Source organism: Cupressus sempervirens, chromosome 9 (assembly GCF_028749045.1).
Source record: "Cupressus sempervirens isolate cs-2001-9-10 chromosome 9, ASM2874904v1, whole genome shotgun sequence".
NCBI classification, from domain to species: Eukaryota; Viridiplantae; Streptophyta; class Pinopsida; order Cupressales; family Cupressaceae; genus Cupressus; species Cupressus sempervirens.
Window position 1 is genome coordinate 238,941,619 of NC_143126.1, and position 72,089 is coordinate 239,013,707.

The following is a 72,089-nucleotide window of genomic DNA, read 5'->3' on the forward strand; positions in this document are numbered from 1 at the left end:
CTCACCTTAATTACATCTTTAATTCTCTAGCACAATTTTTTCTTGAGTCAAATTCCAAAAGACTTGGTTTGTTTAGCGATCAACCCTTCGAATAAACAAAAGCCCAAATTTAGAATAGGTACCCAAATTAATAATAGAGGGGATTCATATATATTGTGTGTAGTAGGTACAACGAGTTTATTTACTAAAATAATATAATATTCAATCCAATTTTAATAGAGTTTTTCCCAAGTTGATTGGGTGATTTGTCAATTATTTTGAATGAAGAAAGGAGGCCAAATATTTTAGTCCATTAAAATGGCATCCCAGTGCATCCAAAAGGGAATATTTAGTAATCCTTCACCTTTCAACATTTTTATTAAGAACTTATTGCGTGGAATTTAAAAATAATGGGCTTTAGAGAGGTCAAATATGAGATACTTCACCAATGGACAATTTATCTTTTGTAACGCTTCCCATTGAAGCCAAATCATGAAGAAACCATAGAAAGGGATGTACCAATTACTCAACCTGATAACTTTAACATTTGGTCTGTGTTGACAAAGGTAATATATGAACGATCTTCAAATTGAAGATAATTGCACTTGATAAATTTAAGTTGAGGGCACCATAGGTTACATAGGTATGACTTTAGATTTAAGTGAAAAAGTTACTGCATGGTAGTCACAAGTGAAGGAATTTCTTTTTGTGGTTCTACAACAAAGTGATATACCTAAAGCTTCTCCATTGAGAAAGTATCTTCACAATTATTGTCTGTGGTCATTTAAACACTAAGTTTAGGCATCGTCTTTGCCAACTATTTGCATCCTTCTATAGTAAGTTCATCCACAAAAAATTGCATGGATCCATAGTGACCCAAACTAGACAAGAGGGAAAAATCACCAAATGAACTATCTCTTATCTCAAGTTTCTTAAGGATTTTGCACCCATCTGACACATAGTTTAGACCTTGATCACTTTTCCTAGAAAATTCTACTGATAAGATTTCTAATGTTTCACTATATGTTCCAATATACTCAAATGCTTTGTTTGTGAGTAGACCAAAAATTTCCATCCTTTTTTGGTATTTTTAGTTCTTTATCAAGATTTCCCCAAATCCATCATCCATTGGTTAACTAGTCACATGATCGGGTGTATGTCATCCCATGATACAAAGTTCAAATCTTACTAGTTTGGCACAGTTTCTTGACATTGTCATAACTGCCTCATTGGTTAATCACTAATAAAAGTAAACAATGAAGTGAAGATTTAGACATTTATTTGAAATTGAAACAAGGCCAAAATCTAATACACAACCTTTCCCATCTTCACATACATCTGTGGGAAACACTTAAAGATCCCTCAAATCCATGCATATTGTTGTAACTACTTCTAGACCATTGTCTCCCACTAAATCTTGAACCCAAAGACACTGCACTTCATTACAATAATAGATGATTCCTTCTAATTCAATTTTTTGAATAAGTGCATATCTTAAGGTTAGATAATTCAAATTTGAGCACACTAGATACACCATAGGAAAATATTCAAGGAAAAGTCCACATAATCCTAACAAGCATTAAATTTAAGAACATTTTCCAAATTTTATCTAAAGAATTTATGCCTATTCTAGAGAGAAATAATATCCCACTGAGCTTATTCCTAAATTTGCAATTTGTGGTGTTATTAATATCAAATTTTATAACTATACTTCAGAGACAATTCTATTCAGCATAAGCTTCTTTACGGATGTGAACCTTGCCACTAAACTTTCAAGTGCATCAAAATTTACTAGAGCATCTAAATAGTCAAAGCTAAGGGTAAGGGGTATCAAGGAGGTCATCTTCTTTGGAAAGGAGACCAACCTCCTCTCCATTATCAATTATCTCAATGTCACTCAAATCTAGTCTATACAAATGTCCGCATTTTCTAGGAATTATTAAAGTGAAATTGTAGATCCTATTATAGCTACAACACTTACTAATTTTTGACTTTTGATCTATACATCAACACTTCAAAAAATTTCTTGAGATTTATTTTAAGAACATCTTCAAGTGACTCATCTATCACCAATACTTCTTACACTTTTTTTTCTACCCTCTCTAATCAGAGGTTCTCCTTCACCACTAGTGAATGTCAACTCTAATGTAAATTTCTCATCACCTATGCAATGTATGTTGTAGTGAATTGGAGCATCCTCATATAGCCAAAATAGGGGAATTATCAACCCTCCACAAGGAAATAATTATTTTATAATTAAAAACAAATACATCTTCCAAGATAACTAGCATATATCATATCAAAGCCATTAATGTCATAATCAACAACATCTCTTAGACACCAATAATTTAAAGTTTTTAGAGTTTAAGGTCTCCTCATATTGATATGGATAAGGAATATAATTATACTCTTAATGTGTACTTGAGTTATCATTTATCACACATAGTGAATCTGAGAGAAAATAAAATACTAAAATTATTTATGACTACAACATTACTACTTCCTTGGAGTACTCCTTGAGATGCAAGTAAAGTAAAAATTTTTATGAGGATATAATTTTATCGCAATCTTTTCTGAAAGATTTAAGATAGTTATAAGTTCTCTATTATTTTAGGCTATAAATACTAATTGAATATTTTTTTACTTCTCTCATTTTAATGTGGAACAACATTATTATTTTTAGCAAGATGACTACTTTGAAGAATCTTTGAAAGTTTGTGATATCTTAGAAGAATTTACTATTGATCATGGCCTTTGGTCTACTAATATTCTTCGTGTTTGCGATCATGTTTTGACTGGAAGGTATAATTTTAGAATTCTTGATCATTTTTGAATTTTATCTATTGATCAAGCTTATGTCTATTGAAATTTTTTGTAGTGTGTCACCTTTAGCTTAATTTGTTCCTAATCAAGAATCAAGCTTTGTGACTCTTGGTTTGCATTTTTTCACAAATCCTTTGAAGTAAGTTAATATATTGACCATCATAGATATAGTTATAGAGGTTTTTTCATATTTGTTTTTATTTTCATTAATCTTTAGTTCTTTGAACTTGATTTATAGACCACCTCATCTTTTGTAGGGTTTGCATGCATCATGAACATCTGGATGTCTTTCAAAGGATTTTCCATATTACAAGAGGACGCATAGGCAAGGAAACTTGTATTATTGATATAAGTGAAGATATTTATGTAGGTATTTTTACAATTCCTTGAGATTTTGTTCACTATCTAGGCATTCTCATTTTGCAAGAATAAAATCAAATGCATAGATCATGTTTTGATTTTTTTTTAAAATTCTTTTGGGTAAATCAATTGTGGTTGTACCAAATGTTGAAAACTTTCATCAAGCATTGTGTAGTTTGTTCTTTATTATTTCGCTTAGCTCATATGCTAACACAATTTAGAGTATCTAACTTTTTATCTATAATTCTAAAAAATAAAAATTACAATTTAGAATTTAGTATAATATGAAACAATCTACTACGCTTCTTCTAAAAGAAAACAAGAAAAAAAATAGAGAATTAATGACTTAAACTAGATAATATTCACCATGAAAATCAGCATTTTATCTTTACAAACACCAAAGAGTAAAAGCCAGGTTTCTATTTCAAATAGTGGATCAAAATTAAGTTTTCTTTTGATTAATTTCGAAGGACAAGGGTAGAAACGAATAAGATTCTTTCTTTCCACACTATGAAGCATACATAATGACTGCAACCAATTGAATTCTACTAGTTCAATTTGTTAAATACTCGCATTGGCCTTCATTGATGAAATCCATGACTACCAACACATTTTATAGCTTTTGGATAATTCCCTTATGTAGTTGAAGTCCTAAGAGGAATTAGAGGTTGAAAAATTGTGTGTTTGTTTGAAATTTAAAATTTTCCATTTTTTATGAAACCACTAGTTATTTGTGGGCGGTGATTCTACTTTTCATGGATTTTTTTTTTGTAATGCCCATAGTGGTATATTCATTATGTGGACAAAACCATGAGTTTTCAACTACTAATAAATAGTCATTTTGCACTTTGTAATTTGTACTCATTATTTAATTTCTTTTCCAAATCCTTAGGGAGAAATATCATTAAATTTCACTATTAATTGTGTGCATATAGAAATCCTAGAATATTCAAGTTTACATGTAAGGTGTGTGTGTGTGTGTGTGTGTGTGTGTGTGTGTGAGAGAGAGAGAGCGAGAGAGAGAGAGAGAGAGAGAGAGAGAGAGAGAGAGAGAGAGAGAGAGAGAGAGAGAGAGAGAGAGAGAGAGAGAGAGAGAGAGAGAGAGAGAGAGAGAGAGAGAGAGAGAGAGAGATTTGTGATTTCTACAATAGTAGATTTATTATGTGGACAAAACTATGAGTTTTCTACTACTGGTCAATAATGATTGTACACTTTGTGTGTGTGTGTGTGTGTGTGTGTGTGTGTGTGTGTGTGAGAGAGAGAGAGAGAGAGTTTTGTGATTTCTACGATAGTAGATTTATTATGTGGACAAAACTATGAGTTTTCTACTACTAGTCAATAATGATTGTACACTTTGTATTTGTGTGTGTGTGTGTGTGTGTGTGTGTGTGAGAGAGAGAGAGAGAGAGAGAGAGAGAGAGAGAGAGAGAGAGAGAGAGAGAGAGAGAGAGAGAGAGAGAGAGAGAGAGAGAGAGAGAGAGAGAGAGAGAGAGAGAGAGAGAGAGAGAGAGAGAGAGAGAGAGAGAGTTTTATGATTTCTACAATAATAGATTTATTATGTTGACAAAACTATGAGTTTTCTACTATTGGTCAATAATGATTATACACTTTCTACTCATTATTAATTTATTTTCCAAATCCTTAAGTAAATTTTTACTATTTATTGTGTGCATATAGAGGTCCTATAATTTTTAGGGTTACAAGAAGTTTGTGTGTGTGTGTGTGTGTGTGTGTGTGTGTATGTTTGTCCAGTTGCATTATTTAGGTGTGCTATTGGAATATTTCTTGCTCTTATGTGTTTGAAGAATATATATAGGAGAGTTTAAATAATTAACATATTTCTTCAAGCCTCATCAAGGTTCTATAAGACATATTTTGTTAATGGTGGTTGCTATAGAAAGGTTAGAAATGATATAACTTGAGTGGTTTTGATGTTTTGAGAAAAAAAATGTGTATATATTGTGAAAAATATAATCTTAAAAATACACTACAGTAGGAAGTTATAGGGCTACAAATATTAATGATAAATCAAAAAGTACCTAGTTGGATATTGTGTCTGTATTACAATGTAAACCAAATATAGAAATAGATATGTTGATGAGCTTGGTGCATGGCTCTTTAGAGGAAGAAGGAAATCTAGTGTGGTAGAGGATAGTAAGGAAAAAAATGAAAATCCACAAAATAATAATAATAATTATGGTTAGAAATTTAAAACATGAACTAATTCGAGGAAATGTACAATAGCATTCATGTCTAAAATTTGAGATAAAATATGTAATACATATAAAAGATGTTAGTTCAAGATAATTCAAGCTTCAAACAACAAGAGAAAACTCCAAAAAGAAACCTTAAGCTGAATTTATATTTGTGTGACAACTCTCTACAATATATGACATATGGGAAGAAGAGAAATATAAGAATGACGTATTGCTGAAGTTTGTTGGGTAAAACTCTTTACTTGAGAAGCAAACTAATCTATCACCACTTTTGAGGCCTCAATAATGCTCCACAATATTGTATGAATTAAGAAACTTTATTTCTTTGACCATATACATCAGTTTAGGCTCATTAAATAGCTTGTACATGGCCACAACTAGCTCAAATTGCTTGTAAAAGTCTTAAATGTCTTCCTAAATTCTCTCCATAGAAAAATAACATTTGTTCTTTTTGGTTTTGAAGCTAAAATAATAGTTCCACTTTATGTTTGCAAAGAAGAGTCAATCAACACAACATCCAAATTTTCTCCACACATCAATTATTAGTTCCTTTTTCCTTAAACACCCTTAATCATCTCTTGTACCTTGACATGCTAGTATATATCTATTACCCATGTTTATTGTAACCAATTAGCAACATATTCCTAACTTACAATGTCACAATCCATTATGTAACCTGACTAATTAACCCAATAACTATACTTAATATATTTTACAATACCCTATCATTGTGTCCTTACATACATCTTAATTTTCTAAAAATAATAACATATCAAATATGGAATTTAGTCATGTGGAACATTGTCCTAATTGATGTCATGACTGCTATTTTGATGACAGTTCTAGACCTGCACTTAGACATCAATATCTTCCAACTTGGATTGAATTTTTAAAATTGCTAGTGTATTTTTGGAAAACTATCCTCTTAACAACATATTAAAAATTTAGAAAATGCAATAGTGCATTTAAGATTTACACCTTTTCTATAGAGACCCAAATTTGCTATTATAAAAACTCAGAATTTTATTTCTTTTAGCTAGTAGGGTAGAAAAAAAATCACAACAAAGAAGACCATTTGATATTAAACCAAATTCATTTAATATTTTTATCAATCTACTTTATTTTTAACAAGGAATATCAAATTTTCATTTAGTAAAAATGAAGTTATCACCAAATCCTCATGGATAGGTTTGTTAGTAAGTGTAGATGCTCAAAAATGGTTCGCATCTATGAATTCATCACTTCTTCATACTAATTTGTCCCATTTTCTCATTCTACTAACTTCGATCTTTTGGCCAGATTGACTATATTTTGTCATTTGTATCCCCTTTCACATCAATTTCATATCAACTCAGAATCATATCAAATCAACTCAAAATCGATCCTAATCAACCTGAAACGTATCAAACATCCCAAATCAATCATCATTTATCCGCTCCTAGGCATTTTTGTGGCTTTCAGTGCCTTGGAAACCTATCAACTTATCAATCTTATCAATCTGACCTTAGTACTGTCATGGCTCTCAGTACTAGGTCAAAATATCATTCATGTCATTCAATCTTTGACATTGTTGAGGCTTTCAATGTTAGATCATGGCATCATCAACCATTTTAATAATATTGACAGTGTTTGTCAGTGTTATTATGATCAAAACTTATTAATCAATTTCAATCCTGTAGCATTTACAATGTCGGTTAAATGTTACATATCAATTAATTCATGTCATGTGTCCTTGGCATGTTATCAATTTCAATCTATCAATTAATTTGACCATGGCTTTGGTCTACCTTTTCATCATCTTATTCGATATCCATCATCGTCACATTTTCATCAAAGGATATAGTCGCATTCATTTAATCAATTTGGCCAATCATCTACTAATTTTCTCTATAGGATTAAATAAACCATAATTTAATCCTATTCTTTCTAATTATTCTTCCTAATTATCATCCTCAATTAATTAATTTTATTAATTAATTAATTTATCATCGTCAATTAATTAATTTTATTAATTAATTGATTCATTATTTGCAAACCATGGAAATTCTTAATTTCCTAAGTTCCATTTTTCATCATTAAATCTATTTTCTACTAATTCTTATTTTGTGGAATAAGAGGATTTTTAATTCAAATATTCCATAAAATATTCCATCATCATGACACTTGGATGTGACACCTCGTGGATTCTCCTTTGACACTTGGCTGAGATTTGTCATAATTAAATATTCTTATCTCTTACGCATGTCCCTATTTGGCTTATTCATCGTAGATTCTTGGCTTTAAGTGGGTTGAGGAATCTTATGACGCGGCATAGATTCTCTTCCAAATTTCACTCTCGTGTGTCATAGAATCTTACTTTTGGCATATTTTGTCATATGCATCATAGGAATTATTATTAGCTCTTACGCATGTCCCTATTTGGCTTATTTGTCATAGATTCTTGGCTTTAAGTGGGTTGAGGAATCTTATGATGCGTCATAGATTCTCTTCCAAATTTGACTTGCATGTGTCATAGAATCTTATATTTGGCATATTCCGTCATATGCGTCATAGGAATCTCTTTCCACATCGCATGTCTGTGGGTGAAAAATCTAATGCTCCCATCCTCCATGTCAATTATAAATTGGACACTCTTCCTCTCATTTTGGGGGGGGTCCTTGAGTCTCTTGAATCTAGAATCCTGAAGTCTTGAGTCTACTAATTTTCATTTTACATTATCTCTCTCACATAAAATCACACTTCAAGTATTCTCATGGCATTATCCACATCATAGGCTTTGGCTTTAACCTTGTGTGCACTATAGGCAAATTGGAGCCACAATCATTTGGAGAAGAAAGAAGAACATGGGAGCTATAAATGAAAAAGGGGGTTTCTATTGCTTTCTTAATTAGTTTGGCTTTCATGGTAGACTAGTGGCTGCTAACATATGATTATTGAGTTTTGTGATTTTCTCATAGTATGTTATGCATTTAACCCATTTTTCTAGTCCTATAGTAAGGATTTTATAATAATTTTTATACATTACATTGGATCTTCCTTGATCCTTTGGGAAAAAAATTCATACTTAGTTTGAAATAAATTTTATTCATCCCTCTCTATTTCCAAATAAGTATTAATAGATATTCAATCAACTACCACATGAAATAAATCATGGAAGAAATATGTAAACATGAGTGTGACACAAAAATCAACAAACTATTAGACGAATTTGATATTTATTCTCCAAAATGTCAAAACTAATACATTACATTTTCTCACTATGAAGTTTTTGGATGTCTTAGTTGGGAAGATTAATATACTGAGAGGGCAGGGGGAGGGGGTGACTCAGGATCTATAAAACTTAAAACTCTTTAACAATTCTTTAGTGCATTCACGACATTTACCATCTCATATCTAATGCATGCATAACATAGATTGTAAAATCAAACTGTAGTAACATATAGATATAATCTATCAATCATATGCATGAAATATAAGTTCAGATAACATAAATATTTTTTTACCTAGAAACCCTCCAAGGGGTGGGGATGACACCCACAAATCTTCATTACTGCAGCAATAAAATTAACCTGTTAGGGTTACAACATTTGACCATATATAATGATCTAACTTGTGAGGGGCCTACCCTATTAAAGGTTGTTAATAATGGTAGGTCTTACCTTGTGAGAGGATTTTACTCTTTCAACAAAGTAAGGACTCAACTAAGAGATTTATAAAGATCTGTTAAGACCACTCTATTAAGAGACTATCCCTAACTCAATTTGTTAAGACTGACTTAGAACCTGATCCTTGGTCTACTCTATTAAGATGATTTTAGATCTCCTCTCTTCAATCTGATATGATCTATAATCTGATATAGCTTTAGTTTCCTTCACTACTTTGACAAGGTCTCTTGCTCTATTCTGCAATGAAAGAACAACTCTGTTGCCTCCTTTGCAATGTTTACACTTTCACACTTGAATTTCTATATGATCACACAAATAGCTTATTTTCTCCTTCTCATCACATCACCCTTTCATGTATCAAATAGGTTTAGATCTTCTCTATTTAAAGATTTCATAAATATTTTTCTAGATGCTTCATTATTTAGCCTCTTCATCTGATCGGTTAATCACAGGACATAGGGATCTATGATCAACCTCATAAAATGTGTAATAACCTCCACAAGTATTAAATATCTTGTCAATGTTAGACTAAAATAATTTAACTCAAAGTTTTTATCATTCTTGACTTGAATGTCCATTCTATGTGTCTTGACACTTACTATCTCTGATACTTGGCATTCATTGTACACATTACTAATGCTTGGTCTCTATTGTGCTTAACACCTTCTATGTAACTTGACATCAATATGCTTGAACTGATAAATAAACATTACACAAGACTTATGCTGAAAATATTTAGCAACAATATACTTTATTGGATTCTATAGAGCTTGACATATATACATGTTTATACACAAGTCATTACATGACTTATCATATATAGAGCAGCTCGGTCACAGTGATGACCTTCTAACTCTTCCTAGTATATGACTAAGTGTTTGAGACTAATAGAAAACAAAGGTTGGAGATACCAACAATCTCGCCCTTTGACATTAGTGGAAAAAAAACTTTGTCATGATTACATCATTACAATGATAATGAGAGTAATCCCCCAAAGCCTATGACTTAGTTCTTGTAGAACTACAATTTTTTTGACTTGTGTTGAATAAAAAATGAATAGTAAATAATGTATCAATCCATATATGTACATGACTCTAAGTAGTTTGATTATTTCAGTGCCATACCATATATGCCTTCTACACTCTGAAGTCTCCATATTCTTTGACTCTGACTCTTTTGATCTGACATTTCCTTTGTGATCATTATTCCATTCAAAATATGTAATCATCATTACATTCCACCTTTATTTTATCACTTATGTATTTTTCTTGGATTTAATATGTGGAATCAAAACTTTTTTTTTAATATATGTTTTGTGAACTTGGTTAATCATGGCAAGTGCATGATCCCAAGTGGCCCTTATTGATTCCAAACTATGATTCTGCAGCTCCAATCTAGCTACCAAATCAATCAACCTATCAACAACTGAAATGATATGATTGTTTTGAATAAGATCTTGTGCTGATTTCATTTCTTGTTGCATAACCTCCAAATGAAGTATCACCATGAATTGGATGGAGATAAATTTTGACCTCATTCTTCTATTAGCTAACTAAAGCTCAGCGCATTTTCCTTGAGCATACAATAACTTATTATAATGGCTAGACCTAGATTTTGTTGATTGTGAAATAATGCTACATGTTATTTTTATATCAACCTAAATCTACTGCATGTTTGCCAGAAGATCATTGGTGAATCTTGGCACAACACACAAAATATTGTACAAAAATTATACTTTCTATATAAGTTCCATGGTATTCTGTACTAGTTCTTATAATTGAACTTTTTTCTTCACAATGGTTGTTGAGAATTTCTCCACAACCTTATTCTCAAATTTATTGGTAGACGAAGCCATCAATTTGTCATTTTCTTCTATATCTCAAATATTTATTTCCTAGTCATGGTACAATCAACAATGCTATTCTCAATTTCTATTGTGTAGTGCAAGAAAGGTGCATAGGTGAAGGTTTTGATTTGGCCACATGCAAGACATTGGGTAGTTTCCTTGGCCAAGGATGGTGGCAATGAAGTTGGCTGGTTGCATTTTGTGCAAAGTAGCCGGTATGGCTACAGATAAGCATTTTTTGGCCAGAGGATTCCTGTAACCTAGGGAAATGGAAAAAAAATTTATATCAGATGGAAATGTCTTTTATGTGGAATATGATTGCAGTATTATAGGATAGATGATGTGGTTTTATTGATTACCTGGATAGTACAAGAGCGTATGTTTTGTAAAGCCTTTATTGTACTTTCATCATTCAGGCTGTCGATATATGTTGATGGTGTTGTTTTAAGGTTGCTTGTTCCTCTAGGCCCATGGTGAACAACATTTTTTAGGAGGAGGAGCGGTGTTGTGGTAGAATGTAGGATTTGTTTGACTATCGTGAAAGCTTGGGCATGGAATTCAGGAATGGTGACCTACAATTAAAATGAATGTCTCAGTAAGTAGGGTAAGAAACTATATATTAAAGGGAATTGAAAATTAAGTGCAAATGTAGAAATGGAAAAAGAAAATTATAATAGATGTGTCTGATATAGATTCTCCATCTTTGATGTGAAGCTTGCACTGCTTCGATGTTTGTTTGTGAGCTGCAACTATAACACCTAATGTGCCAATTGAATAGTTGTTAGGTGACTAAATTAGTTGACATATTCTTGTGTCAAGCATCAATTTTTGGTGGCTGTAGACTTGGTCAATTGTTTCAACAACTGTTTGTGCAGTCAACTAAATGCAATAATCTGCGTCAAATCTTTCATATTGTGTCTTTTTTTTGAGAGAAAAACCTTTTATGTGGACACTTGTGCTAGGAATAAGCTTTGTCATAAATTTGTCGACTAATTGGTTGGTTATGTTGACTTTTATGGTCATGTGACCATTACTATCAACAATATCAGCATGCACTATAGGAGCCTTTGTTGGGCTTGTTGGATTCTTGGCATATGTAGGTCCATAAGTGATGAGGACATCACCTTCAAAAATAGTACCAGTTTGCATTTGATAGATATCTGCAATGGTGGATACATTGTTTCCTTCTATGTTGAGTCTATAAAGAGAAGAGATTAGTATTCTAGAGTCTTGAATGATATGGTCATGAACCATATAGTTTGAAGAGGAGACAAATATTTATACCTTTTCCCTAGCTTTGTATCATGAGATCTATTGCCATGTGCTACAAGGTTTTATTGTCCATGTGAGGATATGAATAAAGGTCTATAAAATGTAAAAAGAAGAGTTAGTATCAAAACCAAATATGTATACAAATTAAGTAGATGCATGGAAAGGTATGCAGTGTTGCATATATTAGTGAAATACCTTCTAGTTAGAGTTGAATTCTATTTTTGCAGCTCATTTGTATCATTTGCAGCTCATTTTTATCCATTGAATATTAGTTCATGAACTAAACTATTGAAGAGCAATTGTATTGTTGATGTTTAAGTTGGTTTCCCAATATTATTTCCTCTTGAATAATAAATAACAAGTAGACGGGTCTTGAACTTTTCAATATACTTAGCATAAAAATTACATAAACTTGTTTCATATTACAAGATTATATGATTAACAAACTATATTTTATGTAAATAAAAAACTTTAATCAACACTAAATTGACTCCTACTCTAACAATACTAGTTTGCGACACATGCAGTGCAATCAAGAATCGTTGGGATACATATATCAAGATATTGGAATTTGAGTAAAATTGAGAATGCAAATGAGTTCTTCTTAAGTCTGTAGGTATGGTTTACAATTTGAGATGTTAAGTAGTGCAAGGAAATGGGCTAGTAACAACTAATGTATGAATCAAAGAGAAAGGCACCAAGATGTAGGGTCTTGTTGGTTGTTCCCAACCATACAATAATAATAACGAACAATTATTTGATGACTAATGACACATATTTGGGCTTGAAAAGAATAAAATGGGTCTTAAGAGAAAATATTTGTCTTTAAAAATTTACACTATACAAAGTAGTTACCTGTGATATAAGGAATGGTTTTCCATCTTCCTTCTTATTTGATTGTTGCTTGTTCTCCCTCCTTGTTGTGGACCAACACTTCCATTTTTGTGCCATCGAGCTAGTGATTCAAACCACCTATGAAAGTCATATATTCTTACCTTTTTTTGTGTGGTTAATGTCTATTCATGTTAGTTCATGTTGGTGACCCATCTCCACCTAAAGGTGTTTGATTTTATAATGGGCTTCTATGCTACCATTTATTGCCAAGAATAGCATTATGAGTACGGAAGCAATGAAAGTAGTACATAATAGCCTTCATATGGTTCTAGAACAAGGATTGAGCCAATGTAAATATGAGGTGGATCCCTACCATTCTCCTCATGTTTCTCTTTATCAAGGTTGAGGCTATCTTGAATATTTATATTGGTAACAAATATTATTAGTGACATAACACTTTTGACATGAAGAAGGAGCATAAAGGTATTGTATGAGGGAACCTTGTAAAGGAAATCAGAAAGCTATGTCAAATACTCATTTTCTAATGCATGAGTAAAGAATGTAACTAGTTGTATGAGGGTAAATAAAGGCTTTGTAAATTACAAATGGACTTGTAGAGAAACTGTAAGACGATTTGACCAATATGTATCTAGGAGAATTAATTTTGTAGATTCTTGATTTATATTACAGATCCAGAAGTGGTCTAGTAAAGTACTTGCAAATGTTGCTTTGTTAACAATTATTTAGAGAAGTTGTATTGTCGCATGAGTTCTGCAAGTTTTTCTTTTTCTTTTAACTAGGTTGTAGCATGTCAATGTTGAAGTCTCTTGTAATGATACCTTTTGAATTTGGTGACAATGAGGTAAAGGTATTTAGCACTAGGCTTGATATTTCATTGATAGGTGCACCTGGTCTAATATAAACATTAGTAATTTGGATGGCATAGCCAATATGTAATATATCAATGGTGATTGATTCTAGATAGTTTTTTGCAAAAGAGTTCATACTGAGTATTATAGTTGTTTTCATACAACAAGTCAAAATACTATGAATAGAAAATGAAGAATAGAAATTATATAGTTCATGTAGTAATGCGAGGTGTGCATCGGTCTTATATCTTGTTTCTTGGAGGCATAATACATTTTCTTTTACCAAGTCATGGTTGTGAGTGATTTCATCTACATGTAATGGAAGGCTGTGAGTATTTGATGAGCATATGATAAGATGGAGCTTTGATAGGAGAGGTAGGCTATGTTGAATTTTCCATTCCACTTGATTTTGAAGCCATTCCATTTCCTTTTCGACTTTTGGCGAGACATTGAAATTTTGATGTTCTAGTTTATGTATCAAATATAATGTCTCAATTGTTCATACACAAGAAAGGGTTGTGTAGGTTAGACCATGTTGGCATGCTTTGTGAGGATCAAAAGTGAGTCCATCCATTGTTAGACTTTGTGCTCTATGGATAGTTCTTGCAGATTCTAGTTGAAGAGGGAAATGTTTCTGTGTGATAAATTTAGTAGTAGTTTTCATTTTCCTGGCTATTTTCACTATTGGGGTCCAAGAAGGTAAAATAGAACTTGTGTATAGGTTTTGCATTTTCTTGCGTCATGATATGCCAATTGTAGTGTCATTAAATTAAATCCATAGAATGTCTTCGTGATTTGTTGTATGTAGTTGGAAGACTCCATTAGCACCATTGACTAGTCAATCTTGTGTGTCAAGGTTAGTACCTATTAGCTTGACTAAAATGCCTAGCTTTAGATAGATTATATAAGCAATGACGATTTTTGAACTTGGGCATGGAAATTATCAGCATGTGACTCTATTTCATCAAGAGCCTCAAACACATAAAGCATACCAGGCAAGAAGTCCAACATCTGTCTATTATATTTGAAAACAGTGGAGTTTCTATGGAACAAGTATGGGAATTTAGGATCGTTAGGAGCTATCTTGTAACATGTTATATTCAAGTAGCTAAGGTCTTCATCATTTTATTGACCATTTCTCACATGATTAAGCATAGATACGAAGTGTTTGTTTGTTTTTCTTACGACAATGTTTAATTCAAAGCATAAGACATTGTCTAGCCAAAATGTGTATGACATTTTTTCACCATTTATTGTTGGCTGTTCAAATATCCAATTATCACATATGGGTTGCGCTTGATACAAGTCACCACAAAATATGATCTTAACATTTCCAAATGGTTTTCTTGGTGTATGTTTGATTTGGTGAAGTCTTCTATCAATATAATATAGCATCCATGAGCCAATCAATGACAACTCATCAATGAGAAAGACCTATAGTTGATCTAATTTCATGCTTAAGCTATCAAGAGTGTTTGATTCTAATGGAAACATCCTTGATGAGTTACATGGCAGGTTAAAAATAGAATGTGCAATTATGCCACCTGCATTGAATGCAACTTTCCCTGTGGAAGTAACAATAATGCCTTTGGGCTTGTACAAGTCATTGTCTAGTTGCTTATTATAGTTCTAAATCATTTCTTGGAAGAGGAATTTTTCTGTAAATTTTTTGCCAATTCCAGCACCTCCTATTAAAAACAAGTATTGTGCTTTGTCAAATGCCAATCTCTTTTTCATGAGAACATCTTTCACTATTGACTATTGCCCTTCATTTAGCTGTCTTCGCAAGCTAAAGTATTCTTCATTGGGAAGAACAAATGGGTGGGGAATTTCTAAGAATAGTAAGCATCTACTGGCATGCATATTTTGTGAGGCTTTTATATGTTTCATGTCAAACATAATATCATATTTCTCGATTTTAGTATTGTTGTTTGCTTGTGCATGGTCAATGTCGAAGTCTTCTGTTAGGTTATTGTTCTCACTAGCTTTTGTTGCAGCTTCATCGATGTCACCCCATTTGCTGTCTATTGGTGAAGTGAATTATTTTCATTCCTAGTGATTTGTACTTTGTGTCTATCAAATGCTAAACCCCATGATGTGTGCTCGGTCAATAAAAAGGTTTCACTAGTTCTAAAAGGGACATAAAGCATGAGTTTTTCTCTACAAAAATTTTCATAATCAATATGTGGGTTATATCTTACATAACATATGATGTGTGGTCTTGTTCTTTTTTTAGGCTTTGATGGGTTGTTTGGGTAAAATGCTATATATTCTGTAAGCGACATTTGTTCAAGGAGTTTTGGTCGTTGTATATACTTGTCTATTGTAGATGCATACATGATATTTTTGGATTCATCATTTTCTTTTGCTAATAGCTTGAGACTTTTAAGCATAACAATCCTTGGTTTTGGTGGAGAGGTGTTGATGAACACGATACTTCTCAAGCTTCTTTGTAATGGTAAAGACAATGCAATATGAACTGCTTGAGGGCTAAACATTTGTTGGTAATTCAGCAATGCATTTCCTAATTTGTGTATGAAGTGTGCCTTCTCTTTGTACCCATAGGTGCATTGTTTTTATATTTGGTTAAATGTTCGTGACAATGTTTTATCTTTCTTTGTCATGTATGAGCTACAATATGATGCAACAACATATGCATCTAGGATAAATTGTATGTCTGTATTTGCATACCATAGTGCAGGGACTTCTTTGGCAAATGAATTTATCCATATGTCAGCTGGATGCCTTTTGAGGAAGACAGTGTTTCGAGACAACGATGCTTGCAAGATGACAATGTAATGAGCTTGTTCAAGTTTGAATTCATCAAGGAAATTGTCAAATATAATTTTCTATGTAATATTTGGTTTCTAATTGTTTGAAGAAAAGTTTTTTCCTATCTATAAGTGTAGGATCAATGTTCAACAACAACTCCAATATTATTGTTTGTCTCATTGGAGGAAAGGGAAAGTTAAATCTATAGTTAGATGCTCTATACTTTTTGCATATTTTTGTCTGGTGTTGAGTTTGCATTTTGAAAAGATGTGGATCTAATAGTCCAGAGTAACATGAAATGTACTTGTCAATGAAGTCCTCTATGTTATTGTTTTTGCAATGTCCAAAGATAGGTGCACCTTCAATCCATAACATGAAGTGCACATGTTCATTGCCTCAGTTCTGCAATTTGGTGAAAAATAATAATCAAATACTTTTCTGAATAAGGAATTATTTTTCAGCATCATTTCTTGGAATGCATTGACCCTATGATTGAAATAGCAACTGCAAATTACTGGGTTTTTCCTTATTTTGAAGTCCAAGTCTTTATCCTCTAAACACTCATTTTGGCTTAGTTGTTGGGTGTTAGGGATATGTTGCAATGCATTGCATAGTGGCTGCCAAAACTGTTTAGCACTTGTTAATGTAACGAAAAAGGTTGGAGGACCAAGTTGTCTGATCATAGTGAAAATACTTTTCCTTGTATTGTGTAAATAGTCAGGAGAGGTACGAATACTTTTGAGTGATCTAAAACCTATTGGAGATCTCAAAATGTTTTCTAAGTTGGTAGGGTTTTGCACATCCCTTGCATATAGTTTCTTACCTTTTAATTCAGCCTTTCTTATACAAACCCATGCTACTGATGATATATGTTGGATTATTATTTTGATAGATTTGAAAAAAAAAATTGTTATATGTGTTGAGAAGTCATTGTCTTTATGCATAAGCTCCCACTTAGCAATCTTTTGGTAGGTGAATTTTTTGGTGATTTCTTCTACTCGTGGGAGTCCAAAAAATAATGTTGGAAAGTTCATTTCTTCTGAGTAGGTATCTTGGAAATTTCCTACAGGATTGAAGCCTTCTACCGGTACAATCTCAACAATAGTTAAACCAAGATCATTGATTGCATGTGATTCATTAAACCAATGTATAAGTGATTCAAGTTCAAGTTCGTCTTCATCTTCAGAGATAGTATCATGGGCATCTATTTCACCATCTATGATGTTATCTGTTTGTTGTTGCATCTTCTTATTTGTAAATAGAAGTTGCCAGTCTTTGTTGATAGAGATTTTTTCCTTGGTATACAATGGTGTTTTTGACACGATTTTTAAAGCATTCATGACATCAGTAGGTCTCACATTTCTTTGTGCATATGCATTTTCATATTGTAACTTGCACTTAAGTCTAACTGCAATAGTATTTGTCTCATCAATGTCTCTAGGCAATGCATGTTGCACCTTATCAAAATTGACAGGAACATTTATTATTGTAACATTCAAGCTGTACTATGCTCTTTTGTATCCCAATTGTCTTATCTGGTCAAAGGCAATATGCAAGGAGACAAGTCTTTGTTCTAGGATAGTCAAGATTTGTATTACATGGTTTCATTTATTTTAGCTTATGTTCCATGGAGCAGCATGATCAAGGATATTTCCATTTACAATGGCATGTAGAAAATGTGTGCAAACAAGATCATTTGTTGCAATTATCTTTGTGGCTGGTTGAAGAGACAGCACAGAGAAAGCATTGACAAATGCATTGGTGACTTTGAGGATGTCTTTGTTGAAGCAGAACATTTCGCAAATTATGCATGCTTTAGTTGGCATATCATTGATTTCATGTAGATATTGTTGAATTGATTTCTGTTGTGCTTTGTTTGGTGAAGTTTGATGTCAATAGCTTGTAGCTTGATGTCTTGTGCATGGTTTACAGAAAATGTATTTTTCCCTAACTATTGTAGCCATCCCTTCTTGTTTGATGATCTTTTCAGGGTTAATTGATTGATTTCTATTTATGTTTGTTGGTGGTTGATGTCTATTGCTAATTGTTTCTTTCAAATGTCTAAGGGAACAATGAATCTTCATGTTGATGACAAGTATATGTGTACTAGCAGGAGTGCCTAATATGTTCGCACAGGACGATTTCCTTTTCCTTGTTTTAGTTGCAATTTCTCCCCCTTGCAGAAGAATATGTTTAGTTGGTTTGGTCTAATTCAAAAGTTGGTCCTTTGGTTGGAGTGGTTTGTAATGGCAATGACATATCATATCCTTGAAACAGATCAAGTCAATAGATGTTCTTAGTTGAATACAATTGCAGTAGATGTGCACCTTAGACAATGGATTTGGTTGCCATATGTTGATTGCACTATTGAATATGTATGAAAACCATAGCAAGCATGTTGCACAACCTTCCAAGTTTCTCTTGGCATATTCTAATCCTACCTTTCAAACTAGTGTGTGTTCTTGGAAGAGTAATTCATTGTGATATTGCTATCAAGATTTAATTTTGTGATTTTTGAGTCAAACTCATTGACCCATGTTTCATGAGTAGTGATTCAAAATGAATCCATCTCTCATGAGAATAAATGGAACACTTAGTACTTATTGGATCTAGGTGATGCTCATAGGGATGAAGCATCGTGACTTCCCGAGAGGTCAGCCATCCCAGTTGTAGACACCTAAATTTGATTACACCGCTTTGGTAAACCTATTTAGTTATCTCTAAAGGCATCAATAATTAAATTTCTCTTTATTTAATCCTTTTCCATCCCCTAGCTAATTAATTTAATTAATCATCTATAGTCCTAATTGATAAATCAAATAACCTATCATTTATCAATTAAATCCTATTCTTCTATCTAATTCCAAAAATCCCCATTTATTAAATAAATCTATTTGATAAATAAAACCCTCAAATCTAATAACCCCTAACCTATCCTTAACCCTTTGTTTAGCCTAATCCACCCCATCCACCTATACTAACTAAGCTTAGCTACTAACTCACCCACCCTCATGAATGTCATCCACTTGCAAATCTCTAACAAGCTTAGTCTAATCCTAAACCACCTCTAATCCCTCCCCTAACCTTGTCACATTCCCTAAGTAAACTTAAGACTTTCCTAAGCCAAGCAAAGTCAACAATCTCAACTCCCTCCAAAATATCCCAACCACTTAGCCATGAATGCTCTTACAATGGCCATAAAGACACTTACAAGCCCATTCATTGCTCTTACAAGCCATAATGAAGGGTCTTTATGAAGATATTATCCCTTGAGCATCCTTTGTTGACTCATCCTTCCCCTTTCTTCCATCCACTCACCTTGTGACATGTGTCACTCCCTAATTGGTGCTAAACAAGCACAATCCATGTGCTCCCCTTTGAGTGCATCCTAGCCCTCCTTAAGCTTTCATCTCTCCTTGCACCTTAGCCCTCCATCCCTCAAGCCCTTAGCCTATAAATTGAATCCCTTCCCAAGTCATTTCAATCACAATCATGGAGCTAAAGTTATAATGCTAGTTTGAGAAACAAAGCCTTTAAACCATACCCTTATAATGCCAAATTGAGAGCTCACAAAGCTACCAATTTGCCATTTCCATCTCCATTGAAGCTAGTTTGAGAACCTTGAGCATACATCCCACATCCACATAATAAACTCATCTCTAAATCAAGTGACCATTCTCATTGGGAGAGCCATTCCATGGCTCATATTCTCATTTGAGGGTTTTCACTTTGTCTCTCATATATGTTATAATTTTTATGTTAGTTAATGCTTTGTTCTCTTGATAGATTAGTATTACTTGCTAAAATATTTCTCATATACATTTTGGCATGCCCGGTGGGACCCCACTATGGGTCATTTAATCATCAATTTCTATCTATGTGTTTTTTTTTCTAACAATCTAATATTTCTTGTTGTTTGAGTGAGTTGTAGGGTGTTTCACTTGTTTTTGCAGGTTGAAGGGCACACTTGGGAAGAAGACATACCCTCAAAAATCTGAAAATAACAAAAAAAATTTTAAATTCTGGAAAAAATCTGTGCATTTCAACTCTTTTCGCACAGTGTCGTCTCTGTAGTTTGGCGTCTGCACTTGCAAACTGTCATCTTTGCCAGCTACTCTGTCATCTCTACAACCAAACCGACGTCTCTGCAGTTTGGTGTCTTCGCTTGGTTTTCTGCTATCAGTGCTGCCACTAGACTGTTGTCTGCGCATTCTCAATTGTCGTCTTCACAGATCAGCATCTTTTTTGCCGCCTCTAACCTAAAATGTTGTCTCTGCCGCCACTAACCCAAATCATCATCTCTGCAAATTAGCGTCTCCGCTTGTCTCCTATTTGCTGCACTGCCAAACAAACTTGTCTTCTTCGCTTTTTTTCTCTGTCATCTCAGCAGACTAGCATCTCCACATTTCAGCATCTCCGCAATTTGGCGTCTCTGCCTGATGAACTGTTAGCATATTAGTTCCTGCACTTTTTATTTAATAAAAAAAAAAAGAGCAAAAAAACTTAAAATTTTTGCTTTTAGTGGTTCCGTAGGATTTGGACCATTCTAAGCATTTTTACACCTAGGAAAAAGAGCAAAAAAAGTTAAAAAATTTTTTCCCATAGTTAAGCTTTCATTTTGAAAGATTTTGGGTGACTAATCAATTTGCTTTTTTGTTTTATTGCAGGTTGGAGCAACAAACTTAATCATGTTTTTTAGGTTATTCGTGGAATGAACTTGAATGGTTAAACACATTTTCTATTGAATGAATGTTGCTCAAAACACACTCTTGAATGCCATGGATTAAAATCAATTTTCTTTCGAATGCATGCTTAAAACAAACAACTCAATCTTGAATGCCAAAAATTAACTAATCATTGCAATATCTCACACTTCCAATTTGGGCTTAAAACACTCTAACACAATCTTGAATGCCTAACAATCAATGAACATTGCATGGTTTTGACGCATCTCAATGATGCTCACATTTTTTACGTTGACGAATTCTTGATTTCCATTATGTTGATGACCCTGTCAAGTTGGAATGAACATTGTATGCCATAATCACGAGTGTCTTCAATCATAGCTTACAAAATCTAAATCATCAATTGGAAAAGAACTTTTCTTTTTAGCCCAAGGTCATCTGAATCTTCTCTCCCCTTGTCGCCTTTGCAGGCCATCTTGGGTGCATAAGACTAGGATCCAAAACCTTGTTTTTAGTTTTAGGGGGCCTGCTTGGGGATTTCATCACCCCTTCGGACAACCTCAACTCCAGCGTTCCGGTGGAGTATAAAGATCAGAAGGTGAATACAAAGACACCTCTCTTGGAATCAAGATTTTGTCACTCAGGCTAAGCCTCAAGGAACTTTATACCCTTGAGAAGTGAAAGAGGAGAAGTGGGTTACCACTCCTCTCGGTTGTGTGACATGTTTTTGGTTTCATCTACGGATATGGGCCTCACGTACCTTGCGTATATCAAGGACTCCCTAGCTAAACAAAATTTTATCCTTGTAGAAAGCTTCCTAGGATGTTGGTGTGTTTGACGTGCTTGCTCCAAACTTTTGTTTGCTTGTTTTTTCATAGCTTTTGAATGAATGTTTGCCAACTTTGGTCAAAATCCTAGAAAAACAAAAATCTCCTAGCTCAAGGCATACTTAGCATAGTCACTGCTTCATCAAAAAATCATCCAAGCTCCCCCACTGTAACCAAATCTATCTAGTTCTTTTCTTTAGAACAATCCCAAATCAAAAGTCCATCCAAATCATCCCCCCAGCCAGCTAGCAACCCAATCCAAAATCACACCCAAGCCTTTAAAGAGTTGTTGTCACTTTGCTAGATTTTGCTATCCAATCAATCCTACCAATCAACCAATCTCACCAAGGTTATCCCTCTGACAGAGCATTGTCTAGGGTAATCTAGCTTTGTCACTTGTTATCCCTCATCACCTTGAGCTAAAGGTTGGAATCCAGAAGTGGTCAATATCGTGTCATGCCCATAGGATCATTATTCTATCCTCAAGTTGACACAGTCACCACCAAATCCAGCGCATAGGAAAGCAAAACTCTCACCTTTTGACAACATGCCCTTGAAGTCTTCCATCCACAGGAAAGCTAAAAATCTCCAGCCAATCCTCCGTAGGTCTATCATATAGCTTTGACTCTCCCTAGGAAATCTTTCATCAGCCAATCCAAAATCTATGCTTAATCCAAATCCAACCATGAGCTTCCATGTTCATCCATATGCAAGACCCCAGCTCCATCAAACTCATCGTCAAAGCATGAAGTTCCAATCCTATCATTATGTGTTTGGTCGTATTGTCCTTGCTCCTACCACCTCCTATTCCAATGATGATGAAAATCTTGTTGACTATGATGAGTATCTTGAAAGCCTTAGAAACATTCCGCCAACCATCCCCCAAAATCCAAGAGTTATTCCAAACTATCTAGTCATGCCATCTGATATCCTAGCTTCTCCTCCATCACCCAATCAACCATGCTTCCAATCTTTCACCCCCATCACACCAGCTATTCCTATCAATCCACCACCTCCATTTCTGATACATGAGTCTCCAAGGAATCTCCTAGAGGAAATACAAGAAAATCCACCTCCAGTAGTCGATAAGCCATGTCATCTAATCCAACCATGTGAAGTAGTCAGTGATGAAGTTTCCCCATCTATAATATTACCTTCATCTCCTATAGCTATCATCCCTATACCATCCATCAAATTGCTTAAAATCCTTCCACTTCCTGCAAGCATCAAAATCCCACCACCTATCAAATCCCTCCAAATCCTATCCACATCACCTCCAAGCATTTCCCAAATCTCTCGTAATGACCCTTATACATCCATCTTCTACTTACCCAACTCCACTACCGAATCTCCCATCTATCCATCCACTACCTTTGAGGAATCCATCCCTTCACCTCCTATCGCACTATCCACTCCAATCCAATCCTATCAAGATACTGCCCAAAAGCATGTTGACATCCCCCAAAGCATAAATGAAGATATCATTGTACCATGTCTTCCATCCATAGTGCAGTCATCATCCCCTCCATCTCCAAAACCACAAGCCATATCTCCTCTACTATAGGATATCTTGTCATCCCATCAGCTAAATCAAGATCCTATCCTACCATCTCCCCCGCTCCATGCTTCCATCTTACCACCTATCCAAGCTATTCCACCATCTATAATCTATCCTCTTGGTTCACTTACATTTGTCCATGGTGGCCTCCTCTCAGTAGAAGAATTAAGAACAGTATCTCCCCATTGCAGTACATCTAATAAAGAACTTCTACCATTTTATACAAGAAAAAAGTTTCCTCACCTCATTCAAATGCTCAATCGATGGCATTATCAAGGTCAAGGTTTAGGGCCACAAGAGAAAGAAATCAGAAAGCCTATTATTGCATAAAAGAATCCAGGATTTCATGGTCTTGGATATGTATCCAAAGGCTCGCCATCTAAAAGTATTAGTACACACCATCCCCAAACCAAGCCTCTCTCTAGGCCCACCATGCCAACCTCCCATCACTCCTTCAAGAAATCTTATGTCATCCCCCCTCCACCATCTTTACAACCCAAAACAACCTACCATATCCCCCCTTCATCTGCTAAATCCATTTTGGGTCCCTATGTCCCAAAATCTACCATCCTCCATCCTCCTATCAGCCATCATAAAAATCCTATTCCATCCATTCCTATGCAAGATCAACAAAGGCACATATCAAGGCACATCATCCATCATCACCCCCCTACACGCTCTTCCATATCCTCTCCATCTCACAAAGCTTCACCTAACCATCTTCCCAAAGCTTACCACAACAATGTAAATGCCAACTTCAACATGCATAAAGCTAAAAATCCACATCCTAGGCAATCATATTCTAAAAGACATACTCCAAAAAGGAAAAATCCAATCAAAGAATGCAAAACAATGCAAAAGCCTGTGAAAAGAAAATCCAAAACCATGTGGATCCCAAAGAAAAAAGTTGAAACCCAATGCATAATGGCATCTAACATTGCTAATCCCCCATCTAGTGACTCATTTCCGCCATCTCTTAATTCCATCTTAGGTGCCTATATCCCCAAGCGTGCTTCCACAAATCATCCATCAAGCCTGCATCTACCATCTATCCCCCATATGCTCTTTTCACACCTATCCCAAAATGTGCCAATGTTGATCTTGCAAGCATCCCCATCTCATGCTCCTTTCTAGCCTTTTCATCCCTCCATCTCCTACCATCAATCCCATCTAATCCAATCTATTGCATAAATCACACATCCGGTGCACCAATAGCTAGCAACAAAATTGAACATTCCAATGACCAGTGAAAATCCCAAAAAAGCCAAAAATAGCTGAAGAAAGCCAAAATCATTCCAGCTAAGTCCAAAGTCAAAAATTCAAAAAATAAAAGAAAAATAAAGTTTCCACTGGTGAAAACTTGGAAATTCAAGCACCTTGGACAAGTACCATGATTAAAACTTGGCAAACAAGCATCATGTGTAATCCAGCCATCCCCAACTTAGCCTATCATCCTCATGCTTTTGGTCACATCTTACCATCCAGCTCCATCTTCTAATTTACCCACCTATCTTTCATCCTCCAGCTTTTATCTATCACTATCCACTTATCTTCTACAACCTCACCCCATCATCCCAGCTATCATCCATCTCCCTAGTGCCTTCAGCTTTTCCATCCTAGCTTCAATCCTATCACATCCATCGTAAGACCTCCTTCTGCATGTCATCTTCTGACTAGGGGAACTGTATTCCTTGGAGATCTTGTCTTTTCCATCCTCCCCTATCATTGGTATCTCGCTCTAGGCTATCCTCATGCAAATCCAATGTCATCCTCTCATTAGCCATTCACTCTAGCACCATCTATCAACTCAACTACCACCAACCTTAGCATTGTCCCCATCCTTGGTCATGCATTTATCATCATCATTGGATGCATCCTGCCAAATCCATATCTTCCTCTATCACCTCATCCTTAGCTTCTACATCTTGCACCAACTTGAGCCATCCCGCTATCTTATCATCCAGAGCTCCTATGCAACTTGTAAATAATCTTGTATCCAACACTTGTATCATACCTTGTATCATAGCTTTTATATCCAATCTTATCCAAAATACCTTGTACATTTGTACCATATCTTGGTCTGTCAACTTGTACATCCTCTTTAGCTTAGTACCATTGTATCTATCTAGCTTTCGTGTCAGTTCACCCTTGATCAACATCTTGCACACATTGCACAACCCTTGGTTAGCTATTCCAATGCATCCGTTTGCTAGATGTCCTATCACCAAAGTGTTATCCTTCTTAGTTCAGCTTGCCAGACACATCACTCATCCAGTTCCATTAGCTTAGGTGCTCTCTGATAGATCCTTATAGGATATAGCTTTCCTTATGACTGATCTTGGTCCGTTAGTACCTTGTCCTACTCATCTCGTTGGCCAACAGTTCTCTTTTGGATTTTTGGTTTCTTTAGATTTGGAATCTTCCCTTTTGGGTCTTGAAGTATCTTTTCCAAGCAATCTTTTTTGTTCCCTCCTCAAGGTTGCCACGATCTTCCATATCATGGTATACTGCGAATGGGGCAATCTGAGCATAAGGTCTTGATCAGGTATTTCATTTGTTTTTCTTTTCTGCTTGTGGGTTACCTAGTGTCAGTTCCACGATGCTTCCTTCGAGAATCATGTGTGATACTGGGGCAATCCTTGCGTGTTTTTTTTGAGTCAATCCGTCAGTCCTCTAAATAGTTAGTGAAAAGGCTTTGATGTTCTTGGTGACCTTGGCAATTAACCAACAGTCCTATAGCAAATCTAGTGCTCAACTACATGGTGGTACTTCTCTTTGAAGTATTCCCTTGCTCAAAAAACTTCAATAGATTCCCTTCATCTCCATTATCTCCCATTCATATCCAGCATCCATCTCTCCTTCCCCAGCTTATGCAACCATATCTCTCAGAATCAATCATCACTCTTAGCTTTAGGGATCCACAATCCTAGTCTTAGGGATCCACCAATCCAATCAATCCACCAAGTCTCATCTTTCAAGATCCACAATCCTAGTCCTAGTGATCTCTGAAACCCATCTTTCGCCAATCAAACTCTTTGAAATCCTGTTGCATCAGCTTTATAATCCCATCATCCATCTCCCTATCCTGGATTCCTTTTTATAGCGCTCTGCTCCTTCATCCTCCATCTCCCTTGAAGTCTTAAGCTTGCTTCCTCTTGTGCCACTGATTCTCCCTTTATCATTCTCCCATAGTGAGAGTTTGAGCTAATTCAACCCCTTCTCTTTGCCAATCTGTGTCTCTCCTCGTCTCAATTTCTAGTGCTTTTCAAGAAGCTCTCGAGCCTCATTTCTCTCTTCGCCACCTTCTTGAGGAGCATCATCTAAGTCTAGTCTCTCCTCTTCTTATCCGAGACTGGGGCAACCTTGTTGCTAAAAATCTTCCTCGTGTCATCTTCATTCGAACTTCTTTGAAATAGTATTGTCTCAACACTATGTCAAAGAGGGGCAAAATGTAGACACCTAAATTTGATTACACTGCTTTGGTAATCCTATTTAGTTATCTCTAAAGGCATCATTAATTAAATTTATATATATTTAATCCTTTGCCATCCCCTAGCTAATTAATTTAATTAATCATCTATAGTCCTAATTGATAAATCAAATAACCTATCATTTATCAATTAAATCCTATTCTTCTATCTAATTCCAAAAATCCCCATTTATTAAATAAATCTATTTGATAAATAAAACCCTCAAATCTAATAACCCCTAACCTATCCCTGACCCTTTATTTAGCCTAATCCACCCCATCCACCCATACTAACTAAGCTGAGCTACTAACTCACCCACCCCCATGAATGCCATCCACTTACAAATCTCTAACAAACTTAGTCTAATCCTAAACCACCTCTAATCCCCCCCCCTAACCTTGTCACATTCCCTAAGTAAGTTTAAGACTTTCCTAAGCCAAGAAAAGTAAACAATCTCAACTCCCTCCAAAATATCCCAACCACTTAGCCATGAATGTTCTTACAATGGCCATAAAGACTCTTACAAGCCCATTCATTGCTCTTACAAGCCATAATGAAGGTTCTTTATGAAGATATTATCCCTTGAGCCTCCTTTGTTGACTCATCCTTCCCCTTTCCTCCATCCACTCACCTTGTGACATGTGTCACTCCCTAATTGGTGCTAAATAAGCACAATCCATGTGCTCCCCTTTGAGTGCATCCTAGCCCTCCTTAAGCTTTCATCTCTCCTTGCATCTTAGCCCTCCATCCCTCAAGCCCTTAGCCTATAAATTGAATGCCTTCCCAAGACATTTCAATCACAATCTTGGAGCTAAAGTTATAATGCTAGTTTGAGAAACAAAGCCTTTAAACCATACCCTTATAATGCCAAATTGAGAGCTCAAAAAGCTACCAATTTGCCATTTCCATCTCCATTGAAGCTAGTTTGAGAACCTTGAGCATACATCCCACATCCACATAATAGACTCACCTCTAAATCAAGTGACCATTCTCATTGGGAGAGCCATTCCATGGCTCATATTCTCATTTGAGGGTTTTCACTTTGTCTCTCATATATGTTATGATTTTTATGTTAGTTAATGCTTTGTTCTCTTGATAGATTAGTATTACTTGCTAACATATTTCTCATATACACTAGTACTACTCCATCTTGAGCGCGCTTAACTATGGAGTTTCCTCCATGGTTAAAACCAAACCTTGCAACCCCATTTGAAAAACCTTCACCAAGTGTTGTGCCTTATGAAACATTCATTAGAAAGCCCCTTATGCTCATCAATTGATAAGTAGGAGATAATTTCCATAGCAAGTCAAATTGTGATATTGCTATTAGGATTTAATTGTGTGATTTTTGAGTCAAACCCATTGACCCATGTTTCATGAGTAGTGATTCAACATGAATCCATATCTCATAAGAATAAATGGAACACTTAGCACTCATTGGATCTAGGTGATGCTCACAAGGGTGAAGCACCGAGACTTTCCAAGAGGCCACCCATCCTAGTACTACTCCAGCCTGAGCATGCTTAACTACAGAATTTCCTCCATGGTTAAACCCAAAGCTTGCAATCCCATTTGCAAAACCTTCACCAAGTTTTTTACCTTATGAACCATTCATTAGAAATCCCCTTAAGCTCATTAATTGATAAGTAGGAGATAATTTCCACAAGAAGTCAAATTGTGATATCGCTATCAGGATTTAACTATGTGAATTTTGAGTCAAACTCATTGACCCATGTTTCATGAGTAGTTATTCAACATGAATCCATATCTCATGAGAATAAATGGAACACTTAGAACTCATTGGATCTAGCTGATGCTCACAGGGGTGAAGCACCAAGACTTCCCGGGAGGTCACCCATCCCAGTACTGCTCTAGCCTGAGCACGCTTAACTACAAAGTTTCCTCCATGGTTAAACCCAAAGCTTTCAACCCCATATGAAAAATCTTCACCAAGTGTCATGCCTTATGAACCATTCATTAGAAAACCCCTTAGGCTCATCAATTGATAAGTAGGAGATAATTTCCACAGCAAGTCAAATTGTGATATTGATATCAGGATTAAACTATGTGATTTTTGAGTCAAACTCATTGACCCATGTTTCATGAGTAGTGATTCAACATGAATCCATCTCTCATGAGAATAAATGGAACACTTAGCACTCATTGGGTCTAGGTGATGCTCATAGGGATGAAGCACCGAGACTTCCTAAGAGGCCACCCATCCCAGTACTACTCTAGCCTGAGCGCGCTTAACTATAGAGTTTCCTCCATGGTTAAACCCAAAGCTTGCAATCCCATTTGCAAAACCTTCACCAAGTGTTTTACCTTATGAACCATTCATTAGAAAGCCACTTAAGCTCATCAATTGATAAGTAGGAGATAATTTCCATAGCAAGTCAAATTGTGATATTGCTATCAGGATTTAACTGTGTGATTTTTGAGTCAAACTCATTGACCCATGTTTCATGAGTAGTGATTCAATATGAATCCATCTCTCATGAGAATAAATGGAACACTTAGCACTTATTGCATCTAGAGATGGATTCATGTTGAACCACTACTCATGAAACATGGGTCAATGAGTTTGACTCAAAAATCATGTAGTTAAATCCTGATAGCAATATCACAATTTGACTTGCTGTGGAAATTATCTCCTACTTACCAAAGAAATTTGTTATCCAAGATGGGAGATTGGCTGTCCATATGGAAACAAAACAATGCAAATTTCTTCTTTATTTTCAATGCATTGGCCAATGACTAAGCCATGAACAATCACAAGACAATTGCATCAAACCGGTTGTCAACCAAGAAGGCTATAGCTCCAAACATGCTTTCACCATATGGAGAAGTAAAATTAGCAGATTGTTTCAGATCAATTCAAGCTAACTCTTCTTCAGTTATGTCTCCAATATTTGTTATGGGGGACGATAAAACTAACATTTGTTGTTCCATAGTTGGTATTGTGTTGTATGTACTTAGTCTTGAGAAAATAGGTTCATAGTGCCTGACCAACGAAGTGATATCATGGAAAATAATTGATGTTTTAGGATGAGGCGCATGTTTGTTCAGATGTAGGTAGGGTTTTTTGCATGTTAGTGACCAAATGCATATGGTTATGTCAAGCCAAAGAGACAACCAATGGATACAGAATGTGTCACCCCTAAGACCTGATTCACCTAGTGAGTTGGTTTAAGTTATGAAAAGGCGTATTCTTTTCCAATATGTGGCTTGGTTAGTTACTTTATTCAAATTATAGAGCAGTGAAGGGTGGAGCTCATGCAAAAAAAAGGTTGATGCTATAGCAAAACCATGGTGGAGCGAGTGTAGGAAATAATCAACAAGTCCATTATGAAGTTTGGCACATGTATATTGAGAATGAAGCAACAGTTGTAGTGTATCAAATAAAAAATCACCAACATTGAAGTTAAATGAACTAATTTGAAAGCATTGTACATTGTCAAGAGCATCGTCAATTGATGTGTCTTGAGATCAGGTGCTTGATTTGTATTTGTCTAGTATCAATGGACTTGCTAATGCTTGGCCTGATGCAGTTGATCTAGCTAATATTGTGTTTGCCATTTGATGAATGAAGGAAAGATAGAGTAAGTGCATGTTCAAAACAAGGATGAGATATGGCAATCTTGCTATGCCAGTTGTCTGCAAAATAGCGGGGAAAACATGTTGTCAACTCTAATAGTGCAAAGGCAACATGCTTAGTTTTGCAGTAGAAATATTCATAGAAAGCCATGCTATGGGAAAGATTCTAATCCGTTCAAGCAAAGATATGTTTATTTGCAATCATACATGAAGAAGACAAACTCAGGAAGATGAAATTATTTGAAATTCATGCATTTCAAAAAGCTAAGTTTAGTGAATTCTATAAGATGTATGATATGTATCTTATATATGGACTATTCTTATATGGGAGGATGGAATGAACCATAGTGCTAGTCACTTTTAAACACTATAATCTTAATTTTAGTTTTCCAAAGATGCCTATAGATTGATGCTCGTTAACTAGAATGGAGACTATAATTGAAACTAGCATGACACATTGACACATTGAATATTGTTACCAACACTAACATATGTACAAATCTCAGGACCTAGAATACAAGGGAGCATATGGTAAACAATGAAGGGATAAAACTATATGACACTATTAAAGTTATTAACTTCTTTGTGCCTAGATATATCATTATTCATAGCATAATATTAAAATAGTATTCATATCCTTTTGTAAGGAAAGCAAATTATGATATTTACATCTTTAGTAACTACTCTTTGAACAAGTTTTATGCAAGCCTATCTTATGATGAAATTTGTAGCTTCTTTTAAGGTCAACTATATTTGCATCGAACATGTCCAAGTTGATAGATTATGGAAACTTGAGTTAAAAAGAGGTTCAAGCACAGACATGTAGTTGCAAAAGCTTTTTAGAATCTGGGATCCTTATCAGTCCATGGGCAAGAAGTGGGTAAAGATTGTGGAAGGAATGAAAGATTTTGGAAGGGATAAAACTATTTGAGACTACTAAAGTTATTAACCTCTTTGTGCCTAGATATATCAACATTGATAGCATAATATTAAAACAATATTCATATCTTGATGTAAGGAAAGAAAATTATGATCTTTACATCTTTAGTAACCACTCTCTAAATAGGTTTTATGCAAGCCTATCTTATGTTCAAATTTGTAGCTTCTTTTAAGTGAAACATATTTATATCGGATATGTCTAAGTTGATATATTCTGCAAACCTGAGATAAAAAGAGGTTCATGCAAAAATAGGTAGTTGAAAAGCCTTTTGAGAACCTAGGATCCTTATCAGTCTGTGGGCAAGAAGCCAATAAAGATTACAGAAGGAATGAAAGCTTTCAAAAGGGAGAAATGAGAAGGTATAGAAATATAGAGGGCTATAGGAGATGATCTTATATGTATATTTATTGGTTACAATTTTCGTCATTGGCCAGTAAGAGAAGACAAATTCAAGTATGATAATCTAGCTATATGAAGTGAAAAAATAGCTATGTGCCTAGTCATATAACTGGCTATGATTCTATTATAGCATGGAAAGGAAGTATGTGAGAAAACGGTATGCATACCGTATCCATATGGAAGAGTTTGAAGAATAGCTTTATGGTGAAATGACTTGACCAAAAAAAGGGACTCTTATTTGGCAAACATAATAGCTAGAACTTCTAACAAAGTAGAATTAGGAGAGCGGATTCTGAAAGTACTAGAAACAATGATTTTTGACCAAGAATTGAAATGAAGTGGGGAGGCAAACATTGAATAGGTGGTTAAAAATTATAGATACTACTATTGAGACATTGTGACCAGGCTTCAACCCTAGGATGAGAAGACTTGACATCTACCATTGAGAGAAGTAATTGTGTGTTCAAGTTTTCTTGAGTCCAACAAATGAGAAGGTATAGAAATATAGCAGGCTATAGAAGATTATCTTAAGTGTATATTTATTAAGTTACAATGTGTCTGAATGACAAGTAAGGGAAGACAAATTCTAGTATGATAATCCAACTATATAAAGGGGAAAAATAAATATGTGCCTGGTTGTATAATGCAAAGAATAGAAACTGGCTCTGATTCTAGATATAGTATGGAAAAGAAGTTTGTAGAAAGATGGTATGCATAACAAATCCATGTCCAAGAGGTTAAAGAATAGCTTTATGGTGAAATTACTTGACCAAGAAATTGGACTCTTATTTGGTAGACATAGTGCACCACACATCATTTAATCTTGACTTAGGAAGGCAAAATATGGAGTTATGATTCTAGATATAGCATGGAAAGTGGGTGCGTTGAAAAATGGTATGCATACCAAATTCATATGGAAGAAGTTGAAGAACAACTATATGGTGAAACTACTTGACTAGGAAATTGGACTCTTATTTGGCAGACATAGGAACTGCAACTTCTAACAAAGTGCAATGAGTAGGGCCTATTCCGAAAGCTCTACAAAGATTTTTTTTTGACAAAGAAATGGAATGTAGTAGGAAGGGAAACATTGAATAGGTGTTTAGAAATTATAGATAGTGTGGTTCAGATATTGTAACCAGATGTGAAACCTGGGAAGAGAAGACTTTACATCTAACATTGATAGCAGTAATTGTGTGTTCAAGTTTTTCTTGAGGGTATGTGCAGGATCATGGTGTACCAAACTATGGCCTTAAGTGGCAGTGAAAAACTAACAAATTAGGGTTATGTCAACTTGACACATAATTTTAAAGTGGTTCTAGACTTTATATCAAAAAGTTGTAAGAAAATAATCGTTAGGAAATTGAATCTAGTTTCTAAACTTCAAGGCCTTATCTAGAGAAAAAATTATTTTATTGGTCAAAAGTTTGGATTTTAATGCAGTACTACAAAAATTTTAGGGCAAAAATAAAAAGTAGGTGTATGTCTGACCACCTTAATCATAATCAAATGATAATATTTTTAAATATAATTTTACATATAAAAAGTAGACTCGTAGACTCGTGCCTGGATGTGACACATATTTTTGGGAATTTTAATTCCAAATAAATAATTAATTATGAATTTTCTACTATACCATTTTCAGAATTAAAAAACTCTCGTGTCTGACCACATTAACTAGTTCAAAAAAAATCAAAATTAATTTTTTCTATTTTTTTTCTTATACTAGTTGAAGCATAGAATGTGATGCATCTTTTGGATTTCAGAAATCTTATACGGTTTGAAAGTTATAGCTATTTTTCAACTAGTATGTCAATAAGTACTTTGTAGCTAACTCCATTAGAAAATAAGTAATAATTACTTACTGAACTCATAATTTGACAAACCTTACATTTATGAAAAGCTAAGAACATTCTTAAGAAACCCTTTTCATTACAACAAATTTTGGTTAAAGAAAAGTCGTCAGCTACATGGTTGAAGTAAAAAACACATAAGAACATGCCAAAAACACATTTTTGGGATGTTTTAAACATGACCATATAAGGTTGGTATTGAAAGATATAGTAGGAATTATAAAGGTATTAATTGTTTTCATTTAGTATTAGGATGGGTGGGAAAAAAGTTGGAATAGATTTTGAAATTCTTTGAGGCATTTCAGAACTACATATTTTTCAGATCGCCACTTTTTGGCACGCCATGATCCTGCATATACCCTTGAGTCCAAAAAATGAGAAGGTACAAAAATATAGCAAGCTATAGAATATTATCTTAAGTTTATATTTATTGGTTACAATTTGTCTGATCGAATGGTAAGGCAAGACAAATTCTAGGATGATAATCAAACTATATGAAGGGGGGAAACAGCTATGTCCCTGACTATATAACACAAAGAAAGTAAACTGGCTATGATTCTCGGTATATTATAGAAAGGAAGTATGTGTAAAATGGTATGCATACTAAATCCATATGCAAGAGGTTAAAGAATAGCTTTATGGTGAAACTTCTCGACTAGGAAATTGGACACTTATTGTCAGACATAGTGCATGACACATCATTTAAGCTTGACTTAGAGAGGTAAAATATGGTATTAGAAGCATACAAATTCAAGGATTTTGATTCAACCTATAGGAATGCACTCGATCGTAAGGACTGAAGAGAGAAAAATCAAAAGCTTCTTTAGCTCTCTTGATATTCTATCATGTTCATATTTACCTTGGGACAAACATTCAAATTCAAGATAAAGCAGTGGCTATTGTAGGGAAAATGACAAGTCCATGCTAGTTCTAGTTAATAAATATAGTATTAAATAACTAGAATATACTATTAAAATTAATATTGTTGTACTATATAAATAATAGATGAATTAGATTTTTAACACATAATTTATTTTTTACAATTGACACTAACCATTTTAGAAAGGAAATTTAAGTCTTAGATCCATAGATAATCATTAGTCTATGAAATGATTTCTGGAAGATTAGTCTTCACTATATAAATCACACATTAGGATTGGATTAAAACACCCTCCTATTCCTTGTTTTATATGTAGAATTTAGAAACAAGATAAATTGTATTAAGCATCTACTCTATTTAATTTGTAAAGGTATCTATCAAAGACATTCATTAGTCTTTTACAATTGACACTAACCATTTTAGAAAGGAAATTGAAGTCTTAGATCCACATATAATCATTAGTCTATGAAATAATTTTTGCAAGATTAGTCTATAGTACAAAAATCAAACATTAGGATTGGATTAAGACTCCCTCCTACTTCTTGTTTTATATGTAGAAGTTAGAAAGAAGATAAATTGTATTAAGCATATACTCTATTTAATTTGTAAAGGTATCTATCAAAGAGATTCATTAGTCTACATGAGAAATGAATATATGTAAACATATCACACAACGAAACTTAATACATATCCATGGATAAGAAGAAGCAATGACAATGAATTTACCTTTGTAGATGTCAAGTTGAGATCCCAAGTGATGTAGGAGTAACCAGTATCAAGTGGAAGTAGAAGCTAAGAATTTTATATTACACAAGAGTGTCAGATTCAATAACAAATAATGGATAAAATATTATAAAAAGTAAACAAGTAGTTATTATAGTCTCTTACTTATAGATATATGCCTGGTCATACAAATAAGAAAGAAATACAAAATATGAATATATGCTAGTTGGTTTTACTATGAACAAGCAAACTAGACAAATATGAATATCAGACCTATTTGAATTTTTCTCCTCATTATATGTCATAGAAGAGGCCTTAGTTCAAGGAATATGATGAATGGGAGAATAATTGTTTATATTTGCAAGTTAGCTATTCCAAATTATGGCCAGTGTATAAAAAGGACAATGGAATACTCAACACAGGAGACATTTTTTTGTAAACAAAATTTACTCTTCTTATGTTTTTTTTGTGATTCTAATATCTAATAAAAGGAATTAATAAAGGTGCACGTAATTGTAAGGTTTAGGAGTGTAATTTTTACAAAGTAAATGAAGTTCTCATGGGAGTCTATCATGTTTATAATATAATTGCATGGAACTCATTGCAGCACGCTAAGATGTAATGGATGTAATTGCTAGAGCATTGTGCCTTATTTCTTTGTCTACCACCACCATACATGTCTATGATTAAGATGCTTAACATATGACAAACTACATTTCCACTTAATTGAATGTAAGGAAACCTGCAAATTTTAAATTTGCCCCACCTAAAAACCGATGTAGTGCAATGGTTATTGTTTTCTGAAAAAACCACTTGTTTAATATTTTCCAATATATAAAAGGCACATGCAGAGCATAGACTAAATTGTAGACACAAGTAATGACTCCGAAGAGAAATTAATCATTGAAACAAACTGATAATTGAATAATAGCAGGAAGACATAAAAATTTATGAACATTTTACAAGTCCTAACCATCACAAGATATGACCTTGAATTCAAAAACATAACAACAATATAAAGGAACTTGATGGTGACATTTTATGGTGTTGTACTTGTATGTTCCGCATCAAAAACTGTATCTAATGCCTTAACAATGCTATACATTCCAAATTTTGATGAGTTGGCCACTAGAAAAGAGGTGTTCTATCTCCAATTGTCATGCCCATGCTGTTGAAACTATTTTTTGGTAATAGATGCTTGTAATCAGATTTATAATTGCAGGAATAATATATGTAGGATTTGGAACTGATAAACATTGAAACATTTGTTTGAACCCTCTACTAGAATTTTGTAAGCTTGACAAACTAAGCTCAAACATTGCCACTATATCTAACCAATGGGAGTTTTAGTTCCTAATGATGAAATAAGACTGAAACCCTTGCTTGTGCATTCTCAAAGTAGGAATATTTGCAAGAATGGATCCTATTTTTGTTGGGCCCTTTTAATAGCTTTTAAGTCAGTTGACTTCCTCAAAAAGTAATGTTTTGAGATCTTTTATGGACCCTTTACAATTCAACTATTTGATTGTGGTAATGTGTAATGGCCATAGATCTATTTTTCCATTGATAAGAATTCAAATCAATTTGGAGAGAAACTAAATAGGTATATATCATATATAGAGTCAGACCTCTTAGAATCCAGATTAGTAAACATGCAAAGCTCTTTTAGAAAACATATTATTTGGATTCCCTAAGCTATTTGGTCAAGCACCTATTGAGGAAAGAAAACTTCAACACAAGTACATACACATTTTGTTGATGGGTGCAAATACATTTATAGTTTATTTATTCTTGTAGATGGGTATACACATCTATAGTCTAATTGTTCTTGTGGGTATGAAGTTCTATTTCTAAATATTTGGATATTGAGTCCACTTGATGGAAAAGGATTGACACAAAAAACATTTTTATCCTCAAGTCTTGTTTTTGGTGATGCACATCTGTTTTGTACCTCCAACTCTATTTTTCAGTAAAAATTATTTTTCTATATCGCGTGGTTTATATATGTCAGGCTAACAAAATAAATGTATGCTATAATGTATTTTAATTGTTGTATTATATTGTGTAAACTTAAGCTAACAATATTTCAGCTTCTAAATACATTTTATTCTTCTTTTTTTTGTCCAAATTGTTTTGGTTACCTGTATCATACTTTTATTTTATAAATAGAATCAAATTAAACATAACTATTTAGAATGATAGTTTGACATATTACTAATAAATAATAAGTAATGTAAAACATATTTTTCTCAAACTTGTATTTCATTTCTATTTTTCAAATATTTAATAATAGATACCATTATTGACAACTTGGAGAAACATCAAACTATCCATTTAATGGACACGTAGACTAACATTTAATATTCATCAAACTATAGTGGACAGTCATACATAGGAAACTTAAAGAAAGGAAAAATAACAACACACATAATACTTCGAATTTGATTTAGTCACAATAAGATCTCTTCATGTTGTGTAGTTGAAATATTAAGTAGAAATTTTAAAGTAACATTGAAAATTAGAAAGGCATAAACTATATAATATTCATATTTCAAAGTGATAATCTATGGCTACTTCAATTGCTATAGTAATTTTGTATAGTTGGAACTAGTAACTAAACAAAGTAGATGATCTTTAGCCAATTGAATAAGTTGAATGACTCCAATAGATGCAACAAGAAATCAATCAAAAAATGTGGGAAACACCAGCTGGAAGTTTTCAACCATAGTGAAGAGACACATCATAAATGACAAAATAGTAGCATGTTATTTAGTTTATTTCTACACATTCTTTGTGCAATATTCGTTGTTGGAGTTTTGTTTCTGGTCTTGCAATTTAGGTAAATCACTTAGCTAGCATTGCCCAGAATTTAGGACTAAATGACATTCTGTAAGCAATAGTAGTGCTTTGAGAAGATGCAATTATGAACATTCAAACTAAAACAAGAGGAAAAACATCAACTTCATATATATGACACAAAAGGATTTAGGACACTAGAACATGCTATTATTTGGTTTCAAATTTTAAAATTCATCATAACCTCAAACAGCTTCCAATACTTTAACCTACAAAATGAGACCTGAGAAATATCCAAGCATTAGAAAAAGCAAGTTTGAGATATGTTGAACAGATTTTGTGATGTTTGAATATCTAGGCAAGAAATTAAATCCTTAAAATTTTGGGAATGGTTCCAGTAATTGCATCTTTAAATACTAGAATATGGAAGTAAAATGAAAATAAAATGCGATTATATGATTTTCTAGAAATGGAGTACATAAAATAGATCTCAATGGGATCAAAATTCAAAATCGGAGCAATCTTCAAACCCTCTAAAAACCCCATGGATTGCATAAATCTACTTGTTCTTACCCATTAAAACCCACTAAAACTCATGACTAATGTAACTGAAAAGCTATAATGATTTCTGAATGTTTGAATGAACTCAGAGTCTATAAGATTTCACATTGAATTATTTCATTTGCACACATTTTTTATGAACCAAAGACTCCCAACTCTACACATTACAAAGGGAAACCCTCCTATGATATAATTTATAGAACCCTATCCTACACTAATAGAGCTTACCACCACAATGACCTAGGGTCGAGTCCATAATGGCACACCTAACAATACAATTGGAGTGATTTTGATGGTTGCAATGGGATACTATCTGCATATGTTTTTGATGCTTTAATGAATAACGGATTTAGGAGGAATTCACTGGAATACATTTTAACTGTATGAGACCGAACAATACACAACTTGGCAATACATCTATTCAAACAATATTCAAGATTAAAATACTGAAACAATTTTTTACTGGGAATAGTAACCCTACAAACATTATGCAGACATATATCTATGTCCTTGAACGTAAAGAGAGGGACATATAAGCTAGTTTCAAGCTCAACGCACAAAATCAAAATCAAAAACTACAAACAATATGATAAATTTGGGATCTCTCAGTAAACTCCAAATACTTGTAATGACTTAGCCAATATTAGGATTTTAAAAGAATGAGAGCGTTACCTCAAGTATTTTGTTTAACCCCTTCAACTGTTGCTACAACTCTTGAAACCCTAGAGTACATGTCTGTCCAACCCCTTTGTAAAGGTTGTAGACATAAATAACAAAACCTAGAAAAGCTATTTTCTAACTCTAACTACAGAAGAAGTAGAATGCCTTTGTTTAAACACTAAGAACAAAGAAAGGGTAAATGACTTTAAACATGTACCTTGAGGATAACAAAGGCAAATCGGCCCTCGAAATGGCCAACCACGTGAGAGGTAGGATAAGGTCTCTGATCCCTAAAATTTTTGAAGGCTTCAATGACTAGGAAGACGTTGTTCAAAGATTTTCATAGCCCATATTGTTGCCTTAAGGTTGTCAGATTCTCCAAACCCTCAACAAAAATGCACAATGCAAATGCCTTCGAAAGCTGCACGATCTCTTCTACAAACTACAAACACAAACAAAATCTAGTTGCATGCATCTTACTTTTAACACTGCATCGACCCAGAGGAATGGTTTTAATGTGCCATTGAATGACAATAATGAGAATAAGCATATGAAAGATTTCACCATCCCATTTGGTAGCTGCCTCCTCCTCAGACATGACATTGACAATAAATATGACAGTTGTTTTCATTTCCACGAGTACTCACTCTGCCTTTTTTATTTATTGCTATTTCAAAAAAAATAATGAATAAAACCACTAGAAAAATAAAACAGCCCAATAGGAAAATGAGGAAATTCAAATAAATTGAAAAATTAGACATATCTAACTGCTATGCACCATACCATTTTTATTTTTTTGCCTATCATCCAAAAAATATGGAAGGAGGATTAATTGTTTTAGTTCATTTGAAAATAATAGTCTCTACCTTTTTAAAAGCCAGAAACTAATAAAAGTGATCGAACATATTGTGGGTCAATCATGTCTCCCCGTTTGAGTCACACGTCACATTGAAACCTAAAGAGCACAATTCTATTTATCTCTTTTGAGTCCATTAACGTATGATCAAAAGAGAAGTGGCATCCATCTCAGGCAGCTCTATGAAGTTTCCTTCAAATATATTCTTAGACAAAACCTTGACCAGTTCACAACACTCAAAAAGGTTAGACATCTTCACGTTGATAGTAGGGATAACCTCAAAAAAGGATATTAATGGAAATCTAGAAGTTCTTTGCCATTGTAACTACAAATCGAGTGAAACTGAGAGATTTTCTTATCGTTATTTGAAATTGCTAAAACATTGTGCATCCAATCATGTTCCACACAACGCTTGCTTTGTTTCCTGGTGCAGGAGCACCTCAAATATTCAAGCCACAGTTGAAGATTATAAAGATTGCAAAGATCCTCAAAACAAATTAGAAGGAAGGAATGTATAAACAAGGTCATCAAATCAATTGTGCAGTCTTGGAACCTATAATTATGCTAAAATAATATTAGGTCTTCAAGATAGGTTTAGGTATAGAAAAGAGTTTAATGTTTAATAAAACCATTGTATGGCTTTTCAAGTTCAAACATTAAATAAAAAAAGGTAACGGCTGGTTTAGAGGGAAGTTTAGTTTGTAATAATTTTAAAATACCCAACTCAATGATGATAGTTGGTTAGAGTCAGTTATTATAGGGTGTCTTATAAATTGGAAAGAGTCTCTGATGTAAAAAAAGAGAGGAGAGAATATATTGAAAGAGTGGTATGTATGGACTAGTGAACAACAATATTAAAACTTAGATATTTTGCAACTCAAATTCCATATTGTGATCTGCAAACCGATTGGTTGGCTCTACAAATGCATTAATAAAGTTTCCTTCATCATTCCAAGTAATTTGTTGATAAGTTTCATGTTATTATAGGTTTGTTGTTACACCTGTTGCAGAACCTATAGATTTCTTTTAATTATTTATTTGTTGCAGTAGGTTTTGAAGGAAATGAAAATCTTTCCATGAGGATGAAGGCTTGATACTGATGGAAAGAGTTATTCTAACATGTATGATATATTACTAACCAAGCACATGCAGAATTAAACAAGATAGAGATTCTAACCAAACAAGGGGTTTATTTTCTGATGGGAGACATTAAACAATGTAAATGTCAAGGTGAATTCATTGCTAGTTGGGATTGGAAGTGTGTGTAATCAAGTGATTGAGAAAGCCCTAGTTCAAGAGTAAGAAATGCTAGGAAGACTCTGCCATATGATTCCCTTGTAAATTGTGTCATTTATTATTTTATTTTCATCATTGTGAACTCTCTCCACATCATTTCCATAAATTATCAACTATTTCCTATTGCTTCCCCACTGTGCTTCTCTATCACATGACAAAGTAATTTTGATTAATCTCAGAAATGGAGATTGGAGGGACAGTAGTAATGCTTTGAGCAACTGGAACGAGTCTCACCAAACTCCATGCACTTGGAAAGGAATTACCTATGATGAGTTTGACAGAGTTACCACTGTTGATCTTACTGGTCACTCCATTTCTGGCAACTTCACTTCTACCATTTGCTGCCTTCCCAATCTCACAGAATTGATTCTTCAGGGCAATGCTTTCACTATTCTTTCCCCAGATGTCCTCTTCAATTGAAAGCATTTGCAAAAGCTTGATTTTTCAAGCAATGGCTTCACTAGAAAGCTGCCAACTCATATCTCCAAATTGAGTGAGTTGAGAGTTTTGAATTTTTCATATAATGCTTTCAGCAGCTCCATTCCACCAACCTTCAGGCTCCTGCCAAAGATAGAAGCTCTCTTGTTGCACAAAAATAGTCTGACAGGGGCATTCCCTAATTTTGTAGGGCATTTTGTGTCTCTAAGAAACTTCACGATTGGGGGTAATCCTCTACATCCCAGTGTTATACCGAGAGAGCTTGGCAATTTGAAGTAGTTGCAGGTGTTAAGGCTAGATAACTATAGCCTTGTTGGAGAAATCCCTTCTTTCCTGAGTAATTTAAGTCGGCTAGTGTTCTTGGATCTATCATAGAATGATCTTTCTGGCGATATTCCTGCCAGTTTGATGTCTCTGTAAAATTTGATGGAGCTCTCTCATTTTAGAAATAACTTTTCTGGATGAATTTCAGAGAACATTGATCAGCTCACAAGGTTATCCTTTTTGGACTTGGGGCACAAATCAGTTCGAAGGTACAGTTCCCAACACAGTTGGTAATCTCACATAGGTGATTCTTCTTCAATTGCAAAAAAATTCACTAGAAAGATACCTTTTCAGATTGGTGAGCTCCGGCACTTGAGTTACTTGATGCTCTACAACAACCGTTTTAGTGGCTGGTTACCCCAGGGTATGGGTTCCAATCCCAACGTCGTGGTCTCTGATGTGTCGAATAGTGGGTTAGAAGGCCCTCTTCCCAAAAATCTATGCAAGGGAGGAATGTTGTATGCCTTTGTAGCCTCTTCCAACAATTTCTGTTGAGAAACATGTGTCTCAACCTTGCAATCCTTTCTTGGAAAATTCCAAATTTTGTTTGTGGAAGTTTTCCACTTGTTTATGCATTGGAAAATGGTTAGTGAGTTGTTAAAATGAGGCTTGTCCATAGTAGAATATAGGTAGGTCATTTTTAGAGCCTTGATGACTCATTTTGTGACTTTTATGGGGGTCCAGACTAAGAGACAAAATTGTGGACGGAATTACTATTTTTAACCTGGTTGTTTTTCCATATTGGAAATGTAAATGTCAAAAATGGGTAACATGTGGCATGGTAGTTTTTCCCATGGTTTTATAAAACCATAAGTGGTTTCCAGGTTGTAAAATCACTATAAAAGGAGGGCTTGGGGAAGTGTTTGTGTAATTGAGTTTAGTTTGCAAGACTGGTGCTAGAAGGAGTCTCTCCAAGTTTGAGTTGTGGTGATGCACTCCTATAAGAACTTGCATTGCAAGTGTATTGTAATCATCTTGGTTTGATAATACATTGTGCGAGTTTGGGAGGGTGGGGTTTTTCTCTTGGAAGGGTTTCCCCACGGTAATCACTGTGTTGTGTGTTCTTTGTTATTTTGATTATGTTATTATGCATTTCTTGAGATCTTTGCAATAGTTACTTTGATTTGCATAATCATTCTCTCAAAGATTAGTGTAGGAAGTGATTCTGCGCACCTTTGCTTCCTTACAAGTGGTGACAGAGCTTGGGCAACTTTGGTTCTATTTGTTGGGTATAGGATTTTTTGAGCTAATCAAGGTTTGAGTGGGAGCTTGTGCAGAGCATTTCATTTCTATGTTGCGGGATTGAAAAGATGGCAAGCATGTCAGGGAGAATTGATGTTGAATAGCTTTTTGGCACAAACTTTGAGATGTGGAAGTTGAAGATGGAAGATCTATTGATTGATTGGGATCTATGGGATGTGATTGATGAGAACAAGCTAAGGCCTACAGATCCCACATTAGTTGCACAATATGATGTGAATGATAGAAAAGCTAAAGGTCTCATCAGATTGTTTCTTGCAAACTCAATTCTGATTAATGTCCATGAAGAACCTACCACGAAGAAGCTTTGGAAAAATCTTAGTGAGATCTATCAAGCGAAATCACTTGCGAATAAGATTTTTTGGAGGAAGAAGTTGTATTCCTTGAGAATGGAAGAAGGTGGACAAATTTCTGAGCATCTGGAAAGGTTTAATATGTTGGTGACTCAGTTGACCTTAGTAGGAGTGCCAATTGATTAAGAAGAAAGGTGTCAAATCTTGTTATGTTGATTGCCAAACTCATGGGATAGTCTTGTGATGGCTATAGGGAGCACTTCAGTTGTCTTGAAGATGGAGGACGTTGTTGGTTCTCTACTTTCTGAGGAGATGAGAAGGAAGGTCTCTCTGATTGCCAAAGAGGCTTTGAGTGTTCACAGAAGACCAAAAGAAAGAGGCAAGAACTAAAAGCAGCATCGCCATTCTAAGTCCAAAAATAAGGGGAGATCGAAATCCCTTAGTAAGTCCAAGGCAATTTGCTGGGATTGCGGCAAACCTAGACACTTTTGAAAGGACTATAAAGAGGAGAAGAAAAAGAAGAAGAAGAAGAAGCAAGATTCTGATTTTGAGTCCGAGAAGGAAGATGGAGATGCTTTCATTGCAGCCTTGGCCACTCATGCAAGTGAAAATGCATGGTTAATAGATTCAGGTGCATCTTTCCACATGACTCCTAATAGGAACTGTTTTAGTAAGTATGAAAATTTTGATGGTGGTAAGGTGTATTTGGGTGATAATTTAGTACTTGATATTTTTGGTCATGGAAGTATTCGTGTGAAATTTTTTGATGGTAGAATTAGAAGATTTTATGGTGTCTTGCATATCCTTGGACTAGCAAGGAATTTGTTATCTGTTAGTAAGCTAATAGATGCGAGTGTGCATGTACAATTTTTTGAAGCAGGTGTAAAAAGGGTGAGAGGCACTATGGTAATAGCAAGAGGAAGTAGACTGGGTACATTGTACCAACTTGATGCATGCATAGTCAAGTGCAATTGTACTTTTGATAAGATTGTGAAAAAGACTACTCAGTTGGAGAAGGAGAGAGTTTCTCTTTCAACATATGGTCGTGGTTTTTGGGTACCCAAGGGTGCTCTGTCTACCTAATCAAAGTTGCCTACAAAGAAGACTATGTTATGGGACTAGAGACTCGGCCACATAGGTGAGAAGGGTCTACGGACCTTGAAAAATAAGAACCTTGTTGATGGGTTGAATGATTGCAATCTTGAGTTTGATTTTTTTGATCATTGTATCTATGGTAAACAAAACCGCATTTAGTTTTACTCGAGTTCTCATAAGTCTTCATGTATTTTGGATCTAATTCATTTAGATGTATTTGGTCTAGTTGATGTTCCTTCTATTGGTAGATCAGTTTATTATGTTTCTTTCATTGATGATTTTAGTAGAAGAACATGGGTTTATTTCCTTAGGACTAAAGCTGAAGTTTTTAGTCATTTCAAAGAATTTAAAGCAATGGTTGAATTGCAGACTGGAAAGAAAATAAAATGCTTGAGAACTAATAATGGTGGTGAATTTTGCTCCAATATTTTTGACACATTTTGTAAAGATTGTGGCATTAAAAGAGAGAAGACAACTCCATATTCTCCACAGCAGAATGGAGTTGTAGAAAGAACGAACAGGACCTTGATGGAGAAGGCTAGGAGTATGCTGAGTGGTGTTGGACTAGAACAAAAGTTCTGGGCTGAAGCTGTAGCCACTACCTGCTACCTGATAAATAGGTCTCCTACATTAGCTCTTGTTGATAAGATGCCAATGGAATTGTGGTCAGGCTACAAGCCTTCACTTAGACATCTAAGAGTTTTTAGTTCTGAGGCATATGCTCATGTGCCAAAGGATAAGCAAACAAAATTGGACAACAAAGCTGTCAAATGTATCTTCATCGGATATAGTTATGGTGTAAAAGGATACAAGCTTTGAGATCCTGTTGCACAAAAGGTATTTTATTCCAAAAGTGTTATTTTTAGAGAAACTAAGCCTTCTTTTGTTACAGTGTAGCCAGAACAAATTAAAGAAAATAAAGATGTGATTCAACATCCTACTACACCTAAGAAATTTGAATCAAGGCCTTTAGAAAGACAAGATGTTGAAGAGAGCTCTATGAGTTTTGAATCATTAGAGGAAGAGGGAGAACCTAATCACAAACTTGAACCTCCTAAACCTAAACCAGATCTTGTTCGAAGATCTACTAGAAAATGGAAACCACCTGAAAGGTATGGGTATTCTCCTGATGATTGGAGGTGCATATTTGCATTGAATGCTAACATTGATGAACCGAGATCTGTAGAAGAGGATCTTGGTATGAATGATTCAGAGTCTTGGAAAATAGCCATGGATGAAGAAATGGTATCTCTTAAGAGGAATCAAACGTGGGACCTTGTACCATTGCTTGAAGGACGGAAGCCTGTTGTTCGTAAATGGGTGTTCAAAAAGAAGATGGGTTCAGATGGAAGCATTGAGAAGTATAAAGTATGTTTGGTTGCAAAAGGTTACTCTCAAGTGGAGGGAGTAGATTATGGTGAGATTTTTTCTCCAGTAGCCAAAATGACATCCATTAGATTTTTGCTTTCTATTCCAGCAGCTTATGACCTAGAGATCGAGCAAATGGATGTGAAAACTGCTCTCCTTCATGGAGATTTGGAGGAAGAAATTTACATTTCACAACCAGAGCACTATGTGGTGAAAGGTAAAAGTCATTTGGTTTGTAAATTGAAGAAATCCTTGTATGGTTAAAAACAGAGTCCTAGGATGTGGTACCAAAAGTTTGATACATATGTGTTGAGTTTGGGATTTATGCGATCTAAATCTGATCATTGTATATATTTCAAATCTGATGGTGATGGTTTTCTGGTTATTGCCTTGTATGTCGATGACATGTTGTTTATTGGCAAAGGAAAAGGTTTGATTGTAGAGTTAAAATCTCAACTCTCAATAAAGTTTGAAATGAAAGATCTTGGTGCAGCTAGGCACATTCTAGGAATGGAGATTATAAGAGATAGACAGAATAGAAAGCTTTGGCTAGGCCAAAGTAAGTATGTTGGTACTATTTTGGAAAGATTCAATATGCAGGATTCAAGACCATTGAGTGTTCCAGTTACTATGGGAACAAAGCTTTCTAGCTCACAGTGTCCTACATCCCCATTGGAGATGGAAGAGATGAGTTGAGTACCATATCAGAGTGTTGTTAGAAGTTTGATATATGCTATGGTTTGTACAAGACCAGACATTTCCCAAGTAGTGGGAGTACTTTCCTGTTATATGTCTAATCCAGGAAGAGCACATTGGGATGTAGTAAAAGGAGTTTTTAGATACTTGTGGGGTACCTCAGAGTACTCAATATGTTTTCATGGAATAGGAAGTGAGCATTCCTTGGATATTTGAGGCTATGTGGATTCAGACTAGGCTAGTGATGTTGATAGAAGAAGATCCACCAGTGCATATGTGTTTACATTATTTGGTGGTACAATCAGTTGGATGAGTAAGTGACAGGTTATGGTCACTTTGTCCACTACTGAGGCAAAGTATATGGAAGCTACTCATGCATGCAAAGAAGCCATCTGGCTAAACAGATTGTGTTCAGATATAGAGTTCAAACAGGGTGCAGTGACAATTTATAGTGATAGCCAGAGTGCAATTTTCCTAGCGAAGAACTCGACTTTTCATGCGAGGACCAAGCACATTGATGTACAATATCATTTTGTGAGAGATATGGTCGAGGATGGCAAGGTAAAGCTGGGAAAGGTAGAGACTTTGGTGAATGTTGTTGATGCATTAACTAAGCCCATGAGCACAGAGAAATTCAGATGGTGTTCAGAGTCTATGGGCCTCTCAGCCCCTAGCAATTAAGTCCATGATATTTCGGATCCCCTGACTCTTGCAAGGTGTTCGACAAGTGGGAGAATGTTGAGAAACATGTGTCTCAACCTTGCAATCTTTTCTTGGAAAATTCCAGAATTTGTTTGTGGAAGTTTTCCACTTGTTTATGCATTGGAAAATGGTTAGTGAGTTTTTAAAATGAGTCTTGTCCATAGTAGAGTATAGGTAGGTCATTTTGAGAGCCTTGATGACTCATTTTGTGACTTTTATGGGGGTCTAGACTTAGAGACAAAATTGTGGACGGGATTACTATTTTTAACCTAGTTGTTTTTCCATATTGGAAATGTAAATGTCAGAAATGGGTAACATGTGGCATGGTAGTTTTGCCCATGGTTTTGTAAAAGCATAAGTGGTTTCCAACTTGTAAAATCACTATAAAAGGAGGGCTTGGGGAGGTGTTTGTGTAATTGAGTTCAGTTTGCAAGACTGGTGCTAGAAGGAGTCTCTCCAAGTTTGAGTTGTGGTGATGCGCTCCTGTAAGAACTTGCATTGCAAGTGTATTGTAATCATCTTGGTTTGATAATACATTGTGCGAGTTTTGGAGGGTGGGGTTTTTCTCTCGGAAGGGTTTCCCGATGTTAATCACTATGTTGTCTGTTCTTTGTTATTTTGATTATGTTATTATGCATTTCTTGAGATCTTTGCAATAGTTACTTTGATTTACATAATCATTCTCTCAAAGATTAGCGTAGGAAGCGATTCTGTGCACCTTTGCTTCCTTACAATTTCAATGGTACTTTTCCTTCCTTCTTTGCAGACTGTAAATCTCTACAGTATCTGTACATCGATGACAACTAGCTGAGCAGCGAGGTTCCTCTAGGACTATGGGGTGCTATCAAGCTCCAGGGACTATTTTTAGAGAAAAATAAGTTCCAAGGCAAGATTTCACTCGTAATTGGCCAAGCCACAAATCTAATTCGATTGAAGATAAGCAACAACCATTTCGATCGAACAATTCCTCTAAAAGTAGGGCGGCTTGCAAAACTTCAAGTGGTCAAAGCTAGCAACAACCAACTCTCAGGCCCCATTCCACCTGAGCTAGGGATTTTGAATTTGGTCAACTTTCTCCTTCTTGACCACAATTTTATCTCACAATAGATTCCTGAGGAAATAATGTCACTGAAGAATCTCACTTAGCTCAATCTGGGTTACAATAGACTTACGAGAAAAATCCTTGGATTGTTTAGCAAGATAAATACTCTTGATTTGTCAAACAATATGCTTTCTAGAAGTGTTCCTCTTGAATTTGGAGGACTGAATCTGAACTTTTTCAATTTATTAAACAACCTCTTGTTGACTTAGACAACTCGGCTTACAAGGACAACTTTCTAGGCAACCTGAAGCTATGCAAAGGGCATAATCTAATGCTACCTTCATGTTCTCTTCAAGAAAAATGTCACTTCAGAGGTTAGTGACCATTCTGGTACCATCTTTATTTATAGTTTCCCTCATTACCTTGGGCTGCATTTATTTTTCTTGCTCCTCGAAGTGGCATTACGCAGACACACGGTCATGGAAGATGATGCCATTCAATTTAAGAGAAGTGGACGAGGCATTCATCCTTCACAATCTATGAGAGAGTAATGTGATTGGCTCTGGAGGTGTGAGAAAATTTTATAAGGTCATTCTATAGAATGGGCAAGCTGTAGCTGTTAAGAAGATTCAGAACACGAGCAAAATGGGAAGAGAGAGTAAAATGGGGGAAGTGGAGGTGGACAAATTGGGAGCCATCAGGCATGCTAACATCTCGAAGCTTCTCTGTTGTTGGCAGTATTAATTTCTACCATTAATAGCAGACAACCAATCAGTAGCTTTCCAGCCCACTGTCCAGGCCACACTCTAGCACCGTCCATATTAAATAGGTGACATTAGCCGTCCCAGCCATTCCACCTACAGTATAGTAGCCACGCATGTTTTCAACATATGTAATAGTATATTTAATATAGTGTAACATGCGTAAAATGTTTTGTGTGTAGAGAGTTCTCATATCTTGTATAAATAGAGGCCTTATGTAATGTATTTTGCAAGTCAATAAGGCAATAAAATCAGTTTTATTTGTGTGTATTTGTCTCTCTTTTCCTTCAAATTGGTATCACAGCATGAAGCGTTGGGCCTAGGAGGAAAAGAATTATGTGTTAATATGTATAACTACTGTAGCAGTGAATGGATTTTCTAATGTTTTCTTTCTTGCATATTATTAGCTTCTAAAGTTGAAGATTGGTGGCTCTGAAGATCTAGAGAAGAAAAAAATGCCAATTTAATGTTTGAAGAAGGTATGAGGCGATTTCATAAAGTGAAATCTAATGAGCAAAAAGAATTGTTAAAAGGAGAAAATAAGTATTGTACTATTATTTGTTTAAGCTATATGTCATTGGCTTAGACTTGTTTGGTGGATTTGTTTTATAAAACAAAGTTTAAAATTGTAAGGTGTAGTTGTAACTGTGAGTATTAATGTGGCTTTAGGAAGTAGTATGGCTCAATCACAAATTTTAATATTTTCTAGTAAAAATTATGAATTTTGGGCTATAAAAATGAAAATATTATTTTGTTCTCAAGGCATATGGGATCTTATTGAAAAGGGTTTTACTAAGCCACAAGATGAGTCTACATTAACACAAGATGAAAAGTATAAATTACAAGATAACAAGAAAAAGGATTATAAAGTATTGTTTCTAATTCAACAATCTTTAGATGAATCAATTTTTCCTAAGGTTTGTGCAACTAAAAAGTTTAAAATTGCATGGGATATTTTAGAAACAACATATCAAGGGACATCAAAAGTTAAGATTGCTAAATTGCAAACTTTAAGGCGTGATTTTGAAAATTTGTCTATGAAGGATTCAGACTCAGTTGATCAATTTCTAAATCAAGTAATGAATGTGGTTAATCAAATTAGATCATATGGTGATGATTTCACAAATCAAAAAGTTTTTGAAAAGATACTTCGTAGTTTGCCTAGAAAATTTGATGCCATTGTTGTTGCCATTGAAGAATCTAAGGATTCGAAAATACTCTCTATTGATGAGTTAATGGGTTCACTTTTATCTCATGAATCAAGAATTAACAGAAATAACAATTCTTCTTTGGAGAATGCTTTTGGATCACAGGTATCTTTTGGGAGAGGAAGAGGAAGATCATACTATAGAGGAAGAGCAAGAGGTAGAAGCGTAGATGGATGTGGAAGTGCAAATCAAGAAGAAAGAACAAATCAATCCATTCAGAGTTAAAAAAAAAGGACGTGGTAGAAGTTCATTCCGACACCCATCATCAAGGTTTGATAAACCTCGAATTTAGTGTCATTATTGTAAGAGATTTGTTCATATTGCAAGTTAATGTAGAAAGAAATAAGAGGATATTGAAAAGAATGGTGCTAATTACTTAGATGTATCTGATAACAATTGAGGAAGCTTATTTATAACTTGTAATGTTTCTCAAGAAAGTTCTAGTGATATATGGTTCCTAGATAGTGGATGTAGTAACCATATGACTGGAAATAAAGATTTGTTTGCTAGCTTGGATGACTCTATAAAATCTAAAGTAAAGTTAGGAAATGATAGTAAATTTTTTGTAATGGGAAAAGGTGTTATAAATGTCTTGACAAAAAATGGAGGAAAAAGATATATTCCTAATGTGTATTTTGTGCTTGGATTAACACACAATCTCATGAGTGTTGGTCAACTAGTACAAAAGGGTTACAAAGTTTCTTTTGATAATGATGTTTGCACAATCTTGGATAGAAATCCTAGTGGCAGGTTAATTGCAAGGTCAACATGACACAAAATCAAATGTTCCCCCTCAAGATTCATTGCATTCAAGGAGGAAAAAAGGTTAGTTTCAAGAGAGTACACTCAGATTAGTTGTGGCTATGACATTTGAGGTATGGTCATCTTCATTTTGATGCTTCAAGCTTATTACAAAAGAAGAATATGGTGAAAGGATTGCCTCAAATATTGAAACCACCAAGTTCATATGAAAGTTGTATTTTGGCAAAACAACATAGAGAAAGCTTCCCAGTAGGAGGTTCATATAGAACAAGAGCACCATTGGAGTTAGTTCACACTAATATATGTAGACCTATGCAAACTCCATCATTAGGAGGAAGTATATATTTCCTAAAATTTATTGATGATTTGAGTAAGAAGACCTGGATATACTTTCTCAAACAAAAGAGTGAAGCTTTTGAAAAGTTCAAGGAGTTTAAAACTTTGGTTGAAAAAGAAAGTGGTCTCTACATCAAGGTATTGTGATCTGATAGAGGTGGTGAATTCAGTTCTAACGAGTTTCTAGAATTTTGTAGATTTCATGGAATTAAGAAGCAGTTTACCACAAGGTACACACCACAAAAAAATGGTGTAGCAGAAAGGAAGAACATAACCATAATGGAAATGACAAGGAGTATGTTGAAGGCCAAAAATCTATCCAATGAATTTTGGGCAAAAGCAATAGCATGTGTTGTTTACATTTTGAATAGGAGTCCTACAAAGAGTGTTAAGAACATAATTCCACAAGAAGCATGGAATGGTAAGAAACATATTGTATCCCATTTTAGAGTATTTGGATGTGTTTCTTATTCATTAGTTCCATCTAAATTGAGAAAGAAATTGGATGATAAAAGTGAAAATGCATCTTTATTGGTTATAGTGAAGAATCAAAGGCTTGTAGATTGTATAATCCCATTTCAAAGAAATTGAACATTAGCAAGGATGTTAAATTTGAAGAAGATTCATGGCATGAAAATGATAACAAACAAGTCACAAGAGGAGCACAAATATTACAAGGTGATGATGAATTAAAGGAGCAAGGGATTCAATCAACACCTAATACTCTAGCAAGGAACTTTGTGCAAGAAACCTCACCTCCAAGTTCAAATGTAAGTGATAAATCTGATTCAACATTCTCAACACCAAGTTACAAAGGTAAGAAGATGAGAAGTTTAAAAGAAATGTATGATCAAGAAGAAGAAAATGTAGATATTTACTCAAATTTTGCTTTATTTTCTTGTGATCCATTGTATTTTGATGAAGCAATTAAAGAAAATAAATGGATCAAGCCAATGGATGAAGAAATTGACTCTATTGAAAGAAATGACAGATGGAAATTAATGGATTTACCTAAAGGAAAAGAATGTATAGACGTCAAATGGGTTTACAAAACAAAATTTGATAAAAAAGGTGAAATTGTTAAGCATAACGCAAGACTAGTTGCTAAAGGTTTTTCACAACAATATGGAGTTGATTATAATGAAACATTTGCTCCAGTTGCTAGACTTGACACAGTTAGAACTACTTTAGCAATAGCAGCACAAAATGATTGGAAAGTATATCAAATGGATGTAAAATCATCTTTTTTGAATGGTTTTCTTGATATAGAGGTATATGTTAAACAACCACCTTGTTATGAGGTTAGTGGGCATGAAAATAAGGTATATAAACTAAACAAGGCACTTTATGGTTTGAAACAAGCTCATAGGGCTTGGTATAAGAAGATTGATTCATACATGATAAGTAATCAATTTAACAGAAGTAACAATGAGTCCACATTGTATGTTAAGACTAATATGGAAGGTCATATTTTGATTGTATGTTTGTATGTTGATGACTTGATTTCACTGGAAATCTATCAGTAGACATGTTCAAGTTAGAAATGATGAAAGAATTTAAAATGACAGATTTGGGGCTGATGAGATATTTCTTAGGTATTGAAGTTATTCAATGTGACAAAAGGTATCTTCATTAGTCAATCAAAGTATATAAAGGATTTTTTAAAGAGATTTAAAATGATGAATTGCAATCCAGTGTCAACTCCAATTGTAATTGGAACAAAACTTAGCAAGGAAGAGAAGGGCTCAAATGTTGATCCAACTATGTTTAAAAGACTTGTTGGAAGTTTAATGTATATGATAGCTACAAGGCTAGACATCATGTATAGTGTTAGTTTGATCTCAATGTTCATGGAATCACCACAAAATTCTCACTGGCAAGTTGGAAAAAGGATATTGAGATATATTGCAGGAACAACAGGATATGGAATCCTATATTCCAAAGCTAACAATTTTGGTTTGATTAGTTATACTGACAGTGATTTTGTAGGAAGCATTGATGACAGGATGAGCACTTCTAGATATATCTTTCACCTTGGATTAGGAGTCGTATCATGGGCATCAAAGAAGCAACCTATAGTGACAATCTAATTAGCTGAAGTAGAATATGTAGCTATCACTTCCACAACATGTCAAGTGTTGAAAAATGTTTCCCTTGATGTCACACAAATGTCATATCAGTCATTAGTCTCAAGTTCATCGAGCTCAGACAGTCTGCAATACAATTTACAGTGCCAACCGAGCTCACTCAATCATCAAATGAATCATGGAAAAGTCAGTGTTAACCAAGCTTCACTCGGTCTCCAAAGGTTAGTTTCCACCGAGCTCACTCGGTCATCAAATAAATCATGAAAAAGTCAGTGTTAACCGAGCTTCACTCGGTCTCCAAATGTTAGTTTCCACCGAGCTCACTCGGTCATCAAATGAATCATGAAAAGTTAGTGTTAACCAAGCTTCACTCGGTCTCCAAAGGTTAGTTTCCAATCGAGCTCACTCGGTTATCTCACGAAACTCAGTACTTACCGAGTTCTCTCGATAATTGAAGGATTGTCATGAAGTTCGTTGTATCAACCGAGTTCAGTCGGTTAACACAGGAATTATTTTCTGAACAAAGTTCACCGTGCACGGTCGGCCAGTATAGGGATGTGCTAATTAATTACTTTTAGCTGACTATTGTAATTGTTTGTTTTAGTCAATGATTTGAGCCGACTAAGATAATCTGAAAGGTATATATGGTCATTCAAGTTATGAATTAAAGTGTGTGATTAAAATAAGAGAAGTTATGAATGTGAATTATAGTATGAAGAGGCGAATTTTGAGAAAAGTTTGACGAAGGATCAGATGTGTTGAAGGAGCTGCAAAGTTGTATTTGATCAGTAAGGATTCAGTCAAGCATAACAGAGATCTACAATCAGCAAAGATAAGTTGTACCTTATGTTAGGTCACTTCATTTTTGCTTTCTAACCATTGTAACAGTGTATTCAAAATCTCTTAACTAAGTCTGTTTAATAGCCATTCAATAAATCCTCTAACAAGGTGACAGTGCAGTTGAATTGTTCTAAAGACCTCTAGCAAGGCCACTCCTAACAGGGTGATTAAATCCTTTAATAGGGTCACACCTAACAATGTGTTTTTGTAACCTTTAACAGGGTTGGCTCCTAATAGGGCTCACTTTAGAAGAGTGAAAAATAGTACCTAGTTACATTGGTGGTTTTTTTCATATTGGGTTTCCACATTAAATTTGGTGTCTCCTACGTTCTTAATTGCTAAATTGCTTTTTCCATGATAACATATCAGTTCTTAATATTTGTCATTTGCTGCAGTATCAAGTTTCAGCATTTTACTAATCAGATCAAGGGTATATTCAGACATCTTAGGGACTGTGGAAAGATTATGGGATAACTAATTCACCCCCTCCCCCTCTCAGTTACTCTATTCTCATTTCCAACAATTGGTATTATAGCTTTTGGTGCTTGAAAGAAAAGATTTCAAGGATCTAAGTCAAAGATCAAGATGTCTTACAAAAGAAAAATTCCAAAACTCAACAGAGATAACTTCTCCGCATGGCAAGGATTGATGGGACTTCATCTGGCTATTGTTGGTGATACTGGACTAAAATACCTTGAAGAAAAATATGAAGAAGCTCCTGGCACATTGTCTGTCAATGACATTGCTGAAAAAAAGACTCACAACAATATGATGATAGACATAGCATCTGCTCTCAGTTATGAAGAATTTGATGACATTAAGGACTGCACAACTACCTTTGAGATGTGGAACAAGCTAAAAGAGATCTATGGAGGAGATGATAATGTAAGAAGAGAAAAACAGAAAGTCTAAGAGGACAATTTGATCAAACGAGGATGAAAGAGGATGAAAACATTCCAAAGTATGTTGAAAGAGTTAAAGCATGTGTGAGTGCAATCCGAGAATCTGGAGGTGATATCAAAGGAGAAACAGTTATAAGAAAATTTCTCAGAACCTTGCTTCCTATTTATGCAATCAGAGTTTTTGCAATTCAGGAAAGAAGGTGTGAAGAAAATCATCAGATAAATCTTGAGGCCATAGTTGGAAGACTAACTGCATTTGAACTAGATAACTTTGATAACTATGTTCCAGCCTCAGAAAATATTGAATCAACATTTCAAGCCAAGCTCTCACTCAAAGAAAAAAGCAAAAGGGAGAAGGAATCTCAGTCAGAAAGTGAAGAGGAATCTAGCCAAAGTTCAGACAGTGACCTCGAAGTGATTGAAGCTCTACTAGCAAGGAAATACTCTAGATACAGAGGAAAATACAAAGGTAAAGTTCCTCTAATCTATTTTTCTTGTGAAGATATTGGTCATATTGCAGCAAGGTGTCCAAACAAGAAAAACAATGATGAAAAGAAAGATTATAAATGGAATGGCAAGAAAGACTTCAAATCATCCAAGAACAAAGGTAAGAAATCATGCTTCATGGCTGAAAATTCTAAAGATTCTGATAATAGTGAGGATGAAATTGTTTATATTGCCATTAAAGATGATTCTGACAGTGATGAGGAAGATAAAATGGCACTTGTCTCTCATATAAGTAAGTTTGATTATAGATTATAGACAGTGGTTGCTCACATCATATGACTGGTGATAAAACTAAGTTTGATCAGTTTGAAGACTATGATGGTGGCAGTGTAAGGTTTGGTAATAATGAACCTTGTTTCATAAAAGGAAGAGGAAGAATCTGTCTAACCAAAGAACTTGTATGTAATAATGCCTATTGGGTTGAAGGTCTTAAAGATAATTTGCTAAGTGTGGCATAGTTACTCAATACTGGATTCAAGGTGGAATTCATGCATGGAAAGGGAAGACTGTTGGATGAGCAAGGAAAGCTGATAGGATCTAGAACCCAAACTAAAGGTAACTTGGTTTATCTAGAACTTGGTGAATGCTCATGTTTTATTGCTCAAATTGAAGAAATTTGGTTATGGAATAAAAGGTTGTGTCATGTCAATTTTGATAACTTGGTAAAAATAAGAAAATTCAAGAAAGTAAGAGGCATTCCTAACATTAAGAAACTGGAGGATGGTCTATGCAAGAATTGTCAGATTGGTAAAATGGGTAAGACTAGTTTTAAAAGTAAAAACTATCAGTCTAAAGATATATTAGAAATTGTGCATACTGATTTATGTGGACCCATTAGAATAGAAAGCTATACCAGAGAAAACTTTTTTATTCTTTTTGTTGATGACTACTCAACAATGATGACTGTCATGTATCTAAGGAATAAATCAAAAGCATTTGAGAAATTCAAATGGTATTTGGAAAGAGTAGAAAAAGAAATAGGAAAAAGACTAAAATGCTTAAGGCTAGATAGAGGTGGTGAATTCATCTCACATGAATTCAACAACTTCTGCATTGAAAAAGGTATTAAAAGACAAGTCTCAGCACTAGGAACTCCTGAACAAAATGGAATAGCTGAAAGAAGAAATAGATCCATCATGGATTGTGCAAGAACCCTGATGATAGAAAAGAACATTGCTATCAAATACTGGAAGGAAGCCATTAGCACAACAGTTCATACCTTAAACCGAGTACAGTTGAAGAAGGACTCATTCAAAACTCCCTATGAATTATGGTATGGCTACAAACCCAATGTAAATTATCTGAAAGTATTTGGAAGCAAATGTTATATTTTGAAAGAATCTAGAAAAGGAAAATTTGATGTAAAAGGTGATGAAGGAATATTTTTAGGATATTTGTGCAAAAGCAAAGCATATAGATGTTTAAATCTATCCACTCACAAAGTCATAGAAAGTGCACATGTGAAAGTTGATGAGTTTGTAGACAAATCTGAGGAAGAAAGAAAAAAGGTACTTGAAGATTATAGAAGATTTTTTTACATTGAACCAGATACTATACCAAGCATACAGTTCACTCAAGACTCCTCAACTCCCAAGTCAATAGTAACCGAATTGCAAAACGTTCAAATCGAGCCACAACAACATTTAGACACTACCGAGCAAGTGTCTGATGAGTCTAACGCGCCCAAGCCAATTCTTACCGATCCAGAACAGCCTGAACATGAAATTGAAACACAAGGAGATAGCAATGAAACTCATTCAAGAGGCAAAGAACCTGTATTAGCTAAATATGTCAGAAGACATCATGAACCAGATTAGATCATTTGAGACAAATTTGAAGGAACCTTGACAAGAAGCAAGAAAAGTACTTGTTTACCTGCTGATTTTGAACCTACAAGCATTAAAGATGCATTGGCAGATGATAGTTGGATTGAGGCAATGAACGAGGAAATAGAATAGATAGAGAAGAACAAGGCATGGACTCTTGTACCCAGGCCTAAAAATAAGAATGTAATTGGAACCAAGTGGGTATTCAGAAACAAGTTTACTGAAGATGGTAAGGTATCCAGAAATAAAATCAGATTAGTATGCAAAGGATACTCTCAAAAAGAAGGCATAGATTATGGAGAAACCTTTTCTCCTATTGCAAGATTGGAAGGAGTCAGAACCTTATTTTCATATGCTGCTCACAAAGGATTCAAAGTTTATCAGATGGATGTCAAGTCAGCATTCCTCAATGGAATACTGGATGAAGAGGTTTACATTGAACAACCCGAAGGCTTTGTTGATCCAGATAAAAGGAACATGGTTTGCAAATTACACAAGGAACTATATGGTCTGAAACAAGCCCCTAGAGCATGGTATGAAAGATTGCATAACTATCTTATTCATATTGGTTTTCAAAGAACTAATGATAACAATAGCTTGTATATAAAGGAAGGACTAGATAATAAGATTGTCCTGGCAGAAATATTTATAGATGATACTGTTTTCACAGGACATGATGATCTTTGCAAAGAATTTTTAGAAAAAATAAACAAGGAATTTGAAATGTCTATGTTTGGTGAAATAAAATTCTTTGTTGGTCTTCAAATTCAATAAAATAAGAAAGGCATCTACATCACTCAATCAAAATACATCAAGGAGATATTGAAAAAGTTTGGTATGGAAGACTGTAAACTTGTTGGAACTCCAATGTGTACTGGATTGAAACTTACCAAAGATGATGAATCCAAAGAGGTAGATCAAACATTGTATAGATCTATGATTGGAAAATTGCAATATGTAGTTCATACCAGGCCAGATATTGCCCTTGCAGTTGGTATTGTTGCAAGATTTTCAGCAAAGCCAAGAGAAACTCACTTGATGGCAATCAAAAGAAGAATGAGATATTTGAAAGGAACTGAAGATTATGGCTTATGGTACAAATTTGGAGGTAATTTGGATTTGAAAGTGTTTACTGATGTTGATTGGGTAGGAAACCTTGATGACAGAAAAAGCACAAGTGGAGGAGCATTCTTTCTTGGAAAAAGATTGGTTTCCTGGACAAGCAAAAAGCAGAATTGTACATCCCAATCTACAACAAAGGCAGAGTATGTTGCTGCATTAGTAAATTGTTCAAATATTGTTTGGTTTAAGCAGTTATTGCAAGGAATGAAGATGGAAATCAATGAACCAATCGTCATGTTCTGTGACAATACTAGTGCAATCAACATATCTAAGAATCCAATGATGCATTCCAAGACCAAGCATATTGCAATAAAATATCATTTTGTCAGAGAGTTGGTACAAGACAAGGAGATCAGATTGAAATATGTCCATACAAAAGAACAAATTGCTGACATATTCACAAAGCCTTTACCTAAGGATGCATTTTTGTATCTCAGAGGTAAGTTAGGGGTCATTCCGCTATCTGAAGTCCACTAGAAATGAGTTCTAGTAATGCATCAACGCATATAGGATTGAAGATCTATTTGTTGATGTAGTTTCATCAGAAATCATTGCATATGAATCAGTACCAAAGGTACATTATAAATCACTTAACTTCTATTGTCTTTGGCATGTGTTGTCAAAGAGGGAGAGATTTTACTATCATATCCTTCAAAAATTTGTGAAGTTTTGAAAAGTTTTCCATGAAGTCCCTTAACAGAGGGAGACTATTGAAAGAGGGAGAAGTCTGTTATCTTGTTGAACTTGTTTTCAAAATTTTATTTCTGTTATGACATGTTGTGTTGCCATCAATGCCAAAGAGGGAGATTGTTGAAAAATGTTATCCTTGATGTTACACAAATGTCATATCAGTCATTAGTCTCAAGTTCACCGAGCTCAGACAGTCTGCAATACAATTTACAGTGCCAAACGAGCTCACTCAATCATCAAATGAATCATGGAAAAGTCAGTGTTAACCAAGCTTCACTCAGTCTCCAAAGGTTAGTTTCCACCGAGCTCACTCGGTCATCAAATGAATCATGGAAAAGTTAGTGTTAACTGAGCTTCACTCGGTCTCCATAGGTTAGTTTCCACTGAGCTCATTTGGTCATCAAATGAATCATGAAAAGTTAGTGTTAACCAAGCTTCACTCGGTCTCCAAAGGTTAGTTTCCAACTGAGCTCTCTAAGTTATCTCACGAAACTCAGTACTTACCGAGTTCTCTTGGCGATCGAAGGATTGTCACGAAATTCGCTGTATCAACCGAGCTCAGTCGGTTAACACAGGAATTATTTTCTAAAAAAAGTTCACCGTGCAGGGTCGGCCAGTATAGGGATGTGCTAATTAATTACTTTTAGCAAACTATTGTAATTGTTTGTTTTAGTCAGTGATTTGAGCCGACTAAGATAATCTGAAAGGTATATATGGTCATTCAAGTTATGAATTAAAGTGTGTGATTAAAATAACGGAAGTTATGAATGCAAATTATAGTATGAAGAGGCGAATGTTGAGAAAAGTCTGATGAAGGATCAGATGTGTTGAAGGAGCTGCAAAGTTGTATTTGATCAGTAAGGATTCAGTCAAACATAACAGAGATCTGCAATCAGCAAAGATAAGTTGTACCTTATGTCAGGTCACTTCATTGTTGCTTTCTAGCCATTGTAACAGTGTATTCAAAATCTCTTAACTGAGTTGGTTTAATAGCCATTCAATAAATCCTCTAACAAGGTGACAGTTCAGTTGAATTATTCTAAAGACCTCTAGCAAAGCCACTCCTAACAGCGTGATTAAATCCTTTAACAGGGTCACACTTAACAGTGTGTTTTTGTAACCTTTAACAGGGTTGGCTCCTAACAGGGCTCACTTCAGAAGAGTGAAAAATAGTACCTAGTTACATTGGTGGTTTTTCCCATATTGGGTTTCCACATTAAGTCTGGTGTCTCCTGTGTTCTTAATTGCTAAATTGATTTGTGCATGATAACATATCAGTTCTTAATATTTGTCATTTGCTGCATTATCAAGTTTCAGCATTTTACTAATTAGATCAAGGGTATATTCAGACATCTTAGGGAATGTGGAAAGTTTATGGGATAACTGATTCACCCCCTCCCCCTCTCAGTTACTCTATTCTCATTTCCAACAGTCAAGTAGTATGGATGCATCAAATTTTGTTCGATCTTCACCATCATCAGGAGGAATCAACACTAATTCTTTGTGATAAAATATCAACAATAGCATTATCTAAAAATCATGTATTTCATAAGAGGAGAAAACATATTGATACAAGGTATCACTTCATCAGAGAATTGGTCAACAATGGAGAAATCTATCTTAAGTTCTGCAAATCTGAAGATCAATTGGTAGATATCTTCACTAAGGCATTGTCAAAGAATAACTTTGAATATCTGCAAGAGAAATTGTGTATTACTGATGCAAAATTTGTTAATGAAAGAAATTAAGGGGGAGTGTTGGCGGTATTAATTTCTACCATTAATAGCAGCCAACCAGTCTATCGATAGCCCACAACTTAGTCGTCTAGGCCACTGCTAGCCCACACTTCAGCACCGTCCATATTAAATAGGTGACATTAGCCATCCCAGCCGTTCCACCTACAGTATAGCAGCCACCCATGTTTTTAATATACGTAATATTATATTTAATATAGTGTAACATGTGTAAAATGTTTTGTGTGTAGAGAGTTCTCATATCCTCTATTAATAGAGGTCTTATGTAATGAATTTTGCAAGGTAGTAAGGCAATAAAATTAGTTTTATTTGTGTCTATCTGTCTCTCTCTTTGCCTTCATCTATTGCATTTCAAGTGAAGACTCCGATTTCAAGCTATTGGTGTACGAGTTCATGCCCAACGAAAGCTTGTTCAACATTCTGCATGAAAATAGATCAGGACCACAAGTAAATCTCCAATGGTCGATCTGTTATCAGATTTCTCTTAGTCTAGCTCATGGTCTGAGTTATATGCATCATGATTGCTGCCCTCCAATATTGCACAGAGATGTGAAATCCAACAATATTTTGCTTAATGAGGAATTTGGGGCTAAAATTTTAGATTTTGGGGTATCCAAAGAGCTAAACAAGCTAGGGTATGAGTTCATGGTTTCTGGTTATGTAGGGTCACATGGATACATAGCCCCAGGTATGAGAACTCACTCTTTCACACCTGTTACCTTAGTTTTCTTCCACAAATTAGATTAGTTTTTTCTTGTGCAAATTATCTTCTACTTTTTATTATTATTGGGAATTGTGATGCAGAATATGCGGAGAGGCTAAAGGTGAACAAGAAGAGTGATGTATACAATTTCGGAGTGGTGATGTTAGAGCTAGTGAGCAGGATGAAAGCGACGGGTGAAGTAGAGTATGGAGAGGATGGGGACATCATGGAATGGATACGCAATAGATTTTTTATGGGCAGACAAGAGATGGCAGTGTTTGACGATCGCATGGTGGGAGATAATTACATCGAACAAATTATGTGTGTCTTGCATTTGGGTTTGTTTTGCACAAATAGAGTGCCTAAATAGCAGCCTTCTATGAGAATAGTCATGGAGAGATTAGTAACATGTGGTGGAGATAAGTGCAAAGAGACATTTTTTCAGCATCACGAAAGTATTTTAATTAGCGAATCTGATAGTGATGATGAAGTTGTTTACTTTCCAGAAGTGGACTAATTGTCACACTTGCATCTATATAGTCTTTGTACGATTGCCACCTCAAGTTAGACATCGGCTTTTTTTTTGTACCTTTATGAGGAAAAGTAGAAGCTCATTGTTCCATAGGCATGGATTTAAAATTAAATGTTAGCAGCTTATGCGCTTCCGTGAAATAAGAAACCGTCACAGCATCTGATTTTCGTAACATGTCCTCATAAATAGTATAATATTTACAATGTGTTTTCTAATATGTATTGTGAAATATAAATTGAATTTGTGAATTATTAATAAAAACATAATTATTTTATTTTTTAATTATATTTTTAATCTAATTATACATACTTAATTTTTCTCACAATGTAATTATATTATATAATATATCATAAAGTACTTGAAAATTTTATTAAATAAATATTACAAGGTATAAAAAATTCACAACTATAAATATCCAATTATATAGGAGTTGTTGACATTGCTCTTATGGCTAGGGCTCTACAAGTCTAGGGATATTGATTAATGAGCTCTCATATTTGTGTTCATAATCTTTTGAGTGGTTATAAGTAGGTTGTATACAACTATAAATATTGAATGATATAGGAGTTGTTGACATTGCTCTTATGGCTAGGGCTCTACAACTCTAGGGATATTGATTAAGGAGCTCTCATGTTTGTGAATAATCTTTCGAGTGGTTATAAGTAGGTTGACCTTAACCATTTGTGGCCATGCTTGACATTACCTTTATTGCTAGATGGTAGATGTAATAAATAAAAGAATAATATTGTCATTGATAGAATTTTTGTTGGTGGAGAGTAAAAGGAGAGGTCTTTCAAAGAAGTTTCTAGTGTGTTCAATTTCCCTAGTGGTGCTATGTTCAAAATTGGCATCATTGCAAAAAGCTTATCTGCAGATGTTCATTGTGGAGGAATAGGAAACAATCCTCGAACATTTTATTGGTTGTCAAACCTAATTTCAAAATATCTAAAGTTATTGATAGTGAAAAGGATATGCTAAAAAAATGTATCTATTTTTCTTGCGACTCAGGATGTTTCTAAGATCCACACTCAAAAATTTGTGAATCATTGGCTGCATAGTGTGTGGTCTAAAAGGTTTGGGTTTCCTTATACCTATTGCAGGATGATCCAAAATTGCTTGTTTCTTATTTTTTTCAAAACCTCTCTTTGCCAAAATCAAGTGGTAACAAGATAGATTTTAACATCAACTCATGCATTTTAAGGGCTTTTTATCACTGGACAAATGTGAATAAGGAGCAATTATTGGATTCATCAAATCCTAGATCGGTCACTATTCAAAACATTCCCACATTTAGGTGGAATTTCCTACCTATACTTATGAAAACTCTAGAAAGTGATTTGTGTAGAGGAACCTGGCCCTGATTATCCAATAGGGTCAATTGATGGGTTATGGCACTATAAGCCATCTTTGCATTGTTATATGGTCATATAAGACCTTTCAAGATGTGATAAGGTTTATAAATGTTGATAAGGTTGTATGGTAAAAAAATCTCAAGCTCGGAAGAAGTTGTCAAGCAACTTTTCTTGCAACCAAAAATAGTGTTTACTTTAGTGGTGAATATTCAGTAATTGGAAAATTTCGCTTATCAACCAAAGTTGGTTTGGAAATTTTTTTCCACATATGTAGTATTACATGTTGCCCCAACTTTACCAAAAATGGGTTACACACCCAAGCCTATCATCACAGGATTTATGCCATTGGCTCTCCTTTTCACACAATGTAGCTAATCAAAAATATTTTTTGCACATGGCAAATTAAACACATTCGCCTATGATTTCCAAAGGGAAAATTTTGGATGGCCTCAATTGTCCCATGGTTTTTAATGTTTTCTAGGAGAGGGATGACATTTTCCTCACAAATATGTGGACATGTGTCCCCTAATTCAATTTTTCCAACTCTATTATGCATGGTCATATATTGGATGGGCAATAATTGCCTTGGAAATTACATAAGATGTATTTTTATTACATAGGATTCACCAAATATTTTGTATATGCTATAATATTCCTGTAAAATTTTCCAAAAAGGATTGGTATGAATACATTCATAGACCAGTAGGTTATCTCCATTACAATTGAGAGAGAAGTCTCAATTTCTCAAACTATTGAGAGAATTGGCTACTAACAAATGCAATTTAGGAAAAGGTGAGAAACTCAGACCTCTATATGTCTGGACTCTACAATTTTAGTCATACTTATTTAGTAAGTACAAGTTAGACTTGTATTGGTCAGTTATAACCTACGAAGATTGACTACTAAGTCATCCAATATCTAGGGAGACCTAGGATATCTATATTTTATAGTGTAGGTCAGACAATCAATGACTCCTATTTAGATAAATATATGCAATAGGTGATTGTAACTTTTTCAAAAAGTTCTTTTTATGTGAAGCCTATATTTCTTAGGAGAATCATAGATGTCAAACATGAATAAGGGTAAGACTCTTACGTGTGGTGGAAGCCAAGAAAGTCCAAAAAAATGCACTCGCAAAATCTATCATCGTATCTTAGTGGCCAAAATGAGGAAGCTACAATATCACAAATATAGTTACAAGATTCTCAACAACTGTCAATATCACTAGCACATATTGAAGAAGTTAGCAAACTTGATATCCTAGATAAATGTGTGTGCACTACAACTCACTTCCTATAGACAAACTTTCCTTATGTTAGACACTATCTCAATTCTTTGATATTTTCATGAAGACTCTTCAGATCTCCACTTATATTGTCACAAACTTTTCTTAATATTTCTACATCATGTAGGGTTTGTGCCTTTGCTGCTACAACTTCTAATAGGGTAGTAAATTCAGCATCAAAAGCTTGAATAATAGTTTTTCCTCTATCCTATGGATATGCTCTAGTCATCTTTACATATATAGTATTGTGCAACCTATAAGTTACTTCTATTAGTGTGCTCTACATACTCTTCATTTTTCTATTCTTCTCAATTATTTTACTGAGTGATGAGATCAATTCAGTTTGATCATCATCATCTAACCCTATAAGTTTTGTCAATGTAAGGGGTGTCCTAGAAGAACTAGGTGCACTTTCCTTCATCTTTTCTTCTTCCTTTTCCTTCTTCTCTTCTTCTTTTTCCTTCTTTTCTTCTTCTTCATTTTTCTTATTTTCTTCTTCTCATAATCCTCTTCTTTTGTTCTCTTATCTTCTTCTTCTTTCTTCTTCTTATCTTCCTATTCTTTTCTCTTCTTATCTTCTTCTTCTTTTCTCTTCTTATCTTCCTCTTCTTTTCTCTTCTCATCTTCTTATTTCTTCTTATCTTCCTCTTCTTTCTCCTTCTTTCCTCTACCTTCAATTTCTTTTTATTTTCATCTTTTAGCTTCTTCTTTTCTTTTTCCTTATTCTTTTTGTCTTCTTCTTCTTCCTAATTTTTAGAGTTGGTGTAGCTCACGAAATTATGAAATATTTGTTCCAAAGTCCTTACTTAGATCCTCTACTGTATCAATTGTAACATTAGTGCTTTCAATTTGCACTGTGTCAGTACCAATGGTGATTTACAAAGTAGACTCTATCATTGCAACTTCCTTCTTGATTTTTGCTACTGATGTAACTACTAGTATAGTCACTTTAGACTTCTCTACTGCTATTGTGTTCTCAATTGGTAATGTTTTCTTTTCTATCATAGGGATTTCTCTTTTCTTATTTCTTAGCGAGGGCTCAGTGCCCTTCATTATTTTCTCCATGTCCTCATTACTGTTAACTTTGCAAAATTTTCTAATTAGGTTTTTTGTAATTCTTTTATCTTCATCTTCGACTCTTCGTCTCTTATTAATCAATCTATTGTACAAACCTTTTGGTATGTCCTTCTAAATATCTTTAAAATTCTTATTTGTTAGAATCACATGCCCAACTACAACATTCTCCAACTACAATCTATAGATGTTGTTATAATAATCATAAATTTTGTAAATAACTATAGAAAGTTGTCATTGTTGATGATTTGAACATTCAAATTTTCAACCTTTGGCTTCCATTATTTTCTTCCAAGAGATTTCTTCACTTCTATCTCAATTTTTTCAACTAGTTTGTCCTTTGTTTCCTATGATTCCTCTTCATCTCACTCACCTAATTTGTTTCCTATGATTCCTCTTCATCTCACTGACTTGATTCAACTATTTAATGTTTCTTTCTTCATTTTACCAATCCACTAGGCATTTTTTTGGTACTCTTCTTGGGTTGTGACTTAGTTGTTTCTAGTTTTAGGGTAAAAGTACAAAGCTGTGTCACCTTTTAGACTGACTTATCAGAATGACTGAATTTGAATATTTCTATCTAAATTTATTTTTTTCAAACATATGATCTTGATAAAATTATTCTAGCTAAGTTATATATGGTCTCAGACGTTTCCAATTAGAAATGTCTATTAAATGCATGTTTTATACTAGTTAGTATCGAATTACTAAAAAAATATAATTATTTTACAAAACTAATGTTTCAATAACTCTTACTATCTATTATGATATATTTTTAATAACATATAAATGCCATTTTATAGAGCTCAAACTCAAGAATATTCTCATATAGAGTTCATAGTGTTTTAATTAGATATAGTATATTGTAATTAAAAAATTCTACAAGTACGTATTTTAACACTCGAGATGATGTCAATTTTGAAAAAGAAAAAAATATTTGAAAACAAATTAAAAAATAAAAATTATATGACGTTCTAGAGGAGAGAGTCCTCTTCCAGAATATATAATTTTTCTTTTGGTTGGAATATATTTATTTCAAAAAAGTGGTGGGAGATGAAAACTATCAATTTGAATCATTATAAAAGAGAAAACATAGGTCTAAAGCCTATTTTTATTTTTGATTGTTCTAGCTACATATATTATCGATAACATAATCTAATTTCAGAGGGAAATAAGTTTATTTCAATATAGTTTTGTGGTGGGAACTAGACCCCTAATTTCCAACATTTTTCAACATCTAAAATTTATCTTTAAAAAATAGGAAAATTTATAATTTCTTATTCCAAATAATTATTAAAAATTATAATCCTAAAATTCATCCATTTCTACACATTTTATTAATTTACTTGATTTTTAAATTCTAAATAATAATACTAGTTTTATGTCATTGAATGTGAACAACTACACTTTTGTTAGCCTTTTCCTTTGTAAAAGGGTGACATAGGTTTGTGCTTTTCCCCTTCACCTATGTAAGTCTTGTAGATCTCCTAGTCCTAGGAGGGGTTACATTTTGGACTCTTGTTATACTTACTTCCTATTCACCTTTCTCTTTTTGCACTAGCTATACAATAGTAGGTTGCACCTAGGAAACTATGACATTGGGTAATTGCTAATGTTTATGCTTGAGATTCTACAAAAATTACACCTTCGAATGGTACTTCTATTACAAGTGGTGGCACATGCATGACTCCTTCATAAAAAGTTTACTTCATTCATGCAACTTTTTGTCTTACTGATGCTGCTTCTTTTGGGTTCATTTGTAGATTTCTTAATTTGAGCTTGAGTAGTTACTTGTGTTAGAAACTTAAAATTAGAATAATTGTTTCTTTGTCATTGATGTCAAATATACTGATGAGACATGTTTCTATCTAATCTAAATGCCATATCTATTTGATTGATGAAAAGGATTTGAGAGATTTCTTATAAAAATAGTACCAAAGAGGAAACATTGAGTTATGAAAAGAAAGCTACAATGGACATTTAATTAGTTATATTTTGATAAGACAAAGTGATTATTTGTATGAGGAATGCAAAGCTCAACTGAGAAAAAGAGTAAAAGATTAAGGCATGTGGGATGATGCTAGTGTTAACCAAGTTCTAGTGCAAGTTGAGAAAATCTATTATTGATCGAGCATTAGTATCAACCGAGTAAGATAGTTGAGGTCAAGCTAGAAGTTCTATAGCGATCGAGTGATTAAGTGATGATCGAGTGTCATAACTTAGTGATTGCTAAGTGACAGTATTTTGAATGAATATGAGAAATTGTAATTTCCACATGGCTTAGTTGATTTCTTGGGATATGTAAATTGTGTTGAAGATAAGATTAATGAGTTGGATCATTAAATTCAAGGAGACGATTAGGTATAGACTGAATGGATAGATTCCAGAGAAGTTTCTAGAGGATGATCAAGAAGGTGGACATGTTCACTAAACATATAGAACTAGATCATAAACCCTAAAATCTACGGTGACTATGGAAAATGGAAAAGAAACAATTACCTATTTAAGGAAGCATATAGTTGAAGGAAAAATGTAAGTTTTGGAGTGAACCAAGAGAAACGAATTTCTTATGCAAATCCTATTGAAGTTGATAAGTAAATTTGAGTAGAAGGCTTAAGTTTCTTGAAAGGAGAAGATTGATTGCTTGAAGGGTTTCCAAGCGAATCAAGGACAAAGATGGAAATGAGGAAATTATTAGTGAATCAACACATGAACCAAAAAATGATCTGAAACTACAAAAGTGATTTGTAATCATACAATATATATTATATCATATAATATTATATGATATTATATTATATGATATAGGATTTAATGATTAATTACTATAAGATATAGTATATAGTCACCCATTAGAACACATATAATATGTCCCTAGGGGTCCTAGGACCCCTAGGAACATATGTTATCATTGAATGGGTTTGAAGGGGTTCAAGAAGATATCAACTTCTATTTCTGATAAGTGTGTGTGTAATTGAAAATGTACAACACTCTTCATGACTGTGTAGCACTTTAGACTTGATAACTAAGTTAAACCTTAATTTGGTGTACAAACCTACAATTGGATAGTTGTTTGTTATCAATGAAGTATCATAGGTTTTTGTTACATATAGTCTTTTTATTTGATGATAGGTGAAGTTGGTTATACTAAAGCATCACATGATTTGATATAATTGTATGCTTTTATAATCAGAGTTTCATCGTCTTTTCTTTCAATATTTATAGACTAGTATACTTGTATTATTCTTCAAGGTGTAATTATATCAATTTTCTTCTATCAATGATTCATATATTTTAGAAATCAAGTTATATTCTTAGTTGTGAGTGTTAGAAGTTTTCATAAATGTAATATTCATGATAGGTCCTATTGTAGGTGCATCGTTGTTTAGACAAACCTAGTAGGAGACAAGTTCTAGTATTTGTTATAAGAGGAATTCAAGCATCTATTCTAGCACTATCAGATAGTAATTCTAGTTAATAGGACGCTCCATAAGATCTTATTTATAGTTGCTTGGGTGGAGGTTATCTCTGGTTGTTCTATTGGTATAAATTACATCATTTTCTCTAGGAATTGGTTGAACTCTATGGGTTATAATACCTAAGATATTTCCTATAAATATGAAGGGATTACTAGTAGCTTGGTGTCTTTTTTTGCATAGTACAGTGATTGAATTGTTAGTCACTTTTAATTCTCTTTTAACTTGGAGTGTAGTAGGGCTAGATTCATCCATTCCTTTGTGTCATCATCATTAAATTAAGGTTTAACCCAACTATCTATATGTAAATACAATTGTTTCCTTGTGCATGCTTGAAAGACAGTTTTACCAAATACATTTTTTTTTCATTTTATGGAAACATAAAAGTTGGCCAATTACCTGAGATATTTCCTATAAATATGAAGGGATTACTAGCAGCTTGGTGTCTTTTTTTGCATAGTACAGTGATCGAATTGTGAGTCACTTTTAATTCTCTCTTAACTTGGAGTGCACTAGGGCTAGATTCATCCATTCCTTTGTGTCATCATCATTAAATTAAGATTTAACCCAACTATCTATATGGAAATACAATTGTTTCCTTGTGTATGCTTGAAAGATAGTTTTACCAAACACAATTTTTTTTTTCATTTTATGCAAACATAAAAGTTGGGTAATTTATCAAAGAATTGTGAAATCAAGAAATTTGTTTTAGTAAAATTGGAAGCTAATTACACTGAATTTCATCTCTTGTGCCTATTAAAGATTTTATTTACCAAAATATCACTAAAGAAGTTCAATAACTAAACAACAATAGTAACTGTAATTTTAATCATTTTCCCCTATTACATGGTTGCTAGAAACAAATGTATTTTCAAAGGTAGTTTGGTAAATCAAATATTGAGAGGTTATGTCATACTCAAATCATGCATGTTAAGAGTGCTTATTCTAGATTAGTGAGGTTGTAGATAACATATTACAATTTGGAAAAAGAAAGTCATTAATAGCAAAAATTAGAAATAAAAAACATAAATGCTGTAAGAAATCAAAGCATGATTCACACATCAAAACACAAATATAATGACCAAAATTACTGATGTAGAACCTTCTACTAGATACACACATCGATATTTTATACATGATTTTTTATGCTAATAAATACAATAATTTGTATTCTCGTACATTCTAGAATCATCTTTGAGTATATCTTAATACAAGTTGACCAATTATATAATGCCTAAATCTGATACTAGCTCAATCAAGACCAAATGATTGATAATTTCTAACAATCAACATCAACTAGTACTATCATTTACATCATTTGTGTTCTCCTATTTGAAAATGTTTCTATTTTATGACATTGAATGAATAAACTATTGGTTAATTATTTTATAGTGTCTCCTAGGAGTTTAACCTGGTGCTCTATTATGGAGGATCCAATATCTTTTTACTGTTTGAGTTATTTTTGTTTGGCATCCTTGTATGTATAAATATTTAGAGGACCACCTGTGAAAGGTCTTTATATAACACTAAAAATATTACACACACACACACACACACACACACACACACACACACACACACACACACAAGCATGCAACATTGCACTCTCTCTTCCCCATTTCATAAAAGTGAAGTCTTCAATTGGTTTAGTGGAAAAGCCATGCAAGGATATATTTCAAACCTAACATTAAGGATTGTAGTATGAAAATTCATTGATCTAAAGTTTTATCTCTATGTTATTCTAATAAGAGAAAAGTTGTCAAACATTATAAGACCATTGTTGCACGTCGAGTTTTAAAGTGGATATTAATATTGCAGTGTTGAAATATATTTATCAAAACATAGACATAGCATATGATGTGGTAAGGTGTCCAAGATAATTAGATCATCTTAGTGTAGGTATTAACATCTTGCAAT

At 34.3% G+C, this 72,089-nt stretch overlaps 2 pseudogenes; one reads left to right on the plus strand and one right to left on the minus strand.

Moving 5' to 3' along the window:
- Positions 1–649: 649 nt before the first annotated feature.
- On the minus strand, positions 650–42,163 carry LOC149538375 (transport inhibitor response 1-like protein; annotated as a pseudogene).
- A 19,980-nt stretch (positions 42,164–62,143) lies between these two features.
- LOC149538376 (leucine-rich repeat receptor-like serine/threonine-protein kinase BAM2 pseudogene) lies at positions 62,144–63,148 on the plus strand (annotated as a pseudogene).
- Positions 63,149–72,089: the final 8,941 nt, after the last annotated feature.